Source organism: Panicum virgatum, chromosome 8K (assembly GCF_016808335.1).
Source record: "Panicum virgatum strain AP13 chromosome 8K, P.virgatum_v5, whole genome shotgun sequence".
Taxonomy (NCBI): Eukaryota; Viridiplantae; Streptophyta; class Magnoliopsida; order Poales; family Poaceae; genus Panicum; species Panicum virgatum.
Window position 1 is genome coordinate 43,042,566 of NC_053143.1, and position 60,900 is coordinate 43,103,465.

At 45.9% G+C, this 60,900-nt stretch overlaps 2 protein-coding genes, 2 non-coding genes and 2 pseudogenes across 5 annotated transcripts; 3 read left to right on the forward strand and 3 right to left on the reverse strand.

Moving 5' to 3' along the window:
* Window positions 1–4,018, reverse strand: part of LOC120644768 — a 6,730-nt pseudogene extending 2,712 nt beyond the window's left edge.
* A 5,965-nt stretch (window positions 4,019–9,983) lies between these two features.
* TRNAR-CCU lies at window positions 9,984–10,056 on the reverse strand. The gene has a single exon. It is a non-coding gene; the product is annotated as a tRNA-Arg (tRNA).
* A 437-nt stretch (window positions 10,057–10,493) lies between these two features.
* On the forward strand, window positions 10,494–10,572 carry TRNAQ-CUG. The gene is given in 2 exon segments: window positions 10,494–10,530; window positions 10,538–10,572. It is a non-coding gene; the product is annotated as a tRNA-Gln (tRNA).
* Window positions 10,573–12,673: 2,101 nt separating this feature from the next.
* LOC120644769 lies at window positions 12,674–38,949 on the forward strand (annotated as a pseudogene). The gene is made up of 20 exons (XR_005663953.1): window positions 12,674–13,026; window positions 13,668–13,924; window positions 14,034–14,143; window positions 14,229–14,363; window positions 15,189–15,420; window positions 24,377–24,747; window positions 25,302–25,378; window positions 25,546–25,699; window positions 26,215–26,395; window positions 27,157–27,382; window positions 28,265–28,697; window positions 28,908–28,965; window positions 29,088–29,175; window positions 30,119–30,190; window positions 30,801–30,884; window positions 30,995–31,138; window positions 31,603–31,675; window positions 38,073–38,155; window positions 38,254–38,308; window positions 38,484–38,949. The product of XR_005663953.1 is annotated as an uncharacterized LOC120644769 (transcript).
* Window positions 38,950–39,679: 730 nt separating this feature from the next.
* LOC120644770 (protein RNA-directed DNA methylation 3-like) lies at window positions 39,680–43,723 on the reverse strand. Its single transcript, XM_039921478.1, has 4 exons — window positions 43,078–43,723; window positions 40,932–41,578; window positions 40,509–40,705; window positions 39,680–40,379 (listed from the first exon to the last, which is right to left on the reverse strand). Exons 1-4 carry the CDS (start codon window positions 43,652–43,654, stop codon window positions 39,986–39,988), a joined length of 1,815 nt encoding a protein of 604 aa, XP_039777412.1. The 5' UTR covers window positions 43,655–43,723; the 3' UTR covers window positions 39,680–39,985.
* A 4,818-nt stretch (window positions 43,724–48,541) lies between these two features.
* Window positions 48,542–51,678, forward strand: LOC120644771 (ADP-ribosylation factor-like protein 5). The gene is made up of 2 exons (XM_039921479.1): window positions 48,542–49,035; window positions 51,116–51,678. Exons 1-2 carry the CDS (start codon window positions 48,844–48,846, stop codon window positions 51,476–51,478), a joined length of 555 nt encoding a protein of 184 aa, XP_039777413.1. The 5' UTR covers window positions 48,542–48,843; the 3' UTR covers window positions 51,479–51,678.
* The last annotated feature ends 9,222 nt before the right edge of the window (window positions 51,679–60,900 follow it).

Genomic DNA, 60,900 nt, shown 5'->3' on the forward strand with positions numbered 1-60,900 from the left:
AAATACCCTATTCGTAGGAGCGGTCTGAAACACAAATGCCCCTAGAAATTGGACCGTAGTATAAATCGATCCACAAATAGAAATAATTGTCAAATTTAACATAAAAAGGACAGCATATCTTATCTAGTCACAAGTAACTCCATGGTATTATAGAGAGGAATGGTTGCTAGGTTTGAGGTTGGGGTTTGAATCCTAGAGCACAAGTGCGCAAAACAATTGCCCAACTTTTGATTGTTGGCAGCCATTGGGTGAGAAAAAAATTACTATTTCTGTGAGCTAACATATTTCAACACTTGCTCTCATGTGTAGACTTCTCAGTCCTTAACATAGAAGGGAGCAATCTGTAATTATTTTAGAGTAAATTACACTCCAGATCCCTAAACTTGTATTGTAGTTTTACCTGGGTCCCAAACTCTCAAATCATCCATTTTGGTCCCTAAACTATGTTAAGTGGTCCATCCGAGATTCCAAACGCGCCACACGAGCTTCCGATGCCGATATTACAGGCCATGTGGTGCCATGTTGACAAATATTTACAAACCCCCCATAGTCTTCTCCCATTTGCTCCTCTCTCTCTCTCTCTCTCTCTCTCTCTCTCTCTCTCTCTCTCTCTCTCTCTCTCTCTCTCTCTCTCTCTCTCTCTCTCTCTCTCGCCGTCATGGTGGCAGAGCTTGTCGCCCTCTCCTGCGTAGCCGCGGGGGAGCTTAGTGGCCCTGCCTGCGCAGCGACGGAGCTCGCGGCTCTCGCCTGCACATGGTGGTCGCAGTGGAGTGAGCTCGCGACCCCGGCATGCGTTGCGGTGGCATTGCTCGCGACTCCCGCTTAGACAAGGCCGAGCCGCTCGAGCACTCACACAGGTAGGCGATGTGCAGGATCTCAGCCTTGAACTGGTTGACGGTGTGCAAGAAGAGGCCAATCTTTGTGCCGCCGCTCATCTTCTCACTGCTGGGGAGACTAAATAGGCTATGTGCAAATCAGTTGGCAAATCATCTTCTCACCGCTCACCATATTTAGTTAAATGCACCAACTGATTTGCCAAAAAATTTAAGCTAATAGAGAAAGGTGGACAATTCATGCTAATATTGATCATATGGTTCGATTGCTTACATGACTAGTAAAATTTAAAAGAGTGTACATGTTCCAAGCATACGATGTTTGAACCATCTCTAACCTCAATATAATACTTGTAATAATGATTCTATTTCCGTAAAGCGGAGGGGGGAGAAAATTTATTATATTACCTTTTGACTGAAGAGGTTGAGTGCGTCCTCCTCTTTTAGAACTTCAAGGTTGTGTACAGTTTCATCATTCCCTGAACAGTGGTGTGCAATATTCTCTTTCCTTGTAGTCACAATTATTCGGGTTTTCGTTCCAATCCAACAAAACCCTTGTATTATTTCATCCCATTCTTCAATAGATGATAAATCATCCAGAACAATCAAGCAATTCTTCGTCTCTAAAAGTCTTTTCAATTCCATAGTCAACGCTTCAACCCCCATTATTGCTAAAGATCCATTCTTGCTGACAGTACTGTTTCTCAACAGTTCCTCCTTTTTAGATGACTCTTCTTGTAATTGCACAATCAAACTCCTAAGGAGGTCTGCAGCATTGAAAGGACGCATAATTGTGACAAAAGCACACCTGTCAAACTCGTCACTTATTTTTGGGCTTTGATAAACACCGTTGACTAGCGTGGTTTTTCCAAGACCACCCATTCCCCATACGGAGATAACCTGACCGAATCGGATATCCTTGTTTGAAATTAAATCTATAATGTCAGATATTTCTTTATCTCTCCCAATAAGATGAGATTCCTCCAAATCACCAACGCTAGCACTGATGCGAGTGCGAGTCCTTTTGACCTCCTTTTTAGTTGTATTCTTGGATTGATCTTCTACTATCTCACAAGGGGCCATTGCACGGTTGTTTGTACTTGTAGTGGCTGCATCTGAGCTAGACATTGGTTCAACTGAATCCTTTCCACTTTTCGAACCCTAACAAAAGAAAGTAATGATTAGGGTCATCCTTTAACCTTCCATTTTCCTAGGCTGTGTCTAGCCATCTTTCCAGTCTTGTAAATGTATAAAGCTATTCTTGTTTTTCTTTCCTTTATTGTCACATATATCTATGAGGCCAGTCTCAGTGGGAGTGTCATCGACACAATTACCTAAACTGGAATATTAAAAACTGTGCCAGTGGAGTGTCATCACCATGACACTCCTCTCACATTTTATGACACTCCTCTCTTCTTTCTCCTCATACTATTGGTACATGTTAGCAAATTTAATGTCCATGACACTCCCACTGAGATTGACCTAACTTACTATACAAAATTTATGTAATTTTCAGCCAAACTAATAACTAAAAGAACTATACATATGTTGAAATTCATCCACTTATTCACTCTGGACTCTAGAGTACAAATGAATTCTCACTGTTAAACAGTTCTGAAATCAAACAATCTATAGAAACATCAAAATTATTAGCTGTGATGACTGATGAATAGAACTATGCACTAAATTGTCCCTCTTCCCCCGTTTCTTACCATATCAACATTATTCAGGCCTGCAGCTTTGAAAGCTGAATTCTAACTTTCTAATTAAGTTACGTCTAACAGCTTTGTAGAGAGGATAAATTAATGCTTTGTAGAGAGGATAAATTAATCAGCATAGACTACAGCTGTCCATGGATTTTGAATTATTGTCCCTCCATAGCTCTTTAGCTAGCAAATGTGATTTCACTAATTTTTTCGTATATCCATAACATTATGTCCTTTTGCTATCCTATAGGAACTGCAAGGTCCAGTACTTTTCACTCCTCAATTTGGTGGACAACAATTTTGGGAACTTAGATGTTATAGTTGGCTTGAAGATGAACTTAGATGTTATAGTGGGCCAGAAGATTTATTATTTGTGAACACTTTAATTGAAGAATGATGCCAATGGTTATAGAACTAAAAAGACAGTTTGTGAACACTGAGCAGTACCTTGTGGTAGAATGCATAAAGTGTCTGATCAACAGACAATTGCTTTAGTTCTGAGGCTTGGCTTTCTTGCCCTGCACATAAGCTTGCTACTTCGACTTGCGATGTTGACACTATGATACGGCTTCCTTTCTTGCTACTATTTTGGAAGCATTTCTTAATCCGACGCCACTCTTCAATTGTTGATAGGTCACTAAGCACAATCAGGCACCTCTTCTCATTCACAAATCTATTGAATTCCTGAGCTAATTCTTGGCCAGTCTTCTCTTTCTCCAAAAGATCTTCAACCCCTCCGGTTGCTTGGAACTGGTTCACTAAGCTCTGGACAAAGCCTTTTGGGCAGAAAGGATGCATCATCCGAACCCATGCTCTGCCTGGAAAATTTCTTTGGACATCTGGATTCTCGTAAGCTGCCGTGATGATGGATGTCTGACCAATATCTCCACTTGTTCCCCACACAGCAATCACTCTAAGGTCCTCGTCCTCCCTGTTGATTAGTTGGACGAGATCCACTCTTTCATTGTTCTGTCTCGCGGCACGCCTTGCATCATCAACACCGAATATCGCTGCAGCAATGGCACTAGGCTGTCCGGTGTCAGCTATGGCTTTGGAGCCAGAGCCCTTGATGAGGCGGTAGCGCACATTCCTCTGGCTCACGTCCTCGACCTTGGCCCTGAGCTCCTTCATCTGCTTGGCCACACGACGCCGCTGCAGCAGCGTGCGAGGGAAACGCCACCAGGATGGTCTGTGCAAACGAACAGCGAAGTCCTGGAGACTATCCTCGACGTCGTAGGCCGTGTCACGGACCTGCTTCACCCATGTCTTGACCACCTTGCTGTTGTCTTGCTCCTCGTGCGCCTCCATCATGAAAGACTGCATCATCTCGAGCTCATCCGCGACGAACGCTTGGTCTTTCTGGATACCAAGCTGCAAGGCCACTTCCTCCGCAAACGCGGATTTGGCATAGCCAAGCGCTCCACTGAGCACGGACTTGCCAACGCTCAGCGCCGTCACCTCCATTGCTCTTCTGTGTTTCTCTATGGATTTGTATGCTTACTTTGCACCTGACAGATCTAGATATACACCAGAGGAAGCAACACAAGGCCCAAAGTTAAAAGTTAAATTCGAAAGCAGAAGAGGGCATAAGAACTGGGCTTGATGCCACCCAGCGTATGGCAAGTACCTGAATCGGTGAGCACAATGAAGGCAAAGGCAGATCCAGAAAACTCTCACTAATTGATCGGCAGCGCTCACCAGGTAAATATGCTGAAAAATACATTCTTACTGTAATTACAAATATTGAAAGTGAAATCATTCCGATTCCATACTCTACATTCCGATTCCAAATTAGACGCTCCACTGAGCAATCTGTGAGAAACTGAAAATCTCTGAAAGTATATATACCTTACGTGGCCTATGACCTGATGCGTGATCCCACCCAGGCGGTCACTAGATCTCGCTCCCGGTCAGCCGTGGCCGCTCACACTCGGTAGCTCAGTAGTCACTGCTCAGAAGTACCTCAGGCTGGCTGGGAGCAATGGAGTAGATACCTCTAAATGGACTTTGCAGCAGTGTGCTTAAACGGTCAGTAGGGAGTTTGCCCACGAGCACTTGTTGGCGTCGGTCACCAGCCTCCTGTGTAGCCAGGCCAATTCCCTCCACTAGCTCCACATCGTTAAAGAGTGGGCCAATGGGATCCAGCATCTCTTTTTTATTTTCAAAAACCATCTTTGAAATAAAATAAATTTGTTATCGCACTAGGGACAGATGCACCATAGTATACGATGCCTAAGCAATGGATTAGCATATGTTTTCAATCAGTACTTACATGCAAGTCCATTGGGTAGCAGTTGTCAGTATGTCACATGGGGCGGTACATTGGTAAGAACAATGCACTAAATAAAGGAGCTAATTACTCAAGTCCAGATCTTGAGGTTATTATCACTTAAACAATGCTGCCAATTGCCAAAGACTTTGACTAATTACTCAAGTCTGGATCTTGAGGTCATGTGGGGAACACCAGCACGATGCCCAAACTAATGGATCGGTAAATTCTAATCAGTAGCAAATAGATTAGCTGCTAGATGTCAGTATGTCATGTGGGGAGCTAAGCAAATTCAGCCGAAATACTTGACTAGAATTTGTTTGCTAAACTATTTCTATTCAACTAGGTGATAACAACAATTTAAGTTTACATCACTGATCAATATGTTAAATCATGGGTCAAAAGAAATATAGTTTGACCAATGGGCCAGCCGTAGGGTCCAAAAAATGTAACTTGTAATTCCAATTAGCTAGTTTTGCATGAGGTTTTCTCAATATCAGCAAGATAATATTTATCATGGTCGGTTATTAGAACCACAGCAGCTGTTCATGTTCTACGATGGATTTTTATCTCTGACAGAAAATAGTCTCATATCGTCGACATAATTTCTCTCATGGCTGTGAAGCTGTGGTACATGTAGATTCATGAACCATGGGAGACCATCCTTTGCGTAAGTAAACATCATCTTGGACGTTGACATGATCTTTAAAATACAACTTTGACTAATACTTTTTGTTGAAAATAAAACATTTGTAGAACATAGCTACAATAGTATACTTTTATAATACTGTTTTGAGACAAATCTACCGGTATATTTTTTAAAAATATCCAGCTTATTACAAATAAAAGGTAATATGCAGCCTATAATTGGAAGAGTGGTAAAGGGCTTTAAAATTTATCCTAGATAATCTAATAAGGGCAAGACGGGTCGGGCTCTAATCTTATATAATTTTGAGCTAAGAATATATAAAGATCAAATTGGATTGTGAAGAGACTACTAGAACCATGATCCATTACTACCCCTAAGTAGCAGTGATCGAGTAGTTGAAGATAAAACTGCAGAACTATTAACTGCCCTTGTCTGATCTCCTACGGTCCTACCACTTCTTTTTTCCTTATTTTTTGCGAACAAGCCTCCTAACACATTAACTTGTTCAATTGGGAAGATCAATACAGCAATTGCCTATCAGAGATACATGCAACAAAAGTAAATTGTCCTGACAACGAAATATTAGTCCACTCTAAGCAAAAAAAAAAACATGAAAAACAAACATATATATAGCAATCATCACATATCTCATTTCATGGTAAATTAGCTAGCTATATATAAAGATGACACAGTTACTTATCTTCCAAATGAGCACCAAAGTTCTTGAAGCCGGGTGCTTGAAAACGTCTCCGTCACTATACTTAATTAAGGTGTACGTTTCTCCTCTTCCCCTATCACATGTGGCCGGCACGCAATATTAGTGAGAATAATCACTACCAGAAAACCAGTCATTCGTCCATAAGTGTTAGTACCGGTTGCATTTAGGACCGGTACTAAATGGCCTCAGGGGTGTATTTAGTACCGGTTCAAAATTTTGACGCCCCCTGATGCCATTTAGTACTGGTACTAAAATGACGCGGTCATTTAGTACCGGTCAATAACACAAACCGTTATTAAAGGATGACATTTAGTATACCAGTCGGCGTCGACTTAGCTTGGTACAAAATAGGCCTCCACAGTTATTTCAAAAGAAAAGCATCTCACACCCAGTCGCATGTGATACATAGGTGAGATGGCAAGGAAGCTACACACAAGACTGGAGGTTGTGGCCGGGTTTGAATCCTCACAACCGCTGTGAATACAAGTAGATAGTTGACCTGATCAGAAAAGCAAAATGTTTAGTTCATGGATTTTGAATGTAGCGCTTAAACAAAGAGAAGATAATGCAGCGAAAGAAGACTTGACTGGTTGCTAATTAACGCCACAGTCATCTGGCGGGGAACAACTAGTGCTTTAAACAAAATGGAACCAACAATTTCTTATGATTCGATCGCTGTCAGATGCCGCGCGTACGTAGTACACATGGGCAAGAACATGGACCAACTAACTCTAACTCACATGCTTAGCGCTTTGGAGAGAGTTAGGTGTGCAGTCATTGTGTTTAGTTCATAGTATATCTGAATGAATTTGTGGGTACATACATATTTTATACTAGGATATGCCTGATTATTAATTGATGATGACCAGGTCCTAGTAACTATTGGAGAAGCAAGCTTGCTTGACAGAGCATTATTGTTATATATGGGGATTTATTAGTACCCCGTGGTCCATGCTAGCTGCATCATGCGACCCCAATCAATAATCAGCTAGCTGTTTAGTCGTCGACTAACCCGGCGCGCCGTCCGTTTAAATTAAGCTGGAGCCAGGCCAGGACGCGACGTGCTTTGATGTCCTAAGCAATAGAGCGAGTCCGCGCAAAATCCTAATCAGTAGGGTTTTTCCAACAACACTCCCGGCCCCCTCGTATGTAGGGCTCCATCAGGTCTCAAACCTGAAAATAGGAGTCGGCTGCAATTATTTTATTTAATCGCATCTGTCAGAATTCGAATTCGAGACATCTGGTCTTCATATTATATTGAGTTGCATGCACTAACCAATTTAATCAAAAAGTTAAGTTGATGAAAAGAGATGGACAATTATTCACTTGTACTTCAATAGGCATACAGGTAAGAACGAGATATAACTCATCATGGAGCCCCGCCGGTTAAACAATGCAGCTCCGAAGACTTGACTTTATAACTCAAGTCTGGATCTAAAAGGTTGTATATATGGACAAAAGCTCGATAACAAAATTGGTTCAATTTTTATTGCTCTGGCCACTAGGGACACAACACGCATCACTATGTACGATAGATGCCTAAATAAACAAAGAATAAGCTCATTAATCTAGCTATCAGTTAGATACAGGTCGATTGGCTGGCACATGTGTCGTGTGATTATCACATGGGATACATTGATTGGTAACAAGATACAGCCAACAAGCCCCTAAAATAATTAGAGCAAGGCTAATAATTTAGCCCACTGAATCTTTGCAGATCATCTCTTAGCCTACTTGTATAATGGTTTACCTCTCCACCATTAATATATGGCCCACTTGTCTATCTCACAAATTTTTTTTGATTCTTACGTCAAAGCTGGTTGTAAACTTACAACCCATCTCTCCTCTCTCCTCTTCATTCTCCTCTACCTTAACATTCAGTCTGTTTATAGACTACCATAATATATATACTTGCTCTAAGGACTCGTTTGGATGGGCTTGCCTGCAAGGCAATCAATCGCAACCCTAGGCGATCGAAATCGAACACCTGGAGACGCTGCCTGGCGTCAGAGCTGCCAGGCAGGCAGCATCCAAACAGCCCCTTAATGCTGCCCAAGACTATACTCATGTCTGGTCTCAAAAAAAAAAAGACTATACTCATGTCCAGATCTAAAAGGTCATAGATCCAGGGACATATACATCACAATATACGATGCCCTAAGGCTATTCTCAATAATGTGTGCATAAATTTGTGTTTTCAAGATGGCCCCGTAAGCAAAGTAGTAGTGTATTGCTAAAATAATAGAACTCTCCCATCTCATGGTTTTATCATGTTTTGTAGACATGTGGTGATATTAGTTTGTTAATTACAATGTGATTGGCCACTTGATCATATAAATGAAATCCCACAGATACAGTGGAGGATGGTGGGATCGGATTTTAGAATAAGCTCATTAATCTAGTTTAATTTCACTCTAAATGAAACAAGTTTACCCCTTTTCTTCATTAAATAAATGGCATATCATCATTTTTTTTCTTATGTGGTAACTCACTAGTCACGTTGGCCACTTGATCATATAAGTGAATTCCCCCTTTGGAAGAACACTTTTATATCCTTTGCTCCTGAAATTGATAATTCTAGTAATTTGATCATGATGGTCCGGTTAAACCATTACTGTGTCAGGGTATGCATTTAATGTCGACCTTAATTACTTATTATGGAGTTCGGTTGATTAATCAGTCACCATGGGCGTTAACAAGTTGATCAGCAGGCTGTTTACAAGCTTATTCAGATGATTATTCGTACAATCAAATTATAAGTCCACCTAGATTTGTCCTAAGTCAAAAGTTTGTAACTTTGATCATCAATATCTAAATTTTATATGGTGGACATTGCTAGATTCATTATGAAAACTAAACTACTGTTTTTAATTATTTTTTCTATGCAAACAACTCCTTTTATTTATAATTTAAGATATTGCTAGTCAAAGCTAATTAACGAAGTTTGATTTAAAATGAACCTAGATGGACTTATAATTGTGATAAGTTTTACAATCTGGGCCCGCCCTTGGATTGGGTAATCACACTTTTGCAAATCCCTCCTCCCACCTCTCTGCGCCCCTCCCCTTGGATGTTGATCTGATGGCTCGGATTGAAGTTTCCATAGTTTGCACGGAGAGGTTGGTTTGCACCTGATATGTTCTCGATGAGGTATTAGTTAGTCAGGCTACACCTGATGGGCCCATTACACGCTGTTCCCAGATTTTCTTCTTGATTTCACCTACTACGTGAGGCCCAACATAAGCAAAAACCAACAAATTGGGCTTGGCTGATCCTTGGGAGAAATCCAGGCCCAGGAGAGTTTGGGTGTTTTCCTACTTCAAACTTTCACCGAGTTGAGTTTGGGTGTTCCTGCATGGCTGAGCAGTGAGCACCCTAACAGTTCCGAAAGCTACTGCAGTCTGCTGATACTGGAAATGCAGTACTTCACCATGAAACGACGGCCCAGAGACCAAGAATTTCCAGCTGCTTTGGTAGATTCCCAAGGAACTCCATAGCGTCTAGATGCATGGAAGCTCATCTTGCTCCCCTGCAAATGCCACATAAATGCATTCGTATTTTTACGATTACTCAGGTGTTCCTAATACGCTTATAAATGAGTCATTGGCATTTTAAGACCAGTCATCATGTCATGTGTTCTAAAGTTTCTTTAAAGCACCGTTATCAACCTTTACAAGAATGCGCAGCGACACTAGTGTTTGCAATTGAAGCGAGACAGTTCTGCTTTAGGAAAAACAGACGCTCTATCCACTGAAATGGGTAATAACAAAAAAAAAAACAGGGGAAACGGATGGTAGAAAAAAATAAACGCGCCAGGTAGGGGTCGAACCTACGGCCTTCTGCTTAGGAAACAGACGCTCTATCCACTGAGCTACAGGCGCTTTGAGACTGGCGGTTAACGGAAACTTATCTAACGTGTTGACGCTGCGCGAGACAGAGACAGATTACCTGATCCTGCACGTTGGAGAACCAGAGCCGCAAGAGATTTGAAGCACGCGCGAACCTGATACCTCTGCCTACGGACTGCCTGCTCGCTGCTGTGCTGCGAGCCTACACGACGGAGCGCCCGGAACCTTCGTCCTGTCCGGTGGTGGCGGTACGGTGCTCCCTCCCTTCGAACTTCGTCTTCACAAGCACGCGCAGATGGGCGCACCCGTGCACGGACGCATGAAGGCATGCTTAAAACAGGTAATGAGCACTGTCAATGGAAGGTTAAGGATTTTTTTTTTAATCCAGGTTTTGAGCTGCTGCTGGTACCAAACGACTCAGATGAGGTCACATGGTATAATAAAACTGACAAACCGCATGAAACAACAAAGGTCCCATGGTCTAGCGGTTAGGACATTGGACTCTGAATAGTGAATCCAGTAATCCGAGTTCAAATCTTGGTGGGACCTTTATTTTTGCTACTATTTTTTTTCCCTCTCAAACACCTTATACCCAAAGAATCGACCAATCCTTCGCCTCTTCTATGATTTTGCTGAACAGAGCCGACGCCGAGGGGTGGCAAAGCTGAAAGCTTGAACGCTCCCCAAATCTGCGTCGCCCACGGGATTCCAAACGTGATGGCAGCTCCTTTTCCTGGAGGCAAGTATCTATCCTGCTCTCGCGGTCTCGCCCTGAAGCACGGGTGACGAGAGAGGAGATGACGATCTTTTTCGAAAACGCAGGAGAACTGCGCTTCTTTGTATTAGAGAGAAGAAAAAAGGTCCCATACAATCCCAGCTCTCATATAGGGACCAAATATGAGAGTCGGTTTAAGAAAAATACAGAGTGACTAGCTTAAATACAAACTAAAAACCATGACCAGCACCCTGACCTCACCAACTAGAGTACAGCGACTAATCCCAGGCCTAGCAGCTTCTTGGTGCCGGCCAGGCACCAAAGGCTGAGCTCATCCTTAAGTTCTCTCATGATGGTGTTGACAGATGGAGCAACTCCTTCAAACACACAAGCATTCTGATGCTTCCAAATCATCCAAGCGCCTAGAATAATTAGAGAATTCACACCCTTTCTAAGATCCTTTGGCACTTTCTTGATCACTTTTCGCCACCAATCAGCAAAGCTTCTTTCCCGCTGCCTGGGCGAGTGATTTCCAAGGTTAATTGGGCGCAGTAAGTTGAACCAAACCTGCCTTGCTACCACACAAGAAGTCAACAAGTGTTGCACTGTCTCCTCTTGATCACATAGCGGGCATTTATCCGGGTGAGGTAATCCTACGTTCCCGAAAAGAAAGCCTTGCTGTTGCAGACGTGGATCTTTTTTTTTCTTCCCCAAGAGAACTGAGCTTACCTTTGTTTTCAAGAAAAACAGTTAGCTGTGCAACATTGCATTGACAGTGCGGAACGGTGTCGCGCTTGTGCACCATCAGAGTGATCAGACCATCAGGTGGAAAAGAAATGGTCATGCCGCGTTAACAAATTAAGGAGGAGAAAATCCCGAAGGGTGTCCAAGACGGATGTACTTTCGTTTTGTTAGATTTATTTTCGGGAAAGCTATACGATGCTCGAGCATTTTCAAGCCTCCCCACACTCGAATTTGTAGCAAACGAGGAGACGCCAACCTACCTCGTCTTCCTCAATTCCGGCGACCTTCTTCTCCACCTCCGACGAGGTTAGGGTTCGGGGTTAGGGTTTGGGCTCCGGCGATCGGTTTAGAAGGAAGGCCGGGGGTGGTAGGCTGGCCCGGCGGTGGTGGCGGGCGCGGGGGCGGTGAGGCCGCCGGCGGTGGCGCCACCGGCCGGGCGGTGGAGGAGGATGGTTGGGCTAGGCCGGGGCGGGGCGACGACGGCCATGGCGGCGGCGGCGGCGGTTGTGAGGGAGGGGCGCGCGGAGGAGCCGCGGGCGAGGGACCGCCGCCGGTGCGAGGCTCCAGCGAGACCCTCCCGCGCCCGCGGCTGGGGAGGCCGGGCGGCGGCGGGGGCGTGGGCGTGAGGAAGAAGAAGGGAGGAGGAAGAAGACTGGATGACTCAAGGTTGAAGATGAACAGGGATCGTTAGATCTTGATCCAATGGCCTAAAATTCGAGTGTGGGAAAGAGAAAAATACCCAGGTATGGTATAGACAACCCCTAGATTTTTGTTGCAAATTCTCTTTTTTGCTCACAAAAAAGAAAAAAATTTGTTGCAAACTCCCACCTAAGCATAGAGAGATGTTGTTATCATTTTTTTAGAGGAGCCAACAATCACGCCCTGCCCCATCTTTACTAAGAGGAAGGAAAAATGTCACTACTTCCGTTCTAAGTTCGTTTGACTTGTTTGACTTTAAATTTGACCACTCGTTTAATTTAAAAAAATTGTGCAAACACTATCAAATTTAAGTCATTTTTGAAGATTTTATATGAATAAAGTAACCCACAACAAAAGAAGTGATATGTTACATAAATTTTTGAAGGTCAAATTTGAGATTAAAAAAGTTAAAGACTTATAATTTTAAAACGGAGAGATATTATCATTTGTCAGGCGTCTGATTTTTTTTCTTGTTTTCTTTCAGTCGCCGTTATCATCCCCTCCTCCCACCCTCGCCGCCGGCGACTCGCCGATGCCCTTGCCCGTCCCCGGCCGCCGCGGCCTCGTCCACCCTCTCCTCCTCCTCGCGCTCCTCGCGCCACCCCCGCTCTGCGCGGCCGAGTCGGCGACGTGCCTGGCCGTGTACCGGGAGGGCGGCGCGCCGGCGGTGTTCCAGTCCGCGCACTGCCCGCGCTGGACGCTGCCCCCGCCCGGCGCCGGCGAGGGGCATGGCGGAGGGGGCGGGAGCTCCCCGATGGGGTGCCACGTGGCGGCGGACCGTGGCCGCCGGCGGTCCCAGGAGGACCGCGCCATCTGCGCCCTCGGCATCCGCATCCCCTTCGTAGGTACCAGCTCCTGCCCCGCAGCACGAACTGACAAAGTTTCGATTTTTAGTGCTTGAGACCAGCCAGTGACTCTGGAGGATTCCATGAACTGGATTCAATTTGGAATTCTGTGAACTGAACTGAGAATTTCTCGGTTGTCGTTTTAGTCGTTTGAGCCTAGCAATCCTGCAGCACCGCACAGTTATTTGCCATGAGCACCGAGCTGAAATGGTCTTCTACAGCTGTTTTGTTTAGGCTGTTGTTCAGTGTGCTTGTGATTGCGTGATGTTGCTTCACATCGTTTCAGAGAGATTGGTTGTATGGGAAGCGCTGAAGTCCAAACTGGATGCTGATCGCCAGATAGTTAACACCAGGAGTGTACCCGAGGTTTATCATACAAATATAGTCACCATAGCTGGGAGTCGAACTGTCACACCGTGCGTTGTCTGGACTTATTGTGGAGAAATGCACCATAGATTTTATTTCATCAGTCTGAATGAATTGTTCGAACGTCTTATGCTGGCTGTTGTGTGCTCAATTAGTACTAATAGAATCTCGTTTTTTCAAAAGAATTTTAGGTATTCTGGTCCGACACAGTACTCTTTAACATGCACTCTATTTGTTTGTAAGTTGCCTATAGCTAACTTACTGACATAACACAGAGCAGATGAGGATTAAAGAGGTTGATGTGGGAGTGGTTGCCATATTTGATGGTCATAATGGAGCTGAGGCTAGTGAAATGGCTTCCAAGCTTTTTCTGGATTACTTTTTGCTCCATGTTTATTTTCTTCTCGATGGTCTATACTCTATACTCCATGTTGTTCAGAAAATCTACTGGGAAACTGACATATAGGGAAGTTGCTATTTTTAACAATGTATTCAATCTGTACAAGGATGTCCAATCCAACCACAGAGAGGGGTATGTCTTTCTTTGCAGACGTTTTTTTTTTCATATATAGCATGATTTTTTGAATAATTCAAGCATGGTTCCAGGGTAACCGAACTTGCTCACTGATGATAACTTGCAGGTCATGTTGGACATTGCCAGCTATTTTAGACCGATCATTTCACATGGAAATTCTGAAGGAATCATTAACAAGGGCAGTTCATGATATCGACTTAACATTCTCCAAGGAAGGTCTAATGTTTCATCTGCATAGTTCACTTTGTAACACAGCATCACATGCCTGAAAAGGATTCTTCTGTGTGTACAATGCAGGAAGCTTCGCAGAAACATTTTGAGTCTGGTTCAACAGCGACTGTGGTCTTGATAGCTGATGGACAAATTATAGCTGCCAATGTAGGAGATTCAAAAGCTTTTCTGTGCTCAGAAGGACATGATCCACACCGTCGAAATAGTTAGGTTTCTTTCTTCTATTGTTCAAAGTTCAAACATATTCACCTCTGCTAGATTGTTCCTTTTTTTTGGGTGGTTTTCATTCCTTCCCTAGTCGTTCAAGTTAATGGGGTACAGTTAGCCCTTACCTGCATTGAATATCTTTTCGAAAAACGCCTGCATTGAATATCAATCCATTTTTTATGTGGTTTGACTGACATCCTTAGATCCCTGTTTTAATGGTATCTATGTACGTCATAAATCACATGATTTCACTGTGCTCCAGTAGCAACAGGCAAAAAAGATGCACAGGGGTCATGTACAAAGTCAACTGTTGGAAACCACCATAGTAAAGTCATATGATTGACGATTCCTTAGTTATTGTTTAGGCTATTTTTGGAAATTGTGATTTTACCTGCATTCTTTTTCTTGTTTTATCATTGTGACCTTGTTCAAGATTCTCTCCAACACTGCATCATATTCTACCATAAGGCCTTAGGCCACATAACTTTGTTTTACTTTACCAGCTGTACTTGCGCATATTTTGTTGTGAAATGGACTTTATGGTGAATTGCTTAGCTGCCCTCTTTTAATATCTACCTTTCTACTTGTGGTAGAATAGTTTCTGCTTATTTGCTGGATAATAATTGTCTAGGTCACAATCACCAACCACTCAAAACCAATACTGGCTTATAGATGAATTGGAGATCCTGAAAGTAGTATGCTCAAATTTTTTTTCTTTATTTTTAGGGAAGTAGAATTTATCCGAGGTCATGTTTTTTATTTTCACGTACAAGATGTGCCTTAATGCCTTTAAATATTAATATGAACGCTTGCATTGTATCAGGGAAACGGAGAAGAAAGAGAAACTCAATCAATCATGAAGAATTTGCTTTGGTAAATTATGATGGACCACTGTATCATGCAAGGGAGCTGACCAAGGACCACCATCCTGATAGAGAAGATGAGAGAAGTCGTGTGGAGGCTGCTGGTGGTTATGTTGTTGAGTGGGCTGGTGTATACCGTGTTAATGGTGAGCTAGCGCTCTCAAGAGCTATTGGTGACCTTCCTTTCAAAAGGTTAGCAGGCAATCTATTGAGCTTCTCTCCATCTCGGTCTCGCCTGTTTCCCCAGTTTTCTTTTCATGTATTCACATTGTTTTTAAAATAAATTAGTCACAGATCTGCATGCTGCTGTTACTATGTGGCTGGTGGATCTGTAATAGTGGATTGATTAAAAGCTCACAGTTCACTCAGAGCCATCAGGTTTTACAACAACAACAACAACATAGCCTTTTTTCCCAAGCAAGTTGGGGTAGGCTAGAGATGAAACCCGAAAGAAATAAGTTCAAGGTTCAGGCACATTGATAGCTAGTCTCCAAGCGCTCCTATCCAAAGCTATCTCTTTAGAGATATTCCAATCCTTAAGGTCTCTCTTAACCGACTCATCCCAAGTCAGTTTAGGTCTACCTCTACCTCTCTTTACATTATCGACCCGCTCAAGAACCCCATTACGCACCGGCGCCTCAGGAGACCTTCATTGGACATGTCCAAACCATCTCAGCCGATGCTGGGTAAGTTTCTCCTCAATTGGTGCCACCCCGACCCTATCCCGAATAACTTCGTTCCGGACTCTATCCCTCCTTGTGTGCCCGCAAAACCACCGCAACATCCGCATCTCTGCTACACTCAGTTGCTGGACATGTCGCCTTTTTTAGGCCAACATTCAGCACCGTATAACATCGCCGGACGAATTGCTGTCCTATAGAATTTGCCTTTTAGCTTTTGTGGCACCCTCTTGTCACAAAGGATGCCAGAATCTTGCCGCCATTTCAACCAGCCAGCTGAAATTCTATGCCTAACATCTTCATCAATGTCGCCATCCTTTTGTAGCACCGATCCTAAATACCGAAAAGTATCCTTCTGGACCACCACTTGCCCATCTAGACTAACGTCTCCCCCCTCATGCCTAGTCGCGCTGAAATCGCACATCATGTACTCGGTCTTGGTCCTACTAATTCTGAACCCTTTCGACTCTAACGTGCGTCTCCACAGCTCTAACTTTCTATTAACCCCCGCCCTACTCTCGTCAACTAGCATCATATCATCAGCAAAGAGCATACACCAAGGGATCTCACCTTGTATATCCCTTGTGACCTCATCCATCACTAAAGCAAATAAATAAGGGCTCAATGCTGACCCCCTGGTGTAGGCCTATGTTAATAGGAAAGTCAGTGGTGTTGCCATCACATGTCCGGACAAACGTCGTCGCATCCTTGTACATATCCTTAATGAGGGTAATGTACTTAGTTGGGACCTTGTGCTTCTCCAAAGCCCACCACATGACATTTCTCGGTACTTGGTCATATGCCTTCTCAAGGTCAATGAAGACTATGTGCAAGTCCTTCTTCTGCTCCCTATATCTCTCCATTAATTGTCGTATTAAGAAAATCGCCTCCATGGTTGACTTTCCAGGCATGAACCCAAATTGGTTTTGGGTCACACTTGTCACTCTTCTTAGGCGATGCTCGATTACCCTCTCCCAAAGCTTCATCGTATGGCTCATCAGCTTAATCCCACGATAGTTAGTACAATTTTGAATATCGCCCTTGTTTTTGAAGATAGATACTAATATATTTTTCCTCCATTCTTCCGGCATCTTGTTTGACCGAAAAATGAGATTAAAAAGCTTAGTTAACCATACTATTGCTCTATCTCCTAGGCATCTCCACACCTCAATGGGAATACCATCAGGGCTCATCGCTTTACCTCCCTTCATCATCTTCAAAGCCTCCCCGATCTCACAAAACGTCTGTTGGTATCGTCAAAAGAGTCATCTAACTCAAGGGTAGGGCTTTCACTCTCCCCATTAAACAACTTGTCGAAGTACTCTCTCCATCTATCCATGATCTCCTCATCCTTCACTAGCAGTCGATCTGTCCCATCCTTAATGCATTTGATTTGGTTGATGTCCCTTGTCTTCCGCTCGCGGATTCTAGCCATCCTATAAATGTCATTCTCCCCTTCTTTCGTGCCTAACCGCTGATACAGGTCATCATACGCCTTACCCTTTGCTACACTTACAGCTCGCTTTGCAACCCTCTTCGCTAATTTATAGCCCTCGATGTTGGCTGCACTCTTGTCAAGGTGGAGGCGCTTGAAACACTCCTTCTCCTTAATAGCCCTTTGCACCTCGTCGTTCCACCACCAGGTGTCTTCCCTTCCTATTTGCCTCCCCTACTCACGTCAAACACCTCTGAGGCCACCTTCCGAACACATGTTGCCATCTTTAACCACATGTCATCTGCGTCTTCTCCTTCTTCCCAAAGCCCCTCACCTAGCATCCTTTCCTTAAACGCTTGTGCCGCTTCCCCTCTAAGCTTCCACCACTTTGTTCTCATAATCGTGGCATGTTTGTCCTGGTGGACATGTACCCGAAGACGAAAGTCCGCCACCACAAACTTGTGTTGAGGGACAACATACTCCCCAGGTATCACCTTACAATCTAAGCAATCACGTCTATCCTCTCTCCTAGCAAGTATATAGTCGATCTGGCTCGAGTGTTGTCCACTACGAAACGTCACAAGATGGGATTCCCTCTTCTTAAACACGGTATTCGCTATCAACAAGTCGTAGGCTAACGCGAAGTTCAACACATCCTCCCCCTCTTAACTCCTGCTACCATACCCAAAACCCCCGTGCACTCGCTCGAACCCTACATTAGTCGCACCCACATGGCCGTTGAGATCTCCTCCTATGAAGAGTTTCTCGCTGGTAGGCACGGTACTAACCATGCTATCTAGATCTTCCCAGAACTGTATTTTGGTGCTCTCACTAAGGCCTACCTGAGGGGCATAGGCACTGATCACATTCAAAACCGAATCTCCAACTACCAACCGGATTAGGATAATCCGGTCGTCTTGCCTTCTAACCTCTACGACTCCATCCTTAAGGCTCCTATCAATCAAGATGCCTACACCATTTCTACCCGGAGTTGCTCCCGTGTACCAAAGCTTGAAGCCAGTATTCTCAACCTTCTTCACCTTCTGCCCCTTCCATTTAGTCTCCTGAACGCATAGAATATTTACACGCCTCCTAATTGCTGCATCAACTAGCTCTCGCAACTTACCCGTTAGGGACCCTACGTTCCAGCTACCTATATGAATCCTAGTTGGCTCGGCTAACTTCCTTATCCTTCGCACTCGTCGAGGGAAGTGCGAAGACCCTTGCTCATTTTTCACTACACCCGGGCATAGATGTAGCGCACCATTCAGGTGACGACCCGACCCTTGCTCATTTATCATCGTACCCAGGTCACGATACGACGCGCCCTTGGGGGGATGGCGACCCGGCCCTTGCCCATTTATCACCACACCCGGGTTCCGATGTAGCGCGTCGCTAAGAGGGTTACGCCCCAACGAGAAAAAAAATTCTTGTGGGTTTCAAATCCATTATTGTGGCTATTTTTTATGCTGGTTTGCCAAAACCTAACGCAACCCTCCTCCTTTACCCGGGCTTGGGACCGGCTATGCTGAGACGACTCAGGAGGGAGAGAGTCTTCCAGTCAGCATAGGCGGAGTTAGCCATCAGGTTTTAGAGGAAAGCAAAAAATGTGTTAAAACATAAGCAACTATCCCAAGCCACAACTTACACCAGGTTTACCATGACATGTCCAACCAAAAGGAGACCTCTGAACTGACTAGTTAGTACTCGTGTGAGACTTAAACTGAACAAATGACAGATTACACTAAAACCAGTTAATGTGACAGGAAGCATGCCCATGTGCTTCAGTTTCTAATGATCAGCAGGACGGAAGGTGTGTATCAGCACATGGCAGTTTCCCGCAACCCATGCACATCTGCACTACCTCTAATGGGATGAACATGGGCGACATGGTGAGTTGTCAAATAGACAGATGACCCATTGTTCCCTAGTTCATAGCAACTGGTCCAACCCCAATTCCCAACAATACAAGGAAAGCTAACAAAAAAAAATCAGAAACTGAGTTGAGGATGCCAATCACTACTGGCCTCTCAGCCAAGAAGATCAGTGTGGCAGAACCGCCTAAATTATCCCGGCTCAAGTGCGCAGGCCATCACCATAAAGGCAACATTAGCTCAAACTCACTTCAAACGGAATAATTCTGGGTCTGTCGGGTAACGTCCCGATACAACCACCGGTTCTCGGATCGAACAAGCATACCCCGCACGAAGGCGAGTCCAGAGATATTACAACCACAATTTTACAACACAGGCATAGTAATGATTACAAACCAGTTAAAAACTATTATTACAAAACCAACTTAAGTAAAACAGTTATACAAGCCATAACTTTAACTTCAGAGTTTGAAAACAGCGGAAAGAGAACGACGGCTACAACACGTCGCAAAGGTATACCAAGCTAGCCCAAGCAAGGTATCACTCGTCATGGTCATTGCCGGCCGAAGACGTATCCCACTCTACGGACCAGCCAGGAGGCAACGAGCAAGAGTAGGTCAAACTAGCGACCTGGTCCTCAAGACTCATACCTGAAAAAGGGTTTCAACAGCAAGGCTGAGTATTCTAATACTCAGCAAGACTTAACCGTCAATGGGTATAAGTAGCCCACCTTAGCTAGACTATCCAAGGCTTTGTGAGGCTCTGGTTTTCCTTTGCTGAAAAGCAATAAAGAGTAGATCATTACTTTCAAATTTTAGCTTTCAAGATTCTAGTTGATTAACCATTCTATGTAAGCAACTACTATCCAATCATGGTAGAACTCTAAGCAAACATCAAGATTGATCATAATATTGTTGCTCTTATTACTCTGTGTGGCAAAGAGATCAAGCAGTCTCATTTCATCGTGAGAGGCGGACGATTCTGAATCGAAATTCAACCTTGCAAGGGTAAACCTAGCACACACGCTTGAAGCACCGTCGAGTCACTTCAAAGCAACCTTTGGCTTTTCTTTCCGTTTCATGGATCAGTGCCACTCTCCCCGACTATAGGGCTCCCCCTCGTCCCACAGGGCACTTCTCTCGTCCCATAGGGCACTCTATACCTCGTCCCTCATAGTCGTAAAGTACCACTATGAGTTTCCATATCCTTTATCATGTTAATCATTTTATCCCTAAAAGAAAGTGGGAGGTATGTCCACTTGCCGGGCCGAGAAGTTATTAGGCTTACCGCGTACCATATTTACGGCATGTGGCTAGTACATTCAAAAACTTAACCAGCACTACCACACACCGCGACCTTAGCAAGTTCATCAACACAGACGGGGTCTCACATAAAGTCATGATGTCGAACACAACCCCGTCCGTCGTTCTTATATTGATAACAGAAAGTAAACACGCAATTCCTATAAAGCTCGCGAGTGACAGGCAATCACTCGACTTTTACCGGTCCTATAAGCTTAGCAAGTAGTCGAACTCAAGTCTAGTGTTCAGTACATAGGTTCCTAGGATCATGCATCTAGGGTTTCAATTCAAATCCTAAGAACTGTAAATGCACAAGTAAATAATACAGTAAATGATAGTAATTTAAAATATAGGGTATGTCCGGGGCTTGCCTTCGCGGTAGTCGCTAACTATTTCAGCTCTAGGCTCTTCCGAACTTTGGTCCGGGGCTTCAGTTAGTTCAGCAGTGTTTACTTGAGCTTCGAGATCACCTCCGTCAGATTCCGGGATCAGCTCGTACGTCCCGTCAGATAAAGCAGTCGTGTCTATATGTAATGCAAGAATAACATTAAAAACATACATGGGCAATCGTTTATAGAGTAGTAACTCAACAAATCTAACTACACAAGGCATCATGATCAACAGCACAAGCAAGTTATACTAACTTCATAAAATGAGTGGTGGTTGATTCCTATAGTAATTAATTCCATGTTTGCTAATAAACAAACAACTCAGAGCACAAACAGTAATAAATTTATCAAAAATTACCCTAAACAGAACATAAGCAGATTAAGCTACCCTGTAAAAATCATGCCAAGACATGTAGCCATTTAATCACAACAATTCATTCATTCAGACCACCTAGAACAAGCTTGAATTATACAGGTCAAACTAGAGCAAAGCAGAAGCTCAAAATTTAACAGGAGGACTACACAGGGATGAATTAGCTACTGTGAATTATTCATGATTTTATCTACACAGAAATAAATATTAGAAAATAGACAAAACAGACATCAGATTAATAAGATTCATTTTTAACTCCTGTTCTAGTCATGAACCGATGCTCAAACTTTCTGGACAAGCTAAACTACTCAAGAAGAACATGCAGAAATATTTTCAAGATTTATTAAACTATTTACCATAATTAAAGTCTATTAAGCAAGGATTAAATCAAACAAATAGCTACACTAGAGAACTGATCATGAAATTTTTATAACAATACTAGTGTTATAATAACAAACTACCATAAAAGTTTCACTACAAGACATGGCTTAAAACAGTAGTTAAGAAAAAGATAAAATCAACCAATATTTATGCACTAGTAACACAAATCAAATTCTACAGCAAAAACTTGCAACTAAAGCCTAACATATTATGGTTCTACTGCATAGAGCTCTTCCAGAGGATTCCAAAACATCCAAGTTTACATTTTTCTGAATTTCCTACGATTTTCTATGGAATTTCAAAGTTCACTGCAAAAATTACAAAGGAGTCCCTGCTGGCACTATTCATATGAGTCACTGACTATTCAAATACCCCCCTGGCACTTTTGTTCCTTCTAACACGGGGTCCTTGGCCGATGGGGAAGAACAGAGCAAAGGGCACCGGCCATTACCGGTGGCGCAGGTCGCCGGCGGCGAGGGGATCAGGGTGGAAAAGCAAGAGGGGAAACAGGCGCACCTCTAGGTGGCTTCGGGACGGCTTGGGATGGCCTATGGCGGCGGGTCCGCGGGCTCCGGCGGCCGGTGGTGGTCGGAGATGGCGGAGGCGGCGCTCCGGTGGGGTAGAAGTGGCGTGGAGTGGCCAGGAAGCTTCACCTCGACATGAGGGAGCTAGTGGGGTGCTTGATTTGGGCAGAGGAAGGAAGAAGGAGCGGCTCCACGGCGAGCAGGGCGGCGGCGGCGGATGTTCAACGGCGGCGGGGTGTTCCAGTGAAAATTGGGCGAGGGGGATGGGTCGGTGAGCTGCGCGGGCCCACGGTAGAGCTTTCTAGGGGGTCAGCGCAGGCAGATGGGGTCTGCAGTGGCGGTCCCGCGGCAGCGTCGAGCTCGCCGGGGTTGCGGGTGGACGGCGGCGCTGGTTTGGGGAGTCTGGGGAGGGAGCGTGCGAGAGAGCGAGGGGAACGCGTTGTGGAACTTCCAGGGGTGCTGATGCGCGCGATAGATGAGGGTCTGGGGTGCTGCGCTGCTCGGGCCACGGCGGCGGCGAGGTGGCAGCCGCGCGAAGCTTCGGCGGGGGCGTGGCGAAGGGAGGGGAGGTCCAGCGCGAAGGAAGAGGGCGTCGAGGAGCTGGGGCGCGACGCGTGGACGCCAGCGCGAAGCAAAGGCGAAGTTGGAGTTGGCCGGGGGCGACCCAGCGCGGCGGCGGGCGGCGTGGCGCTGTCGGCGGTGAGAGAGAGCAGAGAGGGAAGCTGGGGAAGAAGACAGGGACCTAAACGAAATTTCAAAACTTTCAGGGACCTGAATGTAAACAAGCAATAACTTTTAAAATAGGGCTCAAATGAAAAAGTGCCCAACATGAAAGTTGTTCAATTTTTCAAGATCTACAACTTTGATGTTGTGCAAAAATTTATTTGACCAAAAATTCAAGAGCTAAAATTAAAAACATTGAAGGGATTTTGAATTCCAAGGAATTTTGTCTTTTTCAATGCAAATTCACTTTAAACTTACACTTAAAAACAAATTTTGCTGCCATGCATTAAATGCACTGAATTTTGCAAAAACACCCTCCACAAAAGTTATAATTACACAACCTATTCAACATAACTAAAGAAAGGACCTTGCATAAAATTATAATTACACATATAACCTTTTATAATTAAAAAAAAGATCCTTTTTCAAGCAATTCAAGCACATGATGCATAATTTGGTTCTAATTACCCTAAATTGGCTATTTAAAACCCTGGGCCGTTACAATCAGTGTCTGCTTGCTATCCTGTTCTGGTTTCACATCGCCATGTTATCTACTCTAGTTAAGAGGGAAGATGCTGTCCATTGTGATCTCATTTAAGAGAATATATTTAATTACCTATTAAGCATTTTTTTGTTCTCGAACACGCAGGAGAGCTGCGTGTCTTTGTATTAAGAGAGAAAGAATAGTCCAATTACAAAAATGCACTCCAAACCTTGGACTAGAGAAAGGAGTGCACAGATTAAAAAAAGAACTAAGTTACTGATAAGACCAAGGCAGGACCAGACCAACAAAACCACCCAACTCTCTACCCCTGGACCACTCCCAACTCGAGGTAGAGGGTAGCCAACCCTTTTGCCCCGGCGAACTGCCAAGCGCTTGCTTCATCCTTAAAAGCCTGCACTGCTTGTTGTAAGTTGGGCGCTACCCCATCAAACACACAAGCATTTCTATGTTTCCAAATAATCCATGCCCCAAGGATGCAGAAGGAGTTGAAGCCTTTCCTAAGATGTTTCTGTAGTTTCTTCTCAGCCTTCTTCCACCAATCAGCAAAAGATAAACTTCTGGTGGGTGTTAGATTAGTTAAAGCTAGCTGCCGCAGGATGGCACACCAAAATTGCCTCGCAAAGACACATGAGGTGAGGATGTGTTGGATTGTTTCCTCCTCCTGGTCACAGAGCACACACCGCTCATGATGCTGCAACCCTCTTTTTTGTAAACGGTCTGCTGTCCAGCAGCGATTCCGAACGGCAAGCCACACAAATGTCTTACACTTCCCTGGTGCCCATTATTAAGCATTATAAGTTGTGGCATTACTTGAAAATAGATTAAGTTAACCCTGAGGGCTGAGGCAGAGTGCTAGTCCCATGTTAAGGTGTAATTTCCTCAAATGATGATATAAGAAGCTATTTCTCCATTCAGTAGAGTTCTATGGATTGGCTGAATTGATCCTTCTGATTGTTCTTGCAGGTATGGGGTAATATCTACACCTGAATTGGCAGGGTGGCAGATACTGTCAGAAAATGACACTTTTCTGGTTGCGTCGTCCGATGGGATTTTTGAGAAAATGACTATGCAAGATGTTTGTGACCTCATGCTGAATGCAAAATTGCGTGTTAACCAGGATTTAGGATCATCTGCTATCACACAACATAATTTGGCAGATTATGTAGTTCGTGTTGCTTTGCAGAAAGGCACAAGAGACAATGTCGCTGCTGTGGTTGTTCCATTAGGACCACCTAGTAGCGCTGGTACGACGTTAGAAGATTGGTCTCAGTTTGAACAAAATCTCAAGACATCTATTTCACCATTACAGAATATTCCATACCAACTGAAGCCTGGTATCTCTCACTGATCATTTATTGTATCTGTCAATTTATTGTAATTACTCCTTGGTTTTTTTTGCATTTCTGTATGTAATTGCACTTCTATACACAATTTGGTTTTGACTAGTCACAAAGGACCCTAACAATTTGCTACTGGTGTTCATTTTCTGCATATCAAAGTTTACATAGTAGTCAATTGACTCATTTCCCTATTGTTAACAATATACTGGACAACCTAAATAGGAATGTCAAATCTAACAGGAGAGCAATTGAGACCCCCTTTCTCTCAAATTCTATGTTGTTATCCTCTTCTGTTGCTGCCCTGCTGCATTTTTTCCCCCAATAAATGTTAGTCCTTGCTCCTTGGCTTACCCATCCAACTATGTCACTATACACAGTACACCTTAAGTTGAGTTCAAGTTCTCATCTGAAGTCCTTGTCTTCAGTTTATTTACGTGTATTTTTATGTGGGTAGATGGAGTCTGTTCATCTGTTGTTAGCATGGAGTTATTCAATTGTTCATGAACTCCTTGTACTTGTCTTCACTTACAGTATTTTCATATGGTTAGCAGATGATGACACTAGTTCAGCTGTTATTGACATGGAGTATTTCAGGCGTTCATCAACAAAGTTGCAGAGGTTCTTGGTAATTGAGGAATAAATCTAACTATTCATTGTGAATCTATCTTCATTGCTATTGTGAATCAACTATTCCAGAGGCTATTTCATTGACATATCTTTTTGTTCAGTTTTTTGCTTTTCTTGACAAGTTGGATGGCGCTATTTGAGTTCAGTTGCTTCTTCTGAAATTAGGTTGAAGCAAAACTTAAGACACTCGGTTGTTTCTACTTGTCCGAGAGTCTGGATGAAGATGTGGACTATATATTTAGGGTACCGGAAGCATACCAGCGTGAAGAAGCCCATGACTTCAATCACGTGCCATCTGAGACTGCCTTATATTCTGATGGTTAGTTGTCTGTTTTTATATGCTCATGGATAGATCTTTTCAGCAATAGACCCTTACATCTATTTCTTTTTCCTGTGGGGAATGCTTGTTGGATCATGTAACCTACTTTTCCTGAGACTGCCTTATATTCTGATGGTTAGTTGTCTGTTTTTATATGCTCATGGGTAGACCTTTTCAGCAATAAATCCTTGCATCTATTCCTTTTTCCCTGTGGAGATTAGCTTGTTGGAACGTGTAACCTACTTGTTTGAACAGGTTATCATTGTTTAATTTTTCGCAAAAAAAAATGTTTCATCATCTTCTAAGACTTGAATATATTTCATTTACCAATACTAGAGGGACATCAAGCACCTATCTGGGCACCTTTTGGAAACAGTTAAACAAAGGGTGTCCTTAAACGAATTGGGTGCTTGAGACTTGAGAGGGCTGTGGAGTTCTGATGTGATGCCTGACTTTTTGATTGTGTCTTTATCTTGTTCATGAGTTCAGCTGTTCCCTTCTACATTTGTGTACAGGTAATCTTGAAAAATACAAGGACAGACACTTTTGCTTGTACCTTGGTCATCAAGATGGCGAAATGGGGCGGTGCAATGGTCCTGAAGCAGTGGCAAATTTTTTTGGTTTACTTGACTCCCTTCCTCATAATGGAACCAATTCAAATGGTTCACACTCCTTTGGCAACAAGATAGATTTCAGGTACCATTCCATTTCCCAAGGAAAATTCCAAATACATATTTTGAGGGAAAGTTCGTGGGTAGTTGACCTTTTGTACCTTCTTATCTACATAATTTATACTAAGCTTATCTGAATAGCGCTTAATTATGTTATGAAGTTTAGATTGTTGTTCATTGGTCTTATCACTTAAATTTATGTCCAATGAATATCAATTTTTTTCCATTTTTACCAACCTTGAGCCATCTTGACATTTGTGCGGTTGCATGCTCCAAGTGTAGGAATAATTTCTTGTCAGATGCTATGCAAAACATTAGCTGCTTATCCAAATGAAGGAGCATGTAGGGGGTAAACTGCAAAGCAAATTTTTTTTCTGTAGTCTCATTGTAACATTTATGAAATTACTATCCTTGGGTGAAGTTTTATTGGAATTGTGCGTAGAAGAGATTGTGGTACTATCCGTGGTATTGCAAGGGCTATTGCAATTACCTCGGATAGTACCAATAAGCGCATCCTAAATGGAAGAGCTATTGCAAGGGCTACTTCTTGAAACTTTTATTGGTCTGATGAGTTGTAACTTGTAAGGATGGATGTAGTTGATGTGATCTGTGGGAACCGGAATGGTCCTTTGCAATCACTTTCCCTGAAATATGCATGATGATCTCTGTATGAAGTAGTGAATGAGACTATCAACTACGTTGATTGGAACGTGGTGCAATTTCATAGTAATAGTTCAAGTTTTTATCCACAAAAATGACATTTTCTTTTCTTTTAACAATATTCAGGTACAAGCTTAAGAGGAGATTCGATCGTGGTTCATATGGTGAAGTCTGGTTGGCATTTCACTGGAATTGCTCTGAAGATATAGATTTGCATAAGGACCCTCGACATTTTACCACTATACCTAAATCAGACTCGTATAACTGCACAAGTTCAAACACAATGCTGTCTGATGAAGATCATGTCTCAGAAACAGTAGATGGTGATTTATTCATACTGAAGCGCATAATGGTAAATTAAATTTTTTATGCATCGATGAAATACCTGTCTTTGTGTCATGTAATGTTCCCTGCGCATGCCCCACATCTGCATTAGGGTTAAACAGTAGTAAACTTGAATACTGCCCTTACTGCCCTTACGTCTAGCAGCTCGGAGCCTCATTGTGCATGCAGTAGAGGAGCATTTACCGGCAACCTTTAGGGCAAGCTGTCTTGCTTACTACCTCAGCCCTTGCATGGAAAACTTAAAACTATTGAGTTGCATGCATGCACCAACCAATTTAACCCTAGCTTAAAACAAAAACTACTGTCTCCCGTTACCTTTCAAATATGCTCGTGATCATGGCACACAAGATCTATTTTTCACTGTTACTCATTAACACAGCTCGTGGTGAAGGTGGATTCATTTCTCCATTTGGGAAAGAGCTGTCCCATGACTAGTAAAGAAAACTGACTGAAAAATCACATGAACCCAAAAGGGTACTCAGTGGTATGGTTCAGTCTAGAAACTAGCATTTCAGCTGAAGCTGGGAAAGTGCCCAGAAATCATGTGGACTGTTCCTGTCGAATCATAAAGTTTTATGTGGTTCTACCGTGTTTAGGATTAATTACAATTTATGTTATTTGTGATTCTACTATCTTTTGATGTTCTGAGGTAGATGTGCAACAAACGTAATTATTTATGGATTCTGATTCATTTGACTCATTGGAATGTTCTATACTGGAACCTCTGTTATTTTATGCAATTCTGTTATTCACGAAGCAAACATCTTTCATATTTTTAGCATTCTGTTATTTACAAAGCAAATATGTAAAGATTTTTAAAACAAGTACTGATGCAGTGATGTTAGAAGAGTCTTATTTATCCTATCTTAGACTTGATTCGAAACTGCAGGTGGAGAGAGGAAATGCTGCTTACTTGAGTGGATTGCGGGAGAAATACTTTGGGGAATTATTTTCTAATGCTTCCAGAACTCTTGAAGGTTTGTCAAGGACAGAATCTTCATCGACTATCTTTTCAATGGACATGCCATTGGATCCTGATATCCTTCTAGAAAGGAACATGTCAGTTACTGAAGAACCACTCATGCATGTGGCTAGGTTTATAGAATCTTTTGAATCAGAATCAAGGGAAATTTGGCTTGTCTACCAGAATGAAGGCCGCTCATTATCAAAACTGATATATACAGCTGAAGAGACAAAGTTGGTCACTGGCAACAATAATCAGAGGGTCAGACATTCAAGTTCTACACCCATCAAAGTGGTGGTATTGGTTAAGGACAACAAAAGCTGGGCAAAATCAAATGCAGAACCTCTTACGGCAGCTGGTATGTTTACACTGACTCTGGTTCTCCTGTGAACCAAGTGCTACGCATGCGTTTTAGTCGCTTCTCACTTGAATTGTCTTTTTAGGTTCTTCTAGATTGAAGCTATCATCAATAGTCTAAAAATAAAAAGAGCAACAGTAGTTCTGCAAGTTGCTTACTTCTTATTGTTAATTTTGCATATTACTTATGTTCAATTTTTCTCTTTTCTAGCTGATGGGACTGAAGGCTTGTCATGATCGTAATATCACTCACAGGGATATCAAACCTGGTACAAAAATGGCATTGTTGCGTTTTATTTCCTTATTTTCTGTCCTTCTTTAATTCTTTTCTTCTCTAGACAATTTCCATTAACTAGTCATGCTGACATTGCTTATTTTTTCGCGATGTAAGAGAACATGATCATTTGCTTTGAGGATGTGGATACTGGAAAGTGTCTAAGAGAGGTTCCATCTGAAGCAAAGCAAAATAAGCTGAACATGTAAGATTAAAGATATTTCTATACTTGCATAGTTACATATTCTCTTTTTACAATAAGTAGTTAGCTGCTGAAATATTGGTAATGTTGTGTAGCTGACTTTTGTGGGTGAGGCACTTCTGCAGCTGCAGGGCCAATTAGCCCCCACAGAATGTTGCAAAGAACCCTATATCAAGTTTCTAAGATCAATGGAAAATTGGAAATTCGTATAATAATTGATCCCATGGTATTTCAGTCTAGCACCGCCTCTTATGGACTCTGAGGAGTAACACGCACTGTAGCAGTAGGATTATGTCAGATTCTTACCTTCTAAAATAAGGATATCTATTGCCTTAATAAATTGTTAGTTTCCTAAGATAGGGTTGGTGAATTGGTGTCTTCCCAATAAGTTAGGAAGCTTACTGATTCAGTTAGAAATTTAGACATATGGTTTGTTAGGAAAGCAGAGATTGTATTCTCAAGTGTCAAGTTACTACAGGACACAAGTCACCCTTATAAAAAGGGACCTATTCTCGATAAAGTCTGGTCCTTGGGCTGTATCCCCCATCAATTCGCATCACTGCACTGTTTAGATATTTCAAATACTTAAGCAAATTATTTGAGAAATTGAAACTTCATCCTAGGTCAATTTAAACCATAATATCTGAAATATAAAATGAATTGGAATTCACAGATTTTTAAATTGATTTTTGGCTTTTTCGTCTTTCTTGGATCTCAGTATCTCGATTATTCAATTGTGGGTAATATTTTGTTTATCGTTTATGTTAATCTTCATTGAGTAGCAAAATGATAAGACGGCCAAATAGAGATTAGAGCAATTAGATGGTACATGTCTTCGCATTGTTCCTGTTTTGGTGAATTGGGATTGTCGCCTTTGCCTGTCTTCAAATTGTAAGAAGAATGCTGGATTCTTCTGTTACTAATGAAGCACAACCTTTGTATACAGGCGTCTGATTGACTTCGGCAGCGCTATTGATGATTACACACTGAAACATCTTTATGGTTCAGGGCCTACTCAGTGTGTAATAATTTTCCTTTCTTTCCCTTCATATTTGGTTGGAGCATAAAATTAGGATCTTGATTTGAATTATATAATTATGTGATTTAGGATCAAGAGTAATTATAGGGTCTCTTATCTGAATTTCTTAATAAGTTCAATTGCTCATTATTTAGATTTTTTGAAGTCTTTTCATTGTCTTATTCATCTACCGCATTCGCACTCATCCCAGTGGTCCATTGTAAAGTAGGTCTTTCCTTTGCCAACACGAGTGGTTTCTTCCCTGATGGGTTTTATACCTCTGCATGGCCAAGGACTAAATCCTGTTCAAGTGCTTGGAATCATATTTGCCTGTTATTTTTATTGTCTAACATGTGGTATATGTAGAGGAGATTTAGGAGGACAGGGATGTTTTATGTATAGCCAAAGGGCGGGTACAAATGATAGTACAGGATTACAGGGAATAAATGTAATGAATGCCTATACAAATCCTAATAGTATAGAAGAAAGCTTTCCTCACAAAAATTCCATTCCATGTGCTTGTTCTTGACCAAGACTTAGACTTCGGTTGCATGGTACTACTTCAACTTGGTTTGATCCATTCTAATCAAATCCTGTAATACAACTCCAGATCTGAACAGACTTTTGAGTACACTCCTCCAGAGGCACTCCTTAATTCAAACTGGTTTCAAGGATCAAAAAGTGCAAGACTTAAGTATGTCTCTTTTATCAACTTCTTTTGCTTTACAAATGGTAGTATGTGCCAGTATGTTTGGCATACAGCTGCACTGCAACTGACTGAAATTTTCACTTAACTATTTACAGGTATGATATCTGGAGTGTTGGAGTTGTCATGCTAGAATTGATAGTGGGTTCTCCCCATGTTTTCCAGATAAGCGATCGGACACGTGTTTTAATGGATCAGCGTCTTGAAGGGTGGAGTGAACAAACAAAGGAGCTTGCATACAAGTGAGACAATGTTTTCAATATCTGTGTCGAATCTGTATTGCCAAAGATGATAGAGTCTGCAGTTCTTCTGCTTCTCTTGTCAAGCCCAAGGACATCACAGATATTTCAGACTTGATGGATTAATATAAACTGCATATTTCCTGCATGGTTCTTGGGTTATCCCAAAAGATTAGTACAGACAAAAACCATATAAAGGCCATGCCTTCTTTTCTAGGCAAGAAAATAAATTGATGACATATCATTACTGCAAAGTTAACCCACTGAATGAAAACTCTTAAACTGTTATATTCTTATTGTATATAGGCAGCGCATTGATGTTTCACTTTGTTGATATGCCACATTGACATAATGCATTATCTGATTTTGGTCCCTCTCAAACCATCAGTGTAGTGGTAGAACCATGAATAATCGTCTTCTCGAGTCAAAATGATTGGCATAACATTCCTTTTCTGTTCTGATGTTAGGTTGAGGTCATACATGGAGTTGTGTATTTTAGTCCCAGGGATTTCAACACATGGCAGTGGAAGCTCAGAACAGGTCAGTACAGAAACCCCATTATCTGCTAATCAACCTTTAGTTGAACTGATATGATCCTGTACAGCCTCTATGCTTCTTTTAAAAAAATGGGAAATAAATGAGCAAATTGTTGCCTTGTTTCATGTAAAGTGCTCCGATACTCTTGTTTATAAAGGCTGCACAAATCCTGAAGCAAACTTATGTTATGGCAAGTGGGCCGGCCACCTGGCCCAGGCCCATGAGTACTGTAGCACGTGAACAGTACACGCAGTTAGGGTTATCTATTATTTGGATTAGATCTGTTAGCAGGCGCCTTATATCTATTAAAGGCTGCCATGAGTCCTAGGGTTAGGTAAGCAGAAAATAGATCAAAGAAGCAGTTCAGAGCCTCCAAAGGGAGGGCGAGTTAGCTGATCTATCCTGCTATTCTAGTATCGATAATCAGTCCACATCAACTACAGTGTTGCTGTCGGCGGCTTCATCTCCCTCTGTTGCCGAGATCCTCGCCAAGCTCGACTCCATTTGCGCATCCTCACCGGATCCCACTACGGCCACAACGACAGGGGTGGCTGCCGCTGCATCACCCCTGACGCCGACGCCTCCCACGCCGGCGCCTGTGGACCTGCTGGTGCCATTTCCTCCACCGCCGCAGGCGACGCCAGCAGCCCTGCCAGCACCTTCCCCTCCGCCGCAACCACCGGTGACACATGCTGCCCCACCGCCGTCTTCGCCCCCTTCAGTGGTACTTCCGCCGTCCACGCCGCTCGCCGTGCCCCGCAGGGTCATGGGGCCCACGCTTGCACCGCGCGCGTCCTCGCCTTCGGGTTACGCTGTGCCGCCGGCATCGCCTCCTGGACCGCCGCCGCCCATGCCTTCTCCACCTGCACCGGTGGCGCCCACACCATCAGCGCCAGCCCCATCTCCACCGGGAGCCCTGACGGTGATGCCTCTGCCGTTGCCCGCGACATCGACACCGACGCCATCGCCGCCAGCGATCCCCGCGCCGTCGACTCCCACACCATCTCCGCCAGCGACCCCTGCACCACGGACGCCGTTACCGCCGTCCCCTGCTGCTCCACCGGTGGCGCCAGGAGGTCCGCCGGCGTCGATTCGCTCGGGGAGCAGCAGCCCCTGCCCGTCATGGATCCGTCGCCGCCACTCCGCCCGCCGCGCCACCCAACCGCGGCTGTTCGTCCCATCCGCGGCCGCCCGCACGCCGTTCGCGCTCCTCCGTCGGTGGCTACACGCACGCTGTCCGCGTGCTTCCGCCCATACGCGGCCGCCTATGTGTCCGCGCGCGCCTTCGGGCGTCCGCGGCCGTCCGTCCACCTGCTGCCGCCCGTCGGCTGCTCTCCAGCGCTACGTGCGGCCTCGGCTCCGGCGTCTTCGGCGCCTGCCGCGGCCCCGGCGACCCCGTCCGCGCAAATGCCTACGGCCGTGTCCATCAGGTGCCCCGTCTTCCGTGGGCCGCCCGACGGCCATGGCTGCCCATACTCCAAGCGCGGCTGGGACCTCACCCTTCGCGCCAGGCGCCTCGCCCGGCGTGGCTGCCTTACAGCCTAGCCTGGCCACTTGTAAGGATCACCGGGGTGTCCGACTCTAGAGGGGGAGGGGTGAATAGGGTTGCTAATCGCTTTCTATCTTAGGACTCAAATCTATTTGCATGAGATAAACCTAACACGTCCTACACATGCTAGTTATGGCTAAGGTTTATCTATGCTACTCTCTACTTACCCCTAAAAGACTTGCAACCTATAGCCAATCCTAATCAAACTAACTAGGAAAGTAAAGACACGCAAGATAGAGTAAATGCGGAAACGTAATACGGTAAGTAAAGAGGTAAGGGAGAGAATATGCAAACTCCCGTGAAAACACCAAAACACATGATTTAACGTGATTCGGTTTGGACACCAAGTCCCTCCCTACGTCCACGGCCACTTGCCCAACAAGAACAAGTGTGATGCCAAATCTCTTCGCTTGATCACCGTCTTGCGTTCGCAACCAAGGCTTCCGGCAAGCAAAGGCTAAATGGCGCCAAGTCACCAAGACAAGGCCACCGCCACCGTCTCTCTCAAAGCGTCACCAACGGCACCGCCTTCACTATTGGAGCTTCTCACCAAGAAGGGTCTTCTTCCTCACACAAAGTGTCGTTGCCGCTCCACACCAAGTCGGAGGGTCACACGACGAGTACACGGTTGCTTGCTGCAGCAAGACTTTGCTCAAGGGAGCTTTCGCAAGAACTAATCCCTATACAAGTGCACAAAGCACTCTCTCAAAGTTTCTCACAAGCTAGATATGACACTAAGCTTTGCTAGGATGGTTGGAGATGTTAGTTTGCTTGGGCAACACTTCCTTCAACTTTTCTGGCGTCCAACCATGTGCAGCAACCGGCCTTGGGGGGTATATATAGCCCACACACCCCAAAAGAGCCGTTGGAAAAGTGGCTGACAAAAAGCGCTATCACCGGTTAAACCGGTGATCCACTTTGTGTCATCACCGGTTTAACCGGTGAGCACCTTTTTCCAACTAGCCGTTATACTTCAACGGCTACCTTAATCAACCGACGCAATCAACCGGTGAATGCATCTTCATCGCCGGTTTAACCGGTGCATGTAACTGTCCCAGAGTTCCCGAAAACCAACTCTCTGGACAACTACACCGACGTAATTGACCGGTGTATCATCGGTTCAACCGATGTATGCATTTCCCTTGGTCTTCTTCTGCGGAACCACCGTAGGTGCGGCCCTTCGGGCCTAGCTACGCCTATCTTCTCTTTGTCATCACTTGAACCTAAAAGCCTGAGAATGGTCATCTTAACAATCATATTAGTCCAAGTGTTGTGTTGTCTATATCAATCACCAAAACATTATATTGAAATATGGCATGAGAGGCCATTTTCGCTACACCCCTCCGCAGCCGGCTCTGTCACCACCCCCGGCCGTGTGGACGCCATGGTCGCACGGACGCGAGCAAGCGCGTCGACATGGGAGGGCACCCAAGGCACGTTGGGGTGCTTCATCCTCCGCCTGCAGCTCGTCCAAGCCTTCAATCGTGCCAAACGCTGCTCCTCGTCGTCATCCACTTGTACCCAGAGCCACTTGCCGTCGGTCTCCAGACGCCGGACTTCCTATTGCCGACGCCAGTCCTATCCAACCGGAGCTTGCTTATTGGGTGGTTAGGCGTCATCCGCCTCGTGGACTAGGCTGCCTTGGCCTTTTTCAATTTCCACGTTGGGCCGGACCAGCTGAGCCACGATGTATCGTGTGCTTTTCCTTGCAGCAGGACGTCTTCCTTCTCCATATGGCATCGTGGGCACCTTCAAGCTGGGCTGCACATTACTTCAGGCAGCAAGGCTCCATCTGTCGCCTTCAGAATCTCATGTTTCCCAGCTCGAGGACGAGTTGTCTTCGAGGGGTGGAGAAGTGTTATGGCAAGTGGGCCGGCCACCTGGCCCAGGCCCATGAGTACTGTAGCACGTGAACAGTACACACAGTTAGGGTTATCTATTATTTGGATTAGATCTGTTAGCAAGCGCCTTATGTCTATAAAAGGCTGCCATGAGTCCTAGGGTTAGGTAAGCAGAAAATAGATCAAAGAAGCAACTCAGAGCCTCCAAAGGGAGGGTGAGTTAGCCGATCTATCCTGCTATTCTAGTATCGATAATCAGTCCACATCAACTTAATTGATTAAGCAATTTTGTTAAATATTTTAATGTTCAGTATCTACCCGGGCCTGGCTATTCCAACCCTAGCCCAGGCAAGGTCATCCAAACTGATGCGAGCGTCAGCAGATTCCGGCAACATTGGCCTTTCGGCCTGCTCCGGGCATATGCACATCACCATATCTATGGATTCATGATTATTTTGTCTAATTGGGTCCTGCGGCTAATCTCTCTGAAATCTGTATCCCACCCCACACTCCGCAGTTGTCAGCACATTTGCGCAGGGGTGTGAAGGAAGGCATCACAGGCATGGCAAGCCGTAGCTGCAGGGTGGGACTGTGCCGCTGTTGCCCTTGTTGCATGGCAAACTCTCACGTGAATTTTTCCTTAGTGCTACTGTCCATTGCAACTTGTGAAGATGAGGAATCATCTGGTCTTTCATAAAAAGGCATGCTAAATGATGTGTAGTGGTACTTCCAATCAACATTTAGTGATACAAAGTTTCACATGTAAAATAATATGATTTGCATACGGAGATCTGCTAGGTACCATCACAATAAGCTACATTATCTCTAGGTGCTTTGAATGTTCTGGACTCAAACTTTTTAACACAATTTTAGTTCATAGGACTCTAACATGTAAACGTGTATAAGAAATGGGCACTGCTAGCATACATCGTTACACTGAACGGTATCCCAGGAAGGCAGGAAACATTGCATTTGTGTCATTATTGTTACATTTATATGTCCCATTGTATAAGGGGGTTTTGTGCATATTTGCTAATACCTGTACATGTATATATTTGGGCCTAGAGCCCTCATATTGAATACAAGTGCTATTCATTGTTACGGTTGGAGAAGGAAGAGTATGAGTGAACTCTGTGTGTGTATTAAGAGAGGCCCTTTGGGCAATATATAGAATACATAGGAGACACACCCCAAACCCTAGAATAGAGGAAAAGACTATACTACCCTTGACTATTATACTCTTAACACCCCCTCTCAAATGCAACGTGAATGCAATGACGTTGCATTTGGAGAGTTGATACTAAGCACTAAACTCAACAAAAAGAAAAAGATACATCCAAAGTCCAAAATCAAAGATGTCGTCGAAGCGTGCAACTCTTGAACATGTCGATGTAGAAAAGGATCTCCTCCACAAGAGGGTGTCGCCTTCACAACCGTACTTCAGCGAATAGCTCGAATCTTCACAAACTAGTACATCAACTCCTCAAACACGAGCTTTGCTTTGGAGACTTTGAACTTGACAAGATTAGTGATGTGTCAAACCAGCCAAACTGAGAAGGCAAAGAGATCACTGCTGCAAGACGGCAAGCAGGAGGATGACATGATGATGACGACAAATAAACGGCCATTGATCATGATGTGGAGCAAAACGGCTCCAAAAGGGACCAAGAGGGCAAAGGTCGCACCAACAACGATGATGTGATTAGCTAAATCGACGGGACTCAGCTAACCATAAAATAAAAAGAAGATATTGGCTGACTGACAATGAAATTGTGGACATGCACGGCTTTGACGAACTGAATGAATGTATGTGGACTTGGATCGACACTGACTTGGATGAATACAGCAGCAATTGTAGCAATATGGCAGCAGCAGGACAAAATCTGATGATGGATGCAAGCAGACAGACAAGCAACAAGCAAAATGGGACTATGGATGGACTTATACGAAGCAGCAGCAAGCAATACACAAAAGCAGATAATGGATAGGAGCAGCCTAGCAGCAGATAGCAGGGACTAGAAGCAAATGAAAGCAACGGCAGATGCCGTGCAAGTGCAGGCCCAAAACAGCATCACCTTGGCCCAAATATGGGAGCCCCAAATGCAGCACCACGAGCTGCAGAAGTGCAGAACAGAACACGCAGCAGGGCGACGGCCTCTGCTGCCTCAATCCCAGCGGGCAGGAGAGCAACGACGACACGACGAGGACAGGCGGACGGACGACGGGGAGTCAGTGAAGGTGGCGACGACGGGCAGCAACTGCAGCACCCCCCCTTCCCGCGGCGCAGACGGCGGACGCGCGCGCGGACGGGAGGCGGACAGCGGCGCTGGACGGCCTCCGCGACGGGCGGAGGGGCAGGGACGGACGCCGGGACGGGCGGGGACGGCCGGATCCGCGACGACGGCAGCTGGACAGGTGGCCGGCGGCTCCGCAACGGGCGGATCTGCGACGGCAGAGGCCTCTGCGACGGGCGGACGGCTGGCTCCGCGGCCGGCGGAGATGAGGACGACGGCGCGGATGAGCGCAGACGGGGAGGACGGCGGGGAGAAGCCACGACGGCGACCAGTGGACGGAGGAGGACCGCGATGGCCAGGACGGGGGCGCCGGAAAGGAAAAAAAAAAGGTATTGCTGCTCTCTACTGCTGCGACTCGATCTACGGGTTTGGGGCTAATGGAGATCTCGTCCCCGGGAGGGAAGATCGATCCTCCCGGGGACGGTACAGCGGAGATGAATGAGGGTGGCGAACCGGATCGAAACCTAAAGCTCTGATTCCATGTTACGATTGGAGAAGGAATAGTATGAGTGAACTCTGTGTGTGTATTAAGAGAGGCCCTTTGGGCAATATATAGAATACATAGGAGACACACCCCAAACTCTAGAATAGAGGAAAAGACTATACTACCCTTGACTATTATACTCTAACATTCATAACAATTATTAGTTACTATAGCTGAAACTCCCAGGAGGTCACACGCTAACTGATGATGGCATTCTTTTACTCTATTTAAGGGTCAATTTGGGTTAGCTTCGTGGAAATGCTCTGAAGAATCATTTGCACATCAAGTGAAGATCAGAGATCCTCTTAAAATGGGGTGCGCTTTTTTCTCTTGCCCACATTTTTTATCATCCCAGAATATTTAGACTACCGTTTTCTTATCTAAGTAGTCCAAATGTTGCTAATGTCTTCCAGCTTTCCTAATTTATGGGCATTGCGACTTGCACGCCAGCTACTGGTGTGGCATCCTGTAAGTTTCTTGAAACCCACTCTGTGCAATTCTTTTAAACAGATTTGCGATTAGAAAGATAATGGTAGCTACATAGGAGACTAGTGGCTTCTTGACATGGTGCTCAGTCTAAGTTATTATTTTGTTACCTTTTCCTTGATGTGATCTTTTTCCATCAACACCTATATTTTTGCAGGAGGACCGCCTCAGTGTCGATGAAGCACTAAATCATCCTTATTTCCTGGAACCACCAGAATGCTGAGGCGATGAAAATAACTAACCAGCCAGTGAATCCCTAACACAGGTGGGATCATCCATTCGGTGCGTCTGATCAGCAAAATATGTGAAATATTTGTAGATATCAGCCTGATTGTGCCATCTGGCGTTGTAAAACTTTGATATGAAACAGAGCATAGGAGCATATGTGAAAACACGTGTATAACCAGCAACGTAGATAGATGTAGTCATATAGAGTTGCAAAGGAAGAGAAGCGGTTGTGTGAGTAGCTGCTAGAGTACCAACCAAAAATGCCCTTTGGTAATTGAGGCCAGATATAAGATCAGTTGAATCTAGTGATGCTACAAATAGTATTATGATGCTACTCGATCTCATCTGCTGAATTCAAAGTGAAAAAAGGGTTCTTTGCTGGGTCACAGCTTATATATTGCATTAGAACCAAAAAAATGATTGTATTTTTTGAAACCTGAGAAACATGTGAGACAATGAAAGCCAGTTCAGCCTTGCCAGCAATCAATGGCAACGGAAGCAGGTCAAGTTCTGAGAGTCCATCCTAGGACCTAGGATCACACCCTCATTGCAGACAACACGAGCCCATCCAATTAAAGTTGATCGATCTTCTCCCACTGCTGACAGGCTCTATCGTCAGCAACCGAGCTATTCATCATGCAGTGGGTTCCGTCGGGAAATGATTGATGGCGAACACTGCAAGAAATGCAGCGGCACTGAAGGGAATTAGGTTCACCTTCAGCTGGTCAGGCTGAAGCAGCAAGAGGAGATTCAGGCAGATGAGTTCTGCTCAGCGTCCTCGTTCAGTCATAGCTGTGACTAGGCTCCAAGGGGTCAGCCGGAATCTGCATATACAGTATGAATCCTATACGTTCAGACCATGAACTGCTTCCTGGTTCCTAATCTGGGAACAACAGCCTGCAAGTGCACTACAACATATCTCAGTTTCATGACCGGTTAAACACATTCATGACATCTTCAGAACTGCTGCTGATGCAGAAAATAATCTGTTTGGGACATCGTGAGTCTTTTAGATTTTGGGGGAGAATCCTTAACGGTGAATGCTGCTTTCAGAAGAAGGTAATGACATTAGAGTATTGACATGGGAAACAGTTCCAGACACTATGAGCTACCTTAGGGTACAAATTTTGACAGCATAATCTCCTTAGGCGAAAAGTTGAGGAAAAAAACAAAGATAAATGTTTCATAATATGTACATGAAACTTCTGAAGTTTATCTATCCGTGTCTATCTGAATACTCATTCAGGCACTAGCATTCTGACGCTCACTCTGTCGCAACTCACAACAGTACATGAGCTAAAACCAGCCATGTTATTGTACAACCTTGATGACCTCCTCAGCACAACAAAAATTAGAGATGGACGTGAGCTAGATAAGTAGCCAACTACTCATAAACTGACATGTCTCTGAATATCTACTACAACTATAGTGCTAACCCTTCAGACTTCCTTTCCGGGGCGGCGGCTGCCTCTTCACTGACCGGAGCTGTACCGAGTTCTCAAAGCAGTGGTAGAACCCAAAGTGCGGAAATCGCTCGTACCATGTCTCCTGAGGGACGTGTGTGTCCCAGTGCTCCCCGCTGCTGCTGCGCCCGTACTTATGCACCCACCCAGACCCATTGTGCTGCTCACCCCAGGTGCGGTTCCACCGGTCCCCATACTTGCCCGCCCACCACGTCTCCCCCTGCTTGATTCCATGGCCATTCGGATCAAAGTGCTCATCCCACTTGTCGCCCCACTTGGACCACCCATCGCCCTCTGACCGCTCAGCCCACTTGTCAGTGTACTTAGTGCTTCCACCGCTGCCGTCGTATGTCTCGCCCCACCTGTAGTGCAGAGGACGTTGGTGGATATTTACTTGAGCATGCATCTCATAGCATGAACATGATGCACAAAACACTGAAATCTGTTGTTCCTGAGTAGTATTAATCATGATAAGAGTGAAAGCTCTTTACCTTTCATGCCAAACATGAGCATGCCCAACATCCAGTGGTGTATTTGGATCCAAGCTGCACCATTTATCGGCCCATTTTTCAGCTTTACCAGTTGAATCATAATGCTCAAACCATTGCTCTTGCCACTGCTCCCCTTTCCCATTCTGTCCCCACTTATCTGCAGTCTTCTCCATATGCATAACCCCACAGGTGTAATCCTGCAACAGGTCAAAATAAAATACTCAATCATGTTTTGGGAACATATTTACTCACTACAGTTTACTTATAGTAATCCAGGGACAGTTGCAGAGGTACATATGTGGATATCTCAAGCCAGGTAATCCTAACAGGCATTAATTGACATACTGCAAATACTTTATAAAATAAAATGAAGATTTTGCATAAAGTGAACAGATAGTCTACCAGAATATGACAGCAATTTACCTGCCACATTGACTCCTTCCAGTATTCCCGCCAAACATTGCCTTCAGCATCACGCCCCGACTTCTCAGAACCTAATTCTTTATGATCAAACCGGTCTGAAGCCTCCCAGTACTTGTCTTCCCATTCAACAGCACCGTCAGCGCTGACTCCTCTAATAACAGTCCACTTGCAAACTACACCATCAGGCCTTTGTTCTACACCTGTTTCCTTCCACCACATTGAACCATCAGGATGTATTCCATGGGTTGATTTATCAGCACTTTCACTAAGAGCTCTAGCTGCCTCAGCTGCATTTTTTGAGAACTGTTCTTCAAATGTCTCTTTTGTATCGGCAGCTAGATCAGCCTTGGAATCAACATTCTCAGGCTCAGCAAATGACTGGAAAGGAGGAAGAGATCGATCTTCCTTCTTCTCAAAGAAGGCGATTTCAAAAGGGAGTGATAAATAGTCCGCTGACTTTTCCTTTTCCAACAGATCAGGCTGGCGGGAAACAGGATCCACTTTCTTGGATGGCTTCAAACTAGTACTGCTTTCGCTAGGTTTACTGCTATCTCGCACTGGTGGTAACCACGACCAGAAATCTGGACCTGGCGTACCAAGCTTGGAACTCTCCTGCTTGTAAGAAGATGAACCCCCAGATTCTAGCACTGAATGAAGAATAGATAGCTGATCTCAGAACAGAAGCTTACATTGTAAGGAGTTGGATATTATTGCAGTAAGTAAAATGTTCTTTAGGGCCAGTAAGTAAAATGTTATGGCTAAGGATATTGCATAACGAAAGATAACCTTCATGTTCAACAAACAGGACAATTTTATGCAACTTGCAACTAGAAATGGCTTGGAAGTGCACAAAACCTATGATGGGGATTTCCATGAAGCAGTATATCGGTAGTATAAATATTTTTAATCCAAATCATCCTTCAGAGATAAGTAGATAATTATGGGCAAAGTTCTCATGCTGGATGTAGGAAAGATGGACTAACAATTTTGTTATATATATAGAGGACTAACAGGTGCTGTATTGGTTAGTTAGCAGTAAGCGCTACTTCTAGTTCATCTACTTGATACAGTAGCCACAAGTGATTCGAAAAAACAAGAAAATCATATTTAATACCAAAAATGTCTAAATTTCCTCAATTTTCTGAGCAGGAATACCAAGCAGTAATGTTCTGGTAAGTTAGAAGTATTTCTAGGCTGCTATATCTGCTTGCCAGTGCACTACAAATAATCTGAACTAATCAAAAACTTGGCTTTGCACTGACAAAAACATAGTTCATAAACAAAATTGTCTCAGTGAAAATAAAATAAAATAAAAAGAGTATCCATGTTTCCTAAAAAGTTGCTTCATCTAGAGGTAACTGAAGTGTAAGCGCACGACTAAATTTGGCATGTATGGTGCAAAACAAAATACAGATTCATAGCATCTGCATGCTACTGATTCTAGCCCTACAATCAACAGGACATTCCAATTGCCACTAACAAATGCTGCAAGAATTTTTCATCCATTATATGCATAGCGACAATCATCAAGAACCTATGCACAGTGACCATTATCAAGATCCTCCGGTTTCAGTCATCCACCCATACGCATAACGACACCCAGCAACATCACTCAGTTTCAAAATTGGTTTCATTCGTACTGCTTACTAACAGGCAAACCTTATTCACTTATATGCATACTAACAATAATCAAGATTCTCTCATACACATACCGACACTCAGACCCTGTTTGGTTCCCAACATCATTTGATTTCAAATTTGACTTCATTCATAACACTTACTAACAGACAATACTCCAAAGTTCCATTCATCTCTCTAGGTCCATCTACAAATGAACTAATATCCCTCAAGGTTCAGAAGCACGTGTGGAATCAATGGACAAAAAAGATCCCTCATTTTGCCTATTCCAGTTATCATTTTTTTTTTCACCTCAAACGATTTATACCATATATGCAGTCGACATTTATCCAATATATGCTGCCTAATAGAGCACCCTTATTAGCAACTCATGATTTCTTGCACTCTATACCACGCTGACATTAAAAAGGAAGCTCGTTTTACGCGTAATCAGAAACTAAAAAGGATCACGACGGGTAAAAGGAGTGATCTTTAAACCACCTCACGTGCACCCAGTGGAAACCAGTACCTTCCGCTGACTGCGACACCGGCGCCGACGCCGGCGTCCTGGAACCCCGATCCGATCCCTTTGCAACGCTGGCTCCAGCTGATCCCACCTTGGCCGTCTCCGCCCCCTGCGGTAGCGTCTGGGGCGGGGACGGCGGCGGCGGCGGCGGCGGCGAGGCCGGGGCCGGAGCGGGAGGCGGCTCCTTGAGCACGGCGCGCGCGGCGGCGAGCGCAGCCGCGGCGCGGTCGATGACCTGGCGGCGCTGCACGCGGTCGCGCTCCTCCCGCGGCACCCGGAGCAGGTCCTCGAACCGCGCCGTCCGCCTCTCGACGACCTCGACCGGCGGGGCCCCGGCCGCGGCCGCCTCCGCCTCGGCGGGGGCGGGCGCCTGGAGCCTGCGCGCGAGCTCCGCCGACCGCCGCTCCCGCTCCACCGCCTTCCGCCACATGTCCAGGTACGAGCCCCCGCCGCCGGCCCCGCCGGCGGAGGCGGGCGAGGCGGCGGCCGCGCGTAAGCGGGCATTGCGGCGGCGGCCGAGGAGCAGGGAGAGGCGCGGGGCCGCGGCCGGGGACACGGATGCGGCATGGGATGCCGCCATGGCCTCGGGCTCCGGCACCGAGTCGTCGAGGAGTGTGCCGGCGGGCGGTGGGGAGGAGTGAGGAGGAGGCCGAGGAGCAGAAGAGTGTGGAGGGGAAGAAAAGGGAGCGGGGCGTGGGCCCGGTCGCTGCTGACGTGGAGCTGAGCAAGTGGAGGAGGCTGTGGTGCGTGTCGCGGCGTCCCACGTGTCACCACATCCCGGGGAAGGGAGCTCTGGACCACTGGAATTGCCCAGATGGGCCGGGCTGCCTGGTTCTTGATGACCTTTTCTGCTTTTCACATCCGGGCTGTGTTTAGTTACCACGAAATATACTGTAGCGCGGGGTGAAAAATACTCTAGCGCATAGCACGTTTCGTTTGTTTGTGGTAGATATTGTCCTACTATGACCTAACTAGACTCAAAAGATTCGTCTCGCAACGTACATCAAAACTATGCAATTAGTTTTTTTATTTACCTACTTTTAGTACTCCATACATGGGTCATTTGCTACATTTAATGTTTCGATGTGATGGAGATGTGATGGAGATGTGATGTTTTTGTGGGAATTTTTGAGGGAACTAAACAGGGCCCCGGTTCTTCTTGAAACTGACCTCTGCCTTCCTGTCTTCTACTAATCCGGGAGTAGGATTAGGTTTCCCATACTCATTTATTTCTCCATATTATATCTCCTATATAGAGCATTTCACATGAAAACAAAAAACAAAAAATCAGGTCGAAACGGAGGGGAAAATCACATACAACATACTAACTGGGACCGGCTCGGCAGCTCCTGCAAGGACATGGTCCTGCTGCTTGAGAAGAGTTTGGTCAGCGACATTGTGGTTGAATCTTCGAGCGAAAAGTTCATCTCATCAATTTTATACGGATATAAGTTCCAGCCCTGAATATTTCATGTTTCTCAGCAATGCTTGACCACATGATTCAGCAGTCGAGAGTTGGGATCACAACCAGCATTCTCCATCGACGAAAACTATCCACTCTATTTATTTGCATCCAGCCAACAGTATTTTTTTCTCACACCAAACCAGCACTAGCCAGTCAGCCAGCAGTATTTTTCTCTCACAACAAATCAACACCAGCCACCGGCCACAACCAGCCGAACACAGCCGATCATCTACCTCTTCCTGCAACCGTTCTTTTTTTTTCTAGCATCACTAGACTAGACCGTAATCCTCGACAGAAGGCATCTGCTTTTTTTTTAGGCAAACTACGGTGGGCAAGATGACAGCCTGAACATTGCATTAATGCGTGATTGTTGCATATAAGAGTGGTGATGAAGCGGGGAAGAAAGAAAGAGAAGCCACCGGTGCTCGCCCACCGGAGCAGAGCAGCGGCATCAGACTATCCGCACTCGTCATACTCCAAATCCACTCTCTAAAAGAGAATAATCTGTCCTAGTCATCGAGATTCTCTACTCTATATTCAGTTTATCCGCATTCATCCACTCTCTATATCTACTCTCTATACCAACAACCACGTCATGGGACCCACACGTCAGTTTTTTTTCTTTTCTTTACTCCCCCGGCGCCCTCCCTCCCCTATCTCTCTCTCGCCGGCTCTCCTGCTCATCCCCAGCGGCGGACCTGCCCGCGCGGCGCCCCCTCCTCCCCGCCGCCGGCCCTCCCCGTGGTGCGCCCTCCTCCCCGCCAGCAGCCCTCCCCACCAGAGCGGCGGCGGTGGCCATGGCATGGAGCTCCCTCCCCCCCTCCCTGGCGAGCGGCGGCCATGGCGTGGAGCTCCCTCCCCGTCCCTCGATTCGACGCTCCTCGGCTCGGCGAGGTGCGCGCGGCCCTCCTCCCCGACACCGGCGGCCGCGTCCACGACGGAACGGCCTGCGTGCGCCACGGTGGGGGACCGGCGAGTGGCGAGATCCAGGCCGGCGGCCGTGGCGCGGCGGCACCGCGCCGGCCGGATCCGAGCGGGGCCTCGCCGCGCCCCCTGCCCGCACGGGCTGGCCAGCCCGTGGACGCCGGCGCCAGCGGCGGCGGGGGCGGGGGGAGCAGGGCGCACCCAGAGGCAACCCTCCATCCACGCCGGCGGACGCTCGGCGCGGCGGCGCGCACGCTCCGCGGAGGCTGCCCTCCCTCCCTCCCTCCTCGACGCGCTCCTCCTCTGGCGCCCCCTCCTCCCTCCCTCCCCTGCGCCAGATCCGGCCGGAGCCTCCCTGCTTCGGGCGGTCGACCCGCGGTGGCCGCGGGCGGGCGGGACGGCGCCGCGGGGGCGCAGGGCCGCCTCGGCCACGCAGCGAAGCCCCTGCCCCGGCGCTCGCGCTGGCCGTGGCGAGCAGGGCCGGGCCAGCGGCGACAGGGAGCTTCGCCATGGCCGCAGATCCGCGCCAGGCGCGGACCTTGAGCGTCGCGGCGGCGGCGGAGCTCTCCTCTCACCTCCCTCCTTCTCCGCCGTGGATCTGGCCGGCCCAACGGCTCGCACGAGCTCCATGGCGGTGGCCTCCTCGAGCTGCGGCGCGAGGCAGGGCGGAGCGGGGCGGAGGCGCGCAGCTGCCGGCGGTTGGAGACGACGCGGGAAGGACGACGGGCCCCACCTCCGTCAGGATACCGAGTCGCGCCGTACCGCGCTGTATGTGCCGCGCGAGAGCTCGCTCTGGATGATACAGATGGTCTTACAGAGTGCCGATGCGGGACATTTTCTCTGTAAAGTTGTACTGGAGTGGGGGATACAGAGCGGATGGAGAGCCCACTGCGGAGAGCCTCAAGGGGTTTGGCCCAGCCGCCCAAGTGGCCCAATTCTAAAGACTAGAGGTAAACCGAGAGATGTTCCAACCTAAAGACAAACGAATTCCTTCCCGATATTCCAGGTGATCGCCGCAAGGAGGGTCGAGACGGCCCGTGGAGAAGGCCCCTTCCTCCAGGAGGTCAGCATCTGCCATTTTCTGAGATAGATGCAAACAGTCCCCTGGCTTCTTTGATTCTCCTAGTTCTGAACATTCCAGCAATCATAACGTTAAGAGTTACGATATCAATCTTAATCTTCGTTGCGCAATAATTTCTTGAAAACGTGATTGCTTCATCAGAGTAATTGATTTTACAAAGTAGTCTAGTACGACTTCTCATAAATATATTTTTTTGAACGAACGGGCACAATATGCCTATTTCATTGATATATAAGGAGGATACAACCGGCTAGCCGGTAAAGAAAACAAAAGGTTTTAATCTCGCAGTAAGAGATTCTCGAGGGCCTTTGCACCGGCAGCAACCCAGGCTGCAGCCTCGCTTTTAATTTTTTCTAGAAGTCCTAAAGGTGAAGTCTCGTGGTTCCTAAAAACTCTTGCATTGCGTTCTCGCCAGATCTCCCAGATCACCAGTAGCGACAACGATCGAATAACCTTCCGAGGCACATGTTCGCTGGAAGTAATGTTGATCCACCAGTGCATAGTATTTTCACTTGGTCGCCATAGCTGAGGGCTTCGGGTTGGCTGCGCCGTCCAGGACGCGATGGAGTTCCACACTCTTCTTGTATATCTACATTCAGCTAGAATGTGCATAGCTGTCTCGGCGGCGTTTCGACATAGGGGGCAGGAGGGGCTGTGCGCCCAACCTCTACGTTGTAGTCTGTCCGAAGTCCATATCTGGTTTTGGGTTACAAGCCATACAAAAAATTTGCATTTAGGCGGCGCCCAAGCTTTCGAGATCGTCTGTGTTCTCGGCGCTTTCACACAGCCAAGAAATTGCGCGCGATAAGCCGAAGCCGCAGTGTATTCTACGGATTCTGTGAACTTCCATCTTATCTAGTCTTCTAGGTCGGGGTGGAGCTGCACATCCCGAAGCATCCCCCACAGAGTGACGAATTCATGAATATGCTATAGCGTGAGTCCCTCGGCTCTTCTGATATCACGAATCCAGGTATGTCTTTGTAACACAGCTGCCACAGTTCGGTTTTTAGGGCGACAGATCTTAAAAAGGTTTGGTGCGATGTCCTTTGGCCGGCGACCCTGTACCCAGCCTGAGTGCCAGAAACTATTATGTTACCATTCCCGATTGAAATTGTCGTGCAGGCCGCAAATAGCAGGTGGTTAGTCTCGTCGCATGGTGCTTTTGCGCCCACCCAGGCCTTGTTTGGCGAGGCCCATTCATGCCAGAGCCACCTTAGCCTGAGAGCTCTCGCAAATCGTCTAAGTTTAAAATGCCCAAACCCCCATTTTCCTTTGGCATACTGCATCTGCCCCAATTAACTTTGCACTTTCCTCCCGTGTGAGTTGAGTCGCCCGCCCATAGGAATTTTTTCCGCACTCTATCAATGTCTTCAAGAATAGCCGTCGGCGTCTTCAGGGCGGTTAGCAAGTAGATAGGCTGTGAGGAGAGCACATATTTTGTTAAGCAGATTCGTCCAGCTTGCGTAAGGTGCCTCCCCTGCCAGCCTGTAATCTTTGATGTTGCCTTTTCCACCAAGGGTTGAAAGTCTATCTTCCGCGGTCTCCTTACCGCAAGCGGTAGGCCCGTGTACTTGATGGGGAAACTGGTTCGCACGACTGGGAAGCCGGATAGAACATCTTCTAGGTCAATTTTGTCGCAGCAGATAGGTGTGACACTTGTTTTCAGCAGGTTGGTCCTTAGACCTGTAACCTCTCCGAAGTTGTCGAGGATGCTCGCTAAATTTTGGATATCCAAGTTGTCTGGTCTTGCGAAGATCACCGCATTGTCCGCATATATGGAGATTCTGAAACGGGCGACTTCCCCCGCAGCTTGTGTAGTAGATTCAGGTCTTTCATTCAACATGAATAGTATTCTCTTTTTTTTTCATGATGCACAACATAATGATCATATAATGATATGCTGGTAATAATAATCTAAAATAAGGAAGAAAAGAAAAGAAAGACACCGGCCCGGCCCGGCCCGGCCCGGCAGCACGCGCTCTTCCCTCTCCCAGCGGCCGACGAACCTTCCTTTCACGGACGGAGCACGAATATCCCCATCCATCCAACCGCTCGTCCGGGCAGGCGACGACGCGTCAATCGATTCCTTCCTCCTCCACCTCCTCCTTCCCCGGCGACGCCTTGTCCCCTCCTCCGACCCGCACCCCCGAGAGATCGAGCGATCGATCGCCGATCGATCCGTTCCCCAAGCACCCCGATCCCCTATCCACCCTGCAACCGACCGACCGGCCGCCGGCGCGCGCGCGCGCGCAAGATTCAGATTTGCCCCGGCGCGGGGGAGGAGGAGCGGCGAGCGAGGATGGGCGCGTGGATGTCGCGCGTGTGGTTCCTGATGTTCCCGGCGCGGGAGTACAAGCTCGTCGTGGTGGGGCTCGACAACGCTGGCAAGACCACCACGCTCTACAAGCTCCACCTCGGCGAGGCCGTCACCGCCGCGCCCACCATCGGCAGCAACGTCGAGGAGGTCGTCTTCAAGAACCTGCGCTTCGAGGTCAGCCAGCTTCCCTCCCTCTCCCCCCTCTCCTCCCTTGCTCCCCCGTCCGGGCCGCGGAGCACGGATATTAGGCTGGATTCGCTGCCGCGGCTAGCTTGCTCCGCGCCACGGTCGACGCCGGATCGAGCGACGCGGTAGAGCCGGAGGCGCGTTTGTCCGTTAGGCTTAAGATCTATGCTCTAGAGGTGGAGGGGAAAGGTGAAATTTTGCGCCTTTTTTTTTTATTTACATCCCTTGATGTCCAATTCCTAGGAAGATTGAGATTTCCTGAACTGCAGGGAGATTATTGTTAGAAGAATTTTGTGTAGACAAAATGTGTGGTAAAAAGTCCAATTCCATTGATCTCAAGGATTACAATATATAGGGAGATTTACAATGTCACTAACTTCAGGAATTGTAACTCTTGTAACAGCAGCAATAAAGATGATTTATTGCCATGAAATGGCTGTTAGCATAGCCTTAACCATGGCTGTTAGCCTAGCCTTAACCATGGCCTTAACTATGTTTCATGGCCTCCATTTGTAACAGCTCATTTGATGAGATCAAATAAAGCTTCTGTAACAATTATCACGTGACTGCAAAGCCACCTGTGTTGATCTGAATAGAGCTCGGTTCATAGCCATTGTGGGTATTTGAGGTTGTGTTACAGGCTTACAGGGAGCACATCAGGAATTCATCGTGTAGGATGAATAATGCAGTACCTGAGATCTGCTTAGCTTGTGTGTCGGTATGATGCCCGTGGTGAATACCAAATGCGAATGGATCCATCAACTCTTAGTATCGAGTGGTTATGAGTAAATGATCTGTTCGCTGGAAACCATTTAGTTCACATGTGGTAGCTAGGAGGTATACACAAAGAACAACGGTGTTTCTCTGTTTTGTTGTGGGAATTATTCCAACTTGGATTCTAGTTTCTGTTCTGGCTCAAGCAGACAGATCTTTCTTGTTTCTTTAACACATATTATGGTACCTAAAGAAATGAATATTGTCATGCCATATTTGGTTGGGTAACACACTGTAGTGAGTTCAACCTCAAGTTCTTGACTAGTGTATTTAATCTCTTTTTGTTGTTGTTGTTGTTGTACTCTCTCAGCCTTCATCTTTGAGGTTTATGGGGCTTTGAATATTTCTGCTATTTCCAGTGGAGGGGATACAGCTCTAGGTCGGTGGAGGGGATACAGCTCTGGGTAAAGAACAGTTCAATTTGAAATATTAAACTGATCTTCCTTGTACAGTGTGTTTAGCAATCAATTGAACTGTATCAAAAAGGGGCAAAAATAGAATTTTACCCCATGCTTGCTTTAGAAGATTTGAGTCTTCAGGATACTCTCCAGAAGTTTTAGTTTCCTTTGACTAAAGTGTACTTGGTGGCCTGTGCTAACAAAATGTATATCATAACTGCTAACAAAATTGTGGTTTCTGTAATCATACTTTAAATTGGAGAATCTATTCTGTTGACTGCTTGAGTGCAAAAATAAATTAAAAGATTCGATTCCCGGACAATGGACAACTCGTACCAAACTACCACTTTATGGGTAGTATTTGCGCTTTATAATGGAGACAATCATTTACTTAATGCTTTCTTGAAGGAAACAAAAACGTCTGTTTTGGGTTGTTGCTAAAAGAAGATGCCATAGAATCCTGCAATTTAAATATGCTTGGGACAGGACTTGTGTACAATATACACTTGCCTCATGGAAAGATATTTTTTGCTGCAAGTTGTGTGATCTTGTGAGTGGCGATGTTTATCATGTTACTTATGTAGTATCAACATCTTTGGGGGGGTTTTTTTTCATGCTACAGGTTGAACATATCTTTACCTTTTGTTTCTTAGCAATAATGCAATATCAGTGTTACGAGTACTAGCATTGTGTGCAAAACTGCTAGCGGCCAATACAATGTTTCACTTGGAAACAAGCTCATTTTCCGGTGCTTTGCCAATTATAAGAATTGTACTTCCATATTAGGATAGTGTCCAAATGATTGCATCTTTTGCTGAAGAACGACCCATGACCCGATACATTCTTTGGGTTTGTGAATGCATTGTTAGTACTAACATTATGCTTGATTGCACCAGGTGTGGGATCTAGGTGGACAAGAGAGTTTACGAACTTCATGGGCAACATACTACCGAGGAACTCATGCTGTCATCGTAGTAATTGACAGCACCGACCGCGCTCGGATCAACATCATCAAGGACGAGCTCTTCCGGTTGCTCCAACACGCAGATCTGGAGGGTGCGGTGGTTCTCGTGTTTGCGAACAAGCAGGACCTTAAGGACGCCATGTCCCCCGCCGAGATCACCGATGCCCTCTCCCTTCACAGCATAAAGAACCATGACTGGCACATCCAGGCCTCGTGCGCCATCACCGGCGAGGGCCTGTACGACGGCCTGGGCTGGATCGCCCAGAAAGTTGCCGGCAAGGCGACGGCAAGCTGACGCGGATTGGCGGATTGACTGTGTTTCCATGGATTTGTTGAAGGTGGCAGGATGGGTTTGTTCTTGCTGCCACCGCCTTTAGTGTTTGTTTTGTTTATGTTGCAAGGCTGCCTGAAAACTGTGTCTGTATTCCAACCAATCTGAATATAAAAATTGAAGGGAGCAAACTTGCACGGCGTCAAATATGAGATTTTATCTGATTCTTGTTGTGCAAACACTTCTGGTCAGAGACTCTGAGAGCTTCATGAATCATGAGTCGAGTCAGGTTTTTACGGTGATAAATGCTAGTGGAAAGAGATAAAAAGCCTTTCAAGGTGAGTTGCAGCTGACATGAGAAACATTTGTAGTTTGTACTAGTATGTTGCACACTCAACTGGCACCTGGAGGCAGGTTATCAAATGTCAACTCTGCCCCTCGTCGGTTTCGTCTGGTGCGGCACGAGGTAATCATGTTGTTTACCCTGGGGGGCTAGAATTGTCCGTCAGCAAGCACAACAGAAGCAGGGATCGCCGAATGATTGGCCTGGATGCTGTGGCCGTACACAGTGATGTCACGCTGGATATGAGTGATAGTCTGATGTTTGCGTTTGAAGCAACTGCAGAATGAAGGTTGATGCATCAGTGTACGAATGAGGGCCAAAGGACCTTGCAAATTGTACGCTTAATTATGACGCACCGGCAGTCTGTTCTGATAGGATATGTCACCATTTGAAACTGTCGCGGACCATTTGCAGCCTCATCAAACTTATATTTTCGAAGAATGAAGCGTGTTCTAGTGGTTGATAGTTGGGTTACGATGTTGAAATTTGTGTTACTGCCATCGATCAGAATTTAATCAAGCAATTGTGCTCTTCTTTTTTTGGGAAAAATGAGCAAAGGGGAAGCGATATTGTGCACACTGATTGACTCGTAACACAGGGGCAATATAGCGAACGAGCCTGCAGCCCGACTGGCTAGCAGGGCTCAAGTAGCACCCCCTGCCTGCCGGCCGACGGATTTTTCGACAGGCAGTGCAGGGGTAAAAAAATATCTCTTGTTGTGCTCGCCGCAAGGCATGACCCTTGTGGGCATGACCCAGAGTTCGGGGGTTTTTTCCGCGGTCGGAGAAGCCGTGGTCGCTTCCTTTTAATGAAATACGGTGGGGCCGTTTCACGCCGCACCCCCCCCCCCTCCCGGGCCGTGTTTTTTTTTAACGTGAGAGCTGTTATAAAAAAAAAAGTGAAAGCCGGGTTAATGGGTGGTAGTTTACCTACTAGGTCTGGTTACCTGAACTTATTATACTTCCCTTGTGCTGAACACAGAAGAGTTTAGAGCTTCCATGGTCATGGAGGATGTTAGAAGCTAAACTGATGGATGAACCATATCAATATTTTCAGGCGAAAACAGCATGGAAGTGCGCATTCTAAATCAGCATTCAAACTGACTATGTATCATTGTTACCCTGAGTTATCCACATGCAGCGCACGAAGGATTCAGGTTCAGGATTCCCAAGTTCACATTCAGCAGCCCATCCAGACAGATGCGATTGTGACTGCGAGCCACGGATGCAAATCTGAAACGGAAGCATATGGTTTCAGACTTTCAGTGCAGGACTTGAAGTCTTGAACTGCACTGCACGATGGATCAGCGAGCACAAGATTTCCCTTGAATCTTTGACACCTCAAATGTCATCTCTGCCCCTCCGCGGATCTCCTTTGCTGTCCTATTTCGTTGGTCAAGAAAAAAAAAACATGTTTGTCCAATAGCACTATACATGCCTATGAGAATGCGTATTTGCATATGAGATATGGAAAGGTTAGAATTTTTTTGTTTGCTACAATGTATGCCATATCTTGCAAAATAACAAAAGAAAAAGGTAAGATCCAAAGAATTATGTGACAGAACACCAGAAAATATTATAACATTATTCTACCCACATTTGTATTTTACAAAACTACTTCTACATATTTGGATTATTATCCACATCCGTATTGAGGTTTCGGATAGATCAATATTCGTATTTGAAAAAAAAAATCTGGATTATCTATATTGGCATCCTATTCGTCAATATAGTACAAATATCCAGTGGCGGACCTGCCGGAGCCATCAACCCCCCACCTTGTTTTGGCCAAAAAAAAAGTTCAGATATGTTTGTAGCTGAGTTTTGGTCGCTGAATTTTGGCCCTAGTCTTTGTCAAAAGCTGGGCCCGCCCGTGCAAATATCTTTACCAAACTTACTGATTCGAATACGAGTATCGAATAATACGGATTTCTACAATCTATCTCCAGCACACTGTACGATCATCCTGAAATCCCACTAGTAGATGCCGCTTCTAACCTCCAAGTGATTGGGAAGTTCCTCTGCAGCATCGTAGAGGAGATTCATGGCATGTGAAGTGCCTTGCTTCAAAGACACCAGATCGTGGGCAGAAATGTCCGTCAGCATCAGCGAGCACAAGAGAGGCAGGGACCGCTGAATGATTGCCCTGGCTGCTGTGAGCCTGTGACTGTGGATGTCACGCTGCATGTTGTGCGTCTGAGGTTTATTTGCGAGCAACTGCAGAATGATGGTCGTTTGCATCATCAGAGTAATAAGAGCAACTCTAGTAGAGCTGTTAAATGGGCTTCCATCTCCATATTTGTTCGATGGGTGCAAAAAATTGATCTCTAGCAGGCCTTTCAGATGGAATGCCATTTTTGTAGGCCTTCCAAATTTCTCCCCCCACCCCCAATTTGGTGGCCCTCTATTTGGGCTGCCAACTGTGGGCCCAATGATTTATCTTTTGTTTTTCATTTTCTTCATCCCGGTTCGCCAGTGGGCCTTCCAATCCCACGATGGAGGCCTTCTCGGAGTTCTCCCCCTTGTCCCCGGCGTGCCAGAGAGCGCCATGGCGGTGGCGGCTAGCCTCCCCCTCCTCTCTCTCGGGCAGCCGTGGTGGCTCCCCTCACCGGGCTAACGAGCGGAGGAATGGCGAGGCCAGCGTGGAGGCGCGGGGGTGCCGGCCCGCGCAGGTCCGGCGCGGAGGGAAGAGGCCGTGCCGGTCGGCATGGACAAGCGACGGCCGCCGGCATGGGTCCAGGGTGAGGAGGTGCACGGGTTGCCGGCGAGGGCCCTGTGCGCTGTAGCAAGCCGATGCGGAGGGGAGGGGCGGCCGCGGCGGCCGACGCCGAGGGGCGGGGCTCCGGCCGGCGTGGAAGGGAGGAGCTCCGCCGGCGTGCGTGAGGAGAGAGAGGGGGGCTCACAGGTGGGTGTGAGTGAGAATCCATGGGGAAGAACAGGCTCCGCCGGCTCCGTGGAGTAGAACATAGTGACGAGTAGGGCGGCGGCACCATGGCGGTGGCGCCAGGGAGTAGAAGACGAGCGTGCCAGAGAGCGCCATGGCGGTGGCGGCGATGGAGAGGCCCACGTGGGAGCCCGCCGAGGACGGCGCCATCCCCCGTGCCACGAGATCCAGCTCGCAGCAGCAGCGTCCGCGCTGACGGGAGAGGAGCTGGAGCACAGGGTCAGCACCGGACGGCGGTGGTGGGGCGGGCAGGAGCCGACAGGCGCGGCGGCGCGGTGCAGACGCGATGCGCGGACGAGTGCGACTGGGAGTGGAGAATGACAGGTGGGGCCCAGTTGTCAGTTGAAAAAATGGAAGCCCATTTTACTTAGACTGCTGGAGTGGAGGTCCATATTTAGATGAGTAAAATTTAGAAGTGAGATTTTAAATAGACATTTGCTTATCCAAATTTAGCAGCCCTATTGGAGTTGCTCTAACGAGAGTAAACGCGTATGGATGCGATTGCAGTCAGCCCACCGGCAGTCTGTCCTGATAGGATGCCATCATTTCTTGCCAAGATGCCTCTTTTAACCCGTTATATTGTGCCGGTGAACTATAGGTTTGTCGATCGAATACTATATGGGATCCTTATATTTCAGGTATACGCGTGCCATCCTTTTTCTTTTTATTTAAAAAGTATAGGCTCGAAGCTCCTCGACACTTTCTTAGAACAAAGCTCGGAGGAACTCTCTCCCGTGGTTCGTTTTTTTTTCTTTTGCAAAAGTAGGCAAAATAAACAACTACTAAGCAAAACAACAAGCAAGTCAGCAACCATGAATTTAGTGACCGGCTCGAATTAATGGTGACAAACATTAGAGAAAGAGAAAAAATGCAAATGCAGGCTCTGCCACCTACCATCATCTCAACTTGGTTCATCAAATGTCACCTCTGCCTCAAGCTGCTAACGGTTTGCATCCAAACCGGGTTGAGTGGTTTGGTTTTACCTCTGGGTTCTGATTGGATGGGGGTTAGATTGTCTCTAACAGCAGATGCATAGCGCGACCCAAATGTATTTTGCGTCACGCACAGTGTTTTTGCCAACCGAAATCGTCCTCCAACAGAATAGGTAAACAAGACACCCATTCTGGGTACTGAGCAAGGCAAGACGCAAAAATGCGTCCCTCTCTCTCCTCGACGCAATCCTCCCTCGCGTACCTCTTCCCCGGCGTTCGGCCGCGCAACGTCTCGTAGCGAAGGAAAGCGGCTGGTGGTGGCGCTCGGCCGTGCGGCGAAGGAAGGCAGTCGGCACGGAGGCGGGCTGCGGAGGCGGCGCCTGGTGGAGCTGGAGCCGGAGTTGGAGCTGCTGCCGCCAGCGGCAACGGCACGGGTCCTGCGTGGCGGGGGACGAGCTCATCGGCGGCGGTCTCAACTCATGAGGCGCCCTGGAGCGTGCTGCTCATAGCCGCCGCGTGCGCTCGCGACCTCCGTCTCGGCCCTGGCGGGCGGCCGGGGCTCTGTTTTTGCGTTAGCTGTTGGAGAAGGCAAGTTTTGGGTGCATGATCTTTTTACTGTGCGTCACAAATCCTGGAATGGGTCTCGGTTTTAGGTTCGTGCTGTTGGAGATAGCCTAAGTGGGTTCAACGCACATATATGGTTTGGTCTGGATTGGTTTTAGGGTGCAAACGGTTTGAATTAGTTTGGATTGGTATAGTTCGCTGCCTTACACAATCCTCACGGACTCTAGAAATAAAACCTCGCGTTCACATTATAAAATTTTATTGAAATTGATTGAAACTTGTTGTAGATGACTCAGTATAACTGGCAGCTACTCTATGTAAAGCAATGTTACTAGAACTACACGTGGACCCAACGTCAAGAGCCGGACCCAAGAAATAAAACCTCGCGTTCACACTATAAAATTTTATCGAAATTGACCGAAACTTGTTGGAGATGATTCAGTATGACTGACAGCTACTCTGTGCAAAGCAGTGTGACTAGATCTACAGATGGGCCTCACGTCAAGAGTCGGATCCTAAAAATAAAATCTCGCATTCACACTATAAAATTTTATCGAAATTGACTGAAATTTTTTGGAGATGACTTAGTATGACTCGGTTGCTGGACATGTCGCTTTTTTATGAATTTGGTGGGAAGAAAGGCAAGAATGGACAAGAGACCTGTCCTTGTTGCCTTTGGGTTTTTGCTTAGCAACCAATGTTTCATTTTCTAATTGGATCTCGGGCAGAAAGTTTCAGACATTTCGGGAATATAACGCCTGCTCGTTGGAATAATTTTTTATAACACCGACTATTTTGGAAACTACCGGGCGCTACAATCCAACTAGTAGGACATGCAGGTTGGCTAGCTTAGAAACCAAGGCCATAGTGCAGTGATCCGCAGGGGATCGGAGCGTAAAAATACATGAAACATGAACTACTAGTAATATACAACAACATAGTATTTTTTCCAAGTAAGTTGGGGTAGGCTAGAGATGAAACCCGAAAGAAATAAGTTCAAAGTTCAGGCACATTGATAGTTAGTCTCCAAGCACTCCTATCTAAAATTATCTCTTTAGAGATATTCCAATCCTTAAGGTCTCTCTTAACCGACTCATCCCACGTCAGTTTAGTTCTACCTCTACCCCTCTTTACATTATCGACCCGCTCAAGAACCCCATTACGCACCGGCGCCTCAGGAGGCCTTCGTTGGACATGTCCAAACCATCTCAGCCGATGCTGAATAAGTTTCTCCTCAATTGGTGCCACACCGACCCTATCCCGAATAACTTCATTCCGGACTCTATCCCTCCTTGTGTGCCCGCAAAACCACCGCAACATCCGCATCTCTGCTACACTCAGTTACTACTAGCTTTGGATAGGAGTGCTTGGAGACTAGCTATCAATGTGCCAGAACTTTGAACTTATTTCTTTCGGGTTTCATCTCTAGCCTACCCCAACTTGTTTGGGAAAAAAACTATGTTGTTGTTATTGTTGTTGTATACTACTAGTAGTTCATTTTTCAAGTATTTTTACGCTCCGATCCCCTGCGGATCACTGCACTATCGCCTTGTTTTCTAAGCTAGCCAACCTGCATGTCCTACTAGTTGGATTGTAGCGCCCGGTAGTTTCCAAAATAGTCGGTGTTATCAAAAATTATTCCAACGAGCAGGCGTTATATTCCCGAAATGTCTGAACCTTTCTGCCCGAGATCCAATTAGAAAATGAAACATTGGTTGCTAAGCAAAAACCCAAAGGCAACAAGGACAGGTCTCTTGTCCATTCTTGCCATTCTTCCCACCAAATCCATGGCAGCTCCCAAACTAGTTAGTGAATAGTGACTTAGTGTTATCCCAAACCTATGGCATGCAGTTGTCTCCCAAAATTCAATTTTTTTTTTCTGCCTGAGGTTCAATTAAGTAATGAAACATTGGTAACTAGGTAAAAACACAAAGCTAAATGAGACAAATCTCTTGTCCATTCTTACCACCCTTGTGAGAAACGTACGTTTGATAAAGCCGAGGTAAGTGTTAAAATGAATCTTAACTCCCAACCTTATTATCCACATCCACGTCTCCGTACAATAATGTATGAGAAGACTGTATTAGAAGACATGCGTCCATGATTTGTTACGTGTTTTATTAAAAACCTGCATATGGATTTTTTTTTATTTTGTTTGTGTGTACCTGGCTGGCAAGCCCGACCCTTCTAGTTAACATTGGCTGCTATGTAAAAACAAGAAGTAAAAGAGAAGTCTCTTGTCCATTCTTACCATCATCCCTTGTGATAAACGTATGACCTAGTACCATGATCTCCGGGAAATGCCATTTGGTGAGGTGATGAAGAAGCCGAGGTAAGTGTTCAAATAAATCTTAGCCCCGACCTTATCCACATCCACATCATTCGAAGATATGTATCCATGATCTCTTATGTGTTTTATTGTCAACCTATATTTGGGTGCGTTTGTCGCCTGCATCAACCGAGCCATACCCATGCATACATAACTGTTTTTTTTTGTGCGCGCGCCTTTGTAGCTGGCAAGATTTTAAATCTCCGGCTATAGTTTTCGCTATCTCCAGATATAGCTAGTTGGCGAGGTTTTAAATCTCCGGCTAGCTTCCGCTATCTCCGACTATAGCTGTTTGAGAGAGATTTAACTAAATTTTTTCATGTACAACTTAGCTCTTAGCTGCCGCTGTAGCCAGCTATAGCCTGTTTTCGGACATGGATAGGTAAATAATTTAGCCGGCTATTTAAAACATTGGTAGCTGGCTAGCAAGCTATCCCAACCCATCTAGTTAACTAGGGGCAATCCTAAGTTAGTAGTTTATACATACTGTCATATAAACGCTATACATAGAAATTATGTTCCCTAATGGGTGGCTTCCTAGTAAACATATGGTTTCTTGCTTGAGAAATCGTTTAATTCCTTCTCTCTCCTTAATAATTCTCTTGTTGCCACATCACTAAATCGCTTAGATATCATGATAATTAATTCTATAAAAAACTATTTTTTAAGGGAATTCTATAAAAAAAACTAGATGATTTGTTACGTGTGCAGCGAGGGCAAATGCTAATTAGTCACCGGGTGCGCAAAAGCTGCTGGTGCATCGATGATGATATTGGTGCACATTGAAGTGTACGTGTTACCAAGGGTTAATAATGCAAATCAATGGGGCGTTAGATGATGATTATCAGCGCATTAATGTAACACCCCTCAATTAGCCCTCAATTAGGAGTCTTAAATGAAATTTGAAGATTCAAATTGGGTCAAAAATATCAAGCCCACGTGTAGCTCTCTCTGCTCTCTCTTTCCTAATGCGTGGTCACCGTGGCCAAATTGGCCACGGCGCCGCTCGCATCGAGCGTCTTCGTTCATCTCCTGCTGCCGCGTCGTCCGTTACCGAACCCTCTCGAGCTCGCCATCTCGTCCGCTACGCGCACGCGTTCGCCCTCCGCTCGCTGTCGCCGCACGCCGTCGTCCATGCTGTCGCCACGCGCCGCCACCGGAACGCCGCCGTGGTCAGCTCATAGCTGCAGGGCGCACGCCGCGCCCCGCCCGTGCCACGTGGGTCGCGCGCCCCAGCTCCGCCTGGCCCTACTAGCTGCTGCATCGGCTCGCCCCACCGCGGTCTGGCCACGCCGCCACGCCCGCCATGGCCGCCGCCCGCACCTCCACGCCGAGCCATCGACCGAGCTCGCCCCGCCCTCCACCAACCCCCGAATCCGCTTGCTCTCGTCCCAACGAAGCTCCCGGGCCCGGCCATCACCTCCACGCCTCGCCGGAACGCCGCCGGCCGCCGCCCGCCGTGGAGCCGCCGCCACAGACCACCTCCTCGCGCTCCAAGGCCACCTACAGGTCCGCGCCGATCTCCTCTCTCTCATCCGCCCCGGGCCCTCGCCGCCGGCGAGCCCCCTCGCCGGGAAACAGCGGCGCCACCGCCTCCTCTGTTTTGGCCGGCCAGGGACCCGATCGCAAGAATCAAAATGTTCCAGGGGTCTATCTGCGAAAGTTCTTTTTCTTCTTAGTTTCAAAAGCAGTAAATTTGTAAAATCAATAGAAAAATCATAGAAAAATTAGAAAAATGCAAACTAAAATTTGTTGGATTCCTTGTTCTAAGATCTACAAATTTCCTTACAGGTTGATATTTAGTTTCTAAATATTTTTTTGCTCTAGTTTAAATATTAGTTTAAGTGGCTGTAAACTTTGAAAATGCATAGTAAATCATGGAAAAATCATAAAATAGAAAATAAAAATGTTTTGGAATTCTTGTGATTAGATCTATGCAATGAACCTATAATAAGACATGTGTTGGTAGAAAAATATTGTCCTAGAATTTTATTCATGCTTGTTAGGGATAAAATCATATATGTAGTTATGTTGCTCCTTTTTGCTGTGAAGTTTTTATGGTAGATTAGTCATGTGATGTGGTGAAAGTTTCAGATTTATTAGTGCACGTGTGCATGAGTTATTGATTTAACTTGGTTAGTGTTTAATAAATAGTTTATGAGTAATAGGAATATGCATAAATAATTATGCTTGCTGATAAATCATGAAAACTTCATGCTAGGGTTGTTTTCTATTGTTTTATCACCAGTAAATATTTTATGTTCGGAACATATAGGTTGCTAATCAAAAATAATTTTTATTAGTAGTTAGGCTTGTTCTATTAGAAATAATAGTT

What these genes read in the sequence shown, in the direction of transcription:
- LOC120644770 (XM_039921478.1), bottom strand. Translation starts at nt 43,654, where the DNA reads ATGGCGGCATCCCATGCCGCATCCGTGTCCCCGGCCGCGGCCCCGCGC. An exon ending in GGAAGGAGTCAATGTGGCAG is followed by an intron (nt 40,706 to 40,931) that starts GTAAATTGCTGT and finishes GACCTGTTGCAG; the next exon opens with GATTACACCTGTGGGGTTAT. An exon ending in GCTCATGTTTGGCATGAAAG is followed by an intron (nt 40,380 to 40,508) that starts GTAAAGAGCTTT and finishes TCTGCACTACAG; the next exon opens with GTGGGGCGAGACATACGACG.
- LOC120644771 (XM_039921479.1), top strand. Translation starts at nt 48,844, where the DNA reads ATGGGCGCGTGGATGTCGCGCGTGTGGTTCCTGATGTTCCCGGCGCGG. An exon ending in TCAAGAACCTGCGCTTCGAG is followed by an intron (nt 49,036 to 51,115) that starts GTCAGCCAGCTT and finishes TGATTGCACCAG; the next exon opens with GTGTGGGATCTAGGTGGACA.